Genomic DNA, 72,089 nt, shown 5'->3' on the forward strand with positions numbered 1-72,089 from the left:
AGATTGATTTGGCAACAATTATCTTCTTAAGTTCTTACTTTATTTTTTAATCTGTTCTTCGATGAATTAATTTGATCAAAACGATGTTGGATGTTATTTCGAACATGAATTTTAATCACCATTCCATGAGCTAAATCTCATAGGGTTGGGATTACATAATGAAACTTTTATTTTCTGTAATGGTTGAAGCATATATTTTATTTAATCTACTATTTCATTAAATTGTTTTTATTTTCTAAATGTACGTGTATATTCTCTAGACATAGATGAATCTGCAACATGCTCATAAATCGAATTGAATTCTAAAAAAGTTGGATTAATTGGACCGAAATTGAATGATACAAGTGATTATTCGACCGAATATTCACAGCAGACTCTATACATAGAGTAGCGTTTCTATAGAATGAAGACAAAACAGTGCAGGGTACCGTGATAAGGCTTGTAGACATATACCGGGTAACTTGAGACCTTGCTCTCGAAAGAAGCATATCACTCTATGTATCTTTTGAGTAGTAGATTAAGTACAATTATGCTGAGGCATTACTGAAAGTAAGGGTAGATTCTTAGTAGTCCCATCCTTCCAAGTCAACATCGTAGACTTTCAATTCATTGTCGCAGCATCTTTGCCATAGCATTCTTAGTTATTTATTTGTCCACTTGATTATTCTCGTAATTGCCATTGCATTTTTATTCTTGATTTGCCTTTACATTTTCCAATATTAGTCAGTATACATTTTGCACTTATCCTTATTATTTAAATTTATCGCTGCATACTTAACTCGATTTTGCCATAACATTAATCATTATCATAACTTGACCATTTCTATACCTAATCCGATTTATGTGGAGACGACCTCACTTATCACTTTATTACTTGATTCGACGTGTATACTTGCACAATTTGCATATCATATTCACACGTGACAATAACTCATTATAAGTTCCAAATATGAAAATTCTCATAAAAGAAAATAATAAATCTAGATGGTCATATAGTAAAGGCGGGTGCCCCAGAAGAAACCCACGACATAACTAATAAGTAAAATTCTAAAAGAGATTTAGGTACCTAAAACTAAAGATTAAAATAGTGAAAATAAGATATATTGATAAGTCAAGTTAATTTAAGAAAATGTTGAACTGATAATAAAAGTGGTCGACAATGGTTTTGCACGCAATATTATTGTTGCAATAATGAAATAAAATGATGGTCTTGAGTAAATCTATTGAGAAATATAGATATGGAATAAATTGGTTAAAATAGAAAAATGTAACTCAAGTACAATTAAATTTGTGGAGTTTTTGGACCAGTGTCCAAATATCTAAATGTATAAAGCCAGTGAGGGTGCAAATGAAGTAGTTTTGCAAAACATAATAAAATACGAATTTTTTACTAAGTCCTGACATTTATTATGAAAAGACATAATCTACTTTTGTGGTGGATGAAATAACCTTTAGATATATTATTAAACTAACAATCTATAAAAGATTTAACATGCGTCTAATGATTGTTGTTATAACCTTTTATGAATCACTATTTAGTAAAGTTTATATTAAAATCCTTGAAGGATTTAGAATTTTAGAAGCATATTGAAATTATGGGGAAAATGTTCATTTATATGAATTGAAATAATTGAACATATGTGGTAAATTTGACGTAGTCAATAGTTGTAATAGCCCATTTTCGGTCAAATTGGAATAGTGATTTCGAGACCACAAATTCAATTCTGAAAAGGAAATTTAGTTTAATATTATTTTATGATCTACAATATGGTAATAATGTCGTATGAAAATTTCATAAAAAAATTTTATCGATTATATGTTTAATTTGATAAATGACCAAATTGCACAAAATGTAAAAGTTTAGTTATAATAGCTAAAGGGATTAAATAGCTATGGAATTTAAAATTTGAGGTATTTAAATGGTAAATAGACCTTTAAAAATGCTTAATTGTTAAAGATGATGATTCATCCATGGAAAATTAATTAGAGAAAAGGATGAAATTGGAAAGTGAAATTTTAAAAGATGATAAATGATAAAAAAAAAATGAAAATATCATCAATTTATCACCATCTTTCCCAAATAAAACATGGAAACCCTAGCTAAGAAAAAGTGAGCTCAAGCAAGCTATTTGGGCTTAATTGGGTAATTATTCAAGTCCCGTTTTTAGTAATTTTCATGTTTCCGACATCGTAATAGCTTAATTTAGCTATCTCGGGAAGTAGTTTGTAAAGTTGTCAAAGTACTATAATGAGCTTCTTGACATGGCTCACTTGAACTCCCTGTTATGTTATCCGTAGCTCCCTGATATTAGCAATTCGGAGTTACCTATTAAGTTCAATGAGCTTCCTGTTTTAAACTCTTATGAGTTTCCTGAAATAGCCCAGATAAGCATCTTGTTACATGGCTCACATGAGCATCCTGTTATATAACTAAAGAGTATGATTCCTAATTATGTGCCTTTATGGGTACCCTTGAATATGAATTGATGATTTCTGATTTGAACACTTCGAGTGTACTACATGTGTATCCATCAATATTTCAAATAAATTCAACAGGCAAAATCCTGACATGAGAAAGTATGAACACGAAATGAATTATTACATGTATATGCCTAAAATACATGAAAATGATGATACATGATATATGGAAGTATGAGATGGTGATATATGAACATGGAACTTATTTGATGAATATGTTCATCTAAGATTATAGATTTGTACACTTCGAGTGTATTTTCCCGGGTTTCCATTGATATTTTAATTGATTTAATGAGCAAAATCCTGACATGAAATAATCTAAACTTGAGACAAAATATTATGAAAATGTACTTGAAATACATAGGTATGATTTGTATATGTTATTTGAATTCATGAAGTGGAAAGTACATGTATATGAGAATTTGATTATTATTGAGCCCATACATGTTTCTTGATGTTTATTCAAAATAGTATGACTTAGAAACGAATTATTACCCTTATGTACATGAAGTACATGGAAATGACATTTCCTGATATAATGATGCAAGAAATGGTTGTTACATGAATGTAGATCATGCTTGATGACTTTGTTCATCTATGATTAAGGACTATTATATGTGATTACTTGGCTAACATGATGAGGATATTTGTTTAGGGCTTGTGATAAAATTGGTCGATAGTGCCTTGCATGTTTATTTTGAACATAAATATACAATAAGTTATTTACCATGTTATACGAACTTACTAAGCATTTCGTGCTTACTCTATTTTATTTTCCCTTGTTCTATAGCAATTTGAAAGCTTGTTGGATTGGAAGCATCGGTGGAGATCACTCACACTATCCATTGACCTACCTTAGTATATATGGTAAATTAATTATGGTTACAATGACATGTATAGGTTAATTAGCCAATGTTGGCATGTAAATGTTTGGGTTATAACTAGCCATTGGAATAGCTTGTGATGAACATGTTTTGATATGTACAAATGAGGCAAAAACATGTTTGGTGTGTGCTTAAATGATTGATTGATAGAAATCATGTTGGCACATTGAAAATTAATTCTAACATTTTTGGTAAAATATGCATATAGGTTAATTCAATAAGTTAAGTAAGTTTGTCTATTTAATTACATGATGGTAAAGTGTCATTTGAGGTGTTTAAGAGCACATTAGTTGTATGTGATGGTATGTCATTCATGAGACTTGGTTTTGACTTGAATTAATTGTTTTAAAATGGCTTGTGAATATGTTTAAATATTGGTGTAAGAGGAAGACAAATTTGGTGAGAAATATGGCTTGGAAAATAGCCTATTTTTGTCCACACGGGTAGAGACACTAGCGTGTGTCTCAACCATATGTGACACACGGCCTAGTACTTAGGCGTGTGTCCCCTACATCTTTAAAATGTCAAAACAGAATGCTCAGAATTGATCACACGGCCTAGTACACGAGTGTGTGGCTTGGCCATGTGACCCTTGCACCTATACACGGTTTAGCACGCGAATGTGTGACCTGACTGTGATCCAGGTCAGTGAGTTATACGGCTTGAGACACAGGCGTGTCCCTGGCTGTGTGAACCACACGGCTTGACCACACAGGCGTATGTCCCCTGCACCTAGGAAAAAATTTGAGATTTCACGAAAAATTCTCTATGAACTAGGTTTAGTCCCGACTCATTTCAAATGCATGTTTTGGACCTCGAGGGTCCATATAAGGGACTCTATAATTAATTTCTGATATGAATACTGTATGATGTGGAATATTTTTATTTGATTTGTAAATTATGGTAATGCTTTGTAACCCTGTTCTAGTGGCGGATTCGGGTTAAGGGTGTTACATAGTTGAAAGAAGATTATAAAATGATCCAAAAATCCTATTTGTATTTTTATAGAGGGATCATGATTAATGTTTGTTATGATTATTATTGAAACTCTTAAAGAGATCAAAATATATTTCCGTCAAAATTTTCCCTCACTCATGACTTTCAAAAGAATGTTGATATAAATGCTTAGCAAATATGTTCAAATGGTCATTTGAAAAGCTAGTATTCAAGATTGAATACATAGAATATGAGATATTATGTGATATTTTTATGAGGGAGAGTAAATGCGCACTGTACTCTTTTTCCCTTAACTGAGGTTTTTTCCCATTGATTTTTTTTTGTAAGGTTTTTAATGAGGCATCATCTTATGTGTATTATAGATATGTGTACTCTTTTTCCTTCATTAGGAATTTTTTTCCCCACAGGGCTTTTATCTTAATAAGTTTTAACGGGACACATTATCTACTAATGGACATCCAAGGGGGAGTATTATGAATATCTTATTAAGTGGATGTCCATCAATATTAAGATAAGTTTTGATATACTTTAAATTCTAATGGTCATTAGAAGTAGATCTCTACTTTATTTATACTTCTTATGCCTATAAATAGAGATTTTGGAGAAGCTTTGTAAATATTGTATTTGATCAATAAAATACACTCTCTCTTTTGCTCTCCCATTCTCTTTGTGTCTTTTATTTTATAACATAAAATTAATATTTACTTTTTTTCTCAGAATTTAACTTTGATTAAATGTTTGGTTTTAAAATTCTATCTTCAATATTTGATTTATCAATATTTAAAATTATTTTTTGTTAAAAGATTAAATTTCATATGTCAATAAATTAAAAAGTTAGACTGTTGACCTCAGTGAGAAACTCAAGATTTATACTATGATTTGCATGAACGTAAGGTAACACCAAAAATAGAAAAAAAAAATAAAAATTTGCATCTTTGTGTCGTTTGTCCCTCCAGATGTCAGGGTTTCTAGAGGTTGTAGGGAACGAACAAGTCACCGTTTGAATCATAAAGGAGAGAATTATGGTTCCCGTTCTGACTTTTTTTAGGCAAGATACCAAAATACAGAGTCAAGATGTTGTCAATTTCCAGGAGTATTTCGTGGATTTTAACATGTAGTCCTGTTATAAACATCGTAATGCAAAGATCTATTGCCACATCATCACATAATTTGTTAAAAAAGACATTTACGCTGATTGTACGGTCTACTTGTGACTCTCAGTAATCTAACCACAAAATTTATCCCATAAAAATTTCAAAAGAAAATGATTTTGACACAAAATTTGGAAATTATTCTGTTGGGATTAAGAAGAAAATAATTCATTGGTTCAATCACTCTTTCATTCCTTCATTGAAACAAGAAAGAAGGAAGAACATTGTAAGGTTCATACAATTTGCTTATTACATTGTTCTCTGCATCATTTTTTTTATAGTTAGTTCTCTGCGTCATTAAGCCATTTTGGTATGACAATTTTCTTTCAGGGTAGTCATGATTTTCTTGCATACAATCATAATAAGGCTCAAATTATCAGTGTAAAGGCATCTTGTTGACTGTAACGGTTGCAAACGGTTGCACACAATGAACAAAGAGCAAAGTGGTGTTCTGAAGGCATGGGAGGCCACCGTGCGCAAAACACATGCTGCCAAAAAGCGTGCAAACAGCATTTTCGGGACAATAACTATGGCAAATGCAACGGATGATGATCTTGAAAATAATAATGATAAAAGTGATAATATATCCGGGGAGCCATACTTAGTAGAGAAAATTCTACCAAACGGGGATTATTATACCGGGCAGTGGTATGATAATTTTCCCGAGGGACAAGGGAAATATTTATGGACTGATGGTTGCATGTACTTAGGAGAGTGGCATAGGGGCAAAACTATGGGCAAAGGAAGGTTTAGTTGGCCATCAGGTGCTACTTATGAAGGGGAGTTCAAAAGTGGATATATTGATGGGATTGGTATATATACTGGACCTAGCGGCGATACATATAAGGGGCAATGGGTGATGAACTTTAAGCATGGTCATGGCATAAGGTTCTATCCGAATGGAGATTGGTATGATGGGGAATGGCGTCGTGGTTTGCAAGAAGGGCTTGGGAAATATCAATGGCAAAATGAAAACCATTATATAGGAGAGTGGAAGAATGGTATGATTTGTGGAACCGGTACTTTTGTGTGGAGCAATGAGAATAAATATGACGGTCAGTGGGAAGATGGTATGCCAAAAGGAAATGGAACTTATTATTGGCCAGATGGAAGCTTTTATGTGGGTAATTGGAGTAAGGATCCGGATGAGCAAAATGGGACATATTATCCTTCAGAGTCCTCCCAGGCTGCAAATCTTGAATGGGATCCTCAAACTGTCTATATTGAGTTGGCTGATTGTAAGATTTGCCCAAGCGAAAATGTTTCGATTATGCCATCCCAAAAAGTATTGGCATGGTATTCAGCAAAGACTGATGATAATCCAAGGAGGTTGTCGATTGATGGGAGGGTAAGCGTAGGCATAGAAAGGCCAGATAAAATGCATATGTGGGAGAGTGATGATGATAGTACTGATTTAACGGAAGTGAGGAGAGATTTGGATTCTGAGTTATTATGTGTTCAAGTTCAACATCAACATGATGATACAAATCCGAAGTTTAACCTCGAATTACCATTGAAAGTGCCAAAACTGGGAAAAAAACCAGGTGAAACGATATCTAGAGGGCACAAGAACTATGAACTTATGCTCAATCTACAATTGGGAATCAGGTGCCATTCTCTATATTTATATTTTTCTATTTTAAATTTGTTCTTTTTATCATATCCAACAATATTATAGATGTTTAAATAATTTTCTAACCACTTTAATCAAATTGTACATAACAAGGCAACAAAATATACTTGTAAATCGGTATGTCTTTCAAGTTCTTCTGGAAGACTATAGAACAACTTTTATGGTACATATACTTGTAAATAACTATTTACATGAATTCTACCTGAGTATGATGGAATGAAACAATAATAATTAATCATGCTAAAGATTGCTCTGCAAAAGTATGGAGGGTTTGAGATTACTCTGGCACAGTTGACCCTTAAAATTTTCAAAATAATGGATTTGATGAGAATTTTTAAAAATAAATTAAAATTTTTGAGAAATTGCGGATTTCTGAAAATTTTAAAGTTTAATTAAAATTTCAAATTTTTTGAAGAGATTTAAATAAAATTTTAAAACAATTGAAGAAATTAATGATAATTTTCCATATTTTGGAGGGCCAGTCCCGTGGCTCTTCTACCCACCCTTGTTGGGAAACCTTGTTTCTTATTAAAAGTGAAAATTTTGAAAACATGAAAATTAAAAAATGATCCGGTGTATATAATTTAGTTAGCTAAAGCATTTAGGGCTGTTAGTTATTCTATGTTAGTCCATTTAGGTTTTGACTTAAGTAAAGAGATTTCACATCCAATAGGTGCCACATATATTAGAACAGTATCATTTTACTAAATGATGCTTTTGTATTGCTCTACTTTTTTTATTACATAAAAAAATCATATGATTTGCTCACATGCATATTTTATTTAATATTATTGAATCAATAGATTCAAAAAGTTGGATCAGAGATTGGAAGTCTAATGATTTGATTGACCATATATTCCATAAATTTGTGTCATGCCTTTACTTTAATGAGAATTACAGATAATAAAAATTAGACTAAAGAACAAATGATTTAAAAACATTTTATACTCTATAATCTATCTATTTATTTTTGTACTAGATATGTAAATATTCCTTTTGTTTTTGGCAAAAAATGTTTACTATTTCTAACATAAATCTTGATAAACCAATATGAACATCCTTATTCTTCTTTTCTACTAGTTTTACATGAAATTACTTTATTATCAATATTTTCTTTCCTAATTATATCAAAATTAGATCATCTAGTAATCATATGCGAATTTGTCACATTAACATTGCGGGAGAGATTACACAGGCATTCTGTTGGAAGACCTGCTCCAGCAACGTCTCTTGATCTGAAGGCCGCAGCTTTTGATCCTAAAGAGAAAATTTGGACAAGATTTCCTACAGAAGGCAGCAAGTACACTCCACCGCATCAATCTTGTGAATTTAAATGGAAGGATTATTGTCCGGTAGTTTTTAGGTAAGGCATTATATACATTATTGATATTTTTTTAATGCATGCATATTTGGCAAGTAATTTTTAAAAAGAAGTGAACAAAATTATTATAAATTATGATCTTTTACAATAAATACCAAAATCAAAGTTGTCTTTTTTAGAGAACCTTTCTTGATGTCAATAGTAGTTGGAGATTTTCAGATTCTCATCTAAAATTCCTTAAGGTCATGCGTGCTAAATGACTGCATATCACCATATGTATAAAGGGCTTTGAGGAAGTTGTTCAAGGTGGACCCTGCAGATTACATGATATCTATCTGTGGAAATGGTGCACTAAGAGAACTATCTTCCCCCGGTAAAAGTGGGAGCTTTTTTTACTTGACAGAGGATGATCGATATATGATAAAAACAATGAAGAAGTCAGAAGTGAAAGTAAGTTATGTACTTTCACATCTATTATAGTTTGAAAGTAATGTTGATTATTGCCAATCCAAGTTAATAACTACACTTGCTTTGTTCTATAGGTGTTTATAAGGATGCTTTTTGCATATTATAATCATGTTCGATCCTTTGAAAACACTTTGGTCATTAAATATTATGGGTTGCACTGCGTAAAATTAACTGGGCCGATTCAAAGAAAGGTTAGTACAATTAAAATTTATTTTGCTAAAATGTATTGACAAAGAAAAAATAAGTAATAACATTTTAATGAATTTATTTTAGTAAAGAAAGTTGCATAAATTGATGTTGTAACTATTGTAAGAAATCATTTTTAATAAACTATAACAATTTTTTAAAGGATGCAATTGATAGGACTGACAATCCAGGTACGATTCATTATTATGGGAAACCTTTTACGTTCCGAGTATACAATTCATAGACGCTTTGATTTAAAAGGATCTTCTCTAGGACGCATAACAGATAAGTCTGAGTCTGAGATCGACAGTACTACAATACTTAAGGACCTTGATTTGAATTTCATATTCAAACTCGAAAAAGCTTGGTTTGAAGAGTTTTGCTGGTAAAGTACAATTTCTTCTTTTTGTTTTCTAACTGATTTATTCCACTAGCTCGAGGCTAAAGTAACGAAGCATATTGAGTAATTATGTAGCACCTAATTATTGTTATGATTTTTTTCTTTAATTTTACTTCATACTCCTATCATCCATGAATAGAAAACTAATTCAGTATTGCTTTGAAGTGTTCCTCCTTCACCAACTGCATTATATATTTTTATGTTTTTACTAACAGGCAAATAGATAGGGATTGTGAGTTTCTTGAACAGGAGAGGACCATGGACTACAGTCTTCTGGTGGGCATTCATTTTAAGGAAATATCAGCTAATGGAGAATTCGTTCCTTGCAGAAGGCGAAGTTCATCTGGTTATTTTTTATTTTATAATACTCTTTTTTTTTTTATTTTAGGTTAATTAAGTGCATACTTCTCCAGTCATAACTTTTTCTTTTGATTTATATGTTTCATTTCTCTATTGTAGGAAATTTTGAGAATGAATCAACTCCACCAGATATGGAGGAACATTTTCTAGACCCTAAAAGGTAAATAATCTCTCTCTCTCTCTCTCTTTTATATTCCAGTTTTCTTGTCTGAATCATGCCATAGTTCTTCATAGCTAATTTAGTTTTAAAAAGTTATCCATTAGCAAGTACATGATTATAGTAAACAAAAGTTTTACCAAAGATAAAGATATTATATTAATCATTCATTACTATGAAAACAAATAGAAATCATTCCAAGCATCACATATTTAACAACAAAGGGGAATTTCAGTGAAACTACTTTCTACTTTGTACTTAGTATCATTCGAAAAGAGGAAGATTTAATTTGCATTTGTATATTAAGAACCAAATGAACTTGCAGGTGGGGTACCATAAAGTTGGGTGCTAACATGCCAGCAAAAGTAGAAAGAACTATAAGAAAACCCAAATCGGTATTTCACCTTGTAGGAGAACAAACAGGGGAGTGTTATGAAGTCATAATGTTTTTTGGCATAATTGACATACTTCAAGATTATGATATTACCAAGAGGCTTGAACATGCATATAAATCCATTCAATATGACCCTACTTCTATATCAGCTGTGGATCCGAAGCAGTATTCTAAACGATTCCGTGATTTTATATTTAAAGTTTTTTGTGAAGATACTTGAAAATTTATATGTTTGATAACATAATATATTCCCTAAGTGTGGGGATGGAGCTAGATTTAATGATTTATGGGAAGCCCCAATTATCGCAATTTTTGTTGTAGCCATTGTTATCAACAACGTGTATTGTAACTAAATTTAGCACCCATTATTGGTGTTTGAATTATTTTTCCAGCCTTCGTTTATTTATTGGATTCAATTAAGACAATGCCACGTTTTTACGTGAACTTGTAGGGTATATCGTAGAAAAAGAAAAGGGTTAAATTTACAAATATAAATCTATAACTGTTATACTATATACTTTTGGCTTAATTATAAAATTGGCTCCAAATTATTTTTTTTTCTCATTTAAGTATTTAAATTTTTTGATAAAATTAGTATTTAATTTATCAATTTCAAAAGGTGTACGGCATATGATAATAGCATAACGTATATTGCGTTCTTATTGGACGATATAATAATTTTGGGTAAAATAAAACAAAATTATAGTTTAGATAATTTTTATAAAAAAATTTAGTACCTAAATGAAAAAAGTGATATAATTTAAATAACAATTATATATTTAAGCCTATATCCTTTTAACAATTAATAAAGTGAATTTCATGTTTGGATTTACTTTTTGAACAAAGGAAGTTGAGCAATAAGAAAGAATTGACTAATGCAGTACCATAATTCATCCTTATAGTTGCTTTATTCACCAATTAAATTTTTTCAAAGCATAGATTTAGTTTAATAGTATAGAATTAATGCATTTGATGCATAAACAACTCATGCTTTAAATTGCAATTTATAATTGAATGGTGGACAATTAAAATTCTTAAAATAAGAAATGATAAATATTTTCAAAATTTTAGGCGAGTATTTGTTAATACTCTTTTAGCATTATGTTAATTTGCAACAGTATTGTGAACGTTGAGTTTCGTATTTGTTGTTAGCTGTTGTATGAAAAATTAAATTAAAAATAAAAATTTAAGTGTTGGTTTTTACTAAAATTTAAAAATATTAAATTTATATTAAAAATTATTTGATAAATTAATAAAATTAAGTATAGAATATAATTATATTATTTTATAAAAATAATTTTATTTATAAATTATGCATTTCTTAAACTTATTTTTATTGATATACTATTTTATTTTCTATAATTTTGGATAAAAAGTTAAATATAATAATTTGAATACTTCACTCTTTTCATGAAAAATTGATCATCTATTTCAAATATAAATTCTTTTAAAAATAAAATCAATTTGACATTTTCAATATTAAGTGGTAAGTAGATCTTATTCAATACTTTTTGTCTAAAAATTGTATTAAGTAAAAAGTTAAAAGGCTGATCAGACACATATAAAAAGAATTAAAATAAAGATAAAGATGGACACAAGAATTGGTTATGTAATTTGAAAACATTTCTCACGTCTTTGAGGTCTTGTCTAGAGTGTAATCGTCAATTAATAAATAGTGCAAGATGTGATTTAAGTTTAACTTAATTAATTGCAACCTCATTAGTATACACAAAATTAAGATTGTTATAACACCTTTCACTCGTTCCAACAACTAGTGCAGATTAGAGACGCTACCAAAGCATGAGTAAACAAAATTTTTTGAAATAATTTAAAATTTTAAACTTAAAAACATTTTTATAAAATCATGGATCCAAGTTTAGGAAAATCAAAAGACTTTAGAAACAATTTAAAATTATTTTGAAGTGGTTTGAAGGTGTTCGAGATCCAAAACGGACCTCGAAAATTGAAAACAGCTCAAAACAATATAGTGGCATGGGGCAAGCACTGTGGCTGCAGTACAAGTAGGGCTCTTTGATAATGTGCCACCACACAACCGACTCGGTCGTTGGATTTGAATGTGAGCCATCACACTCATTGTCAAAGCAGCTCAGACTATCTTCATTTATTAATCAAGTAAATGGGTTAAGTTTTAAAATGTTTTTGAAGAATTATAAAAAGTATTATAATTATAATCAATTTCTAAGTGTCCAAAGGTTTTTGGGACCAAGTATGGGTCTCAAAGATTCAAAAGCACCAAAACAATGCAAAGAACTTGCCAAGACCTAAGTATCAGTACTCGTGGCTTTAGGTTTTGGTACCTAGCCCTATTATTATAGAAATTTGCATTCTGGCAAGCTAGGTATCGATACCTAGAGAAAAGGTATTAGAGATTTGGTCTTTGCATTCGAAAGTTAGCCTTGTAATTACCTTCTTTTGACACATACATGTGCCTTATATTAATTAACACCTATGGGGCATAAAAACCAAGTTTGGAAAACCTAAACTGCATACCAAAACACTTTCAAAATGCTAGATATAAACAAGCCACAACAATATACAAATCCAACCATCATGCTAACTTACTCATCAACGAAGCCATCTAACAACCTAGTCATATACATCTTATATCTAGTCCATTCATCAACCAAATCAACACTACATAAACATTCAAACATATAAATCACACATGATAACTTAATTTACAAAATGTAACACCTCACATCTAACTTGACCGCCAAATCTGAGATATGAGATGTTACATTTGTTGTCAGAGTAACTATAATTTTATTTCAATATTTAAAATGCAAAACATGCAAATGATTAAGCTTTTATAAACATGCAAATGATTAAGCTTTTATATCTTTTATTAATATTAATTGTTCAAATCTAGGTTATAAGTAAGCTTACGAAAGCTTTTATGAAACTTTGGTAACAAATGAGGGACTAAAATATAAAAATAACTAATATAGGGGTGTTGTTGTGACATCAAAGAATGAATGTTGTGACATTGAGGGCAATAGCTCGATGTTGTAATAGTGAAGGTAGAGAGTTTAATTTCACAACTTCAGTAAGGGAATATTGTGACTTGGATGACAGGGACTTGATGTCACGAACTCAATAGGGGAGAATCATGACCATGGGGGTCAGTCTGCTCAAAATTTGCATATTTTCTTACAATACTACCAAGCTTTTATCCTATTTGGTCTAAATGACCCAAATGCTAAACTCATTACATTATATGCAATAACACAAATGCAAATTCATTATCAACATATCAAACACCTATTAATACATAATCCCAAGCACATGTTTATTTATTCAAGATTCATGCATCAGAATCATGTACTTGGCCTACAAGCAACATGTAACACCTGTAACATCCTGAATTAGGGCCTAGTCGGAATAGTGGCTTCGAAACCACAAATCTAAAATAGAAATAATTGTTTTATAATTGTTTGATATCTATGATATGTTGGTATGCTTGTGTAAAAATTTCATGAAGAAATTTTAGGGATAAAGTGTCCAATTTGACATTAAAGCCTAGATTGCAAAAGATGCAAAATATGAGTTCTAGAAGCTTTTAGCATGAAATTGGATTGGATCATTAATTAGAGTCCTTAAATGGTAATTTGACCAACTTTTAAAATTTTGGACAAAAATGGGCTTGGATAGGTGAAATTTCAAAGAAAGACATTAAGGGTATTTTGGTAATTTGGTAATTAAATGGACTAAAAGACAAAATAAATGCCAAAATTGTCCATCTTTTCTTCCTCATGGCCGTGTGAACCAAGAAGACACCATGGCTTGGGTTTTCAAGCTTTCAAGCTCAATAATAAAGTAAAATGAAATTCAGGCTTGGATCGGGAAAGAACAATGTTATGGACTAAATCGGAATAAATAGCCATTTTTACATTCGATGTTGTCAGGTTGGCTCAGGGTTGGAGATCATCGGAGGCAGCATCACACTATCAAGCTATCACCTTTGCGGTATTGATAAACTTTAAGTGTCTTTGAGTGAGTGGCATATATAGGGACTTAGTTATTATGATATGAGTTCTTATGAGTTAGCCAAATGTATCAGCCTATATCGATTTATTGCATATGGCCATGAGATGCGGCTCATATTGATTATGATTTGTAAACCTATCTATCCATGCTTTGTTCTGATGCTTTGTGATGTGATGAAGTAGTCATGCTTATTTGCTATGAATGGTTAGTGTCATGGCATATATACATATGTGCTTGATGAATGCCTTATAACCAATCGAAGTGGTCATAGCCGTGGAACTAATGTGTGATATGGTAATAAGATAATAATGCCTTGAATAAGAATGCTTGAAGATTAAGTTGAGATTATTTGGTAAGTTGATAATCATAGTATAACGGTAAAAGTAGTCATCAGAATGACAAGGATAAATGAATATGAATTGGTGTGTTTCGATGTGGTATAATATGAGTATGTGGAGTACGTGGACTTAAATGAGGATGTTTAATCCTTAAATTGATGCTATGTTATGTGCCTTTGGTGTGTATAAGTATGGTTGGGATTAAGGGTAACAAGAGGCTTGAAAAATAGCCTAAGTATTGATCACACGGGTAGAGACATGACCGTGTGTCTTAGCCGTGTGGAGGACACGGCCTGGAGACATAGGCATGTGTCCAGGGCATGTGAAGTCTGTAGCATTTTTGCGAGAATTTAATTCATCACATGGCCTGGCACACGGGCGTGTGACTTGGCCGTGTGGTTCAATTTGTTTTGCTTATGTCATAAACAGAGAGTTATACGGTTTGAGGATATGGGTGTCTTGAGGGCACATGGGCATGTGACCCTATTCTATGGAAAATTTTCTAAGTTTTCCCAAGACTTTTTAAAGTTCTTGGTTTAGTCCGTAACTACTTTTAATGCATGTTTAGGGCCTTGAAGGCCCATGTAAGGGACATTATGCATGTGTTTGAATGATTTTGATATGAATGGAATTTTGTAGCCTGATTTTACGTGTTGTGTATGATTAAGTCCAGTAATGCCTCATACCTTGTTTAGGCGTCGAATACGGGTAAGGGGTGTTACATTTAGTGGTATCAGAGTCATGGTTTAGTCGATTTTCAAACTAACATATCATATGTGAGTCTAGCTATACATGCCATATTACTACTCGTGATAGTGTGATGTCTCCTGACGTGAATGAGAACTATCTTGTATGGACAAAGGTGCTCTTCAACCAAGCTACGCCCAACCATGTTGATAGTGATACTAAAGTATCCGAGTAAAGTGCAGTTATGATGAGTTGAAACTCGAAAAGGTATGAATAAGGTCCATAATATCATGTTATGAATAAAATGTCATTGTTCCGATTGGACATTAAATTTTGATGGATTGCAATGAATCCTTGAAATGAGATAAAGAATTATATTTTAATGGCCTTACCTATGTTTAATCAATAATTCTATGATGTATATGACTGATTTGCTCAAATGAATGCATGTGTTTAGGTAACTCACCAAAAATATTGATAGAACGAATGTTTATGTTTACTTGTTTGAATAATTATGATTGGCGAGCCCGTATAGCTTGAGTAAATGTGTTAAATTGCTTGGATTTATATGATTGAAATGATATGTATATGATGATGTGCAAGATGAAAGTTTAGATTGTGATATACTTATCCATGTTTGTTGGCCCTCATATGATGTTATGTTCCTGACTTGTTTGAGGATTGAATATGATAAGTAAAGTTATTTGGAATTCATAGAATGTATGCATAAGTGCACTTGTTTAAAGGAGATAACTGGAAAGTTTGTGTAAAACAAATATGAATGGTAGTTTGCCCGAAGTGGATGATATGATTATGATGATGAAAGTCGTGTCATATGTATGTGTATGAGAGACACGTTAAGCCCTTACGACCTTACCCCCTTACCAAAGTGGTGTTTTTATAACGAAATTCCACGAGAGTTATGCTGAATAAGTTCCCAAACGTGAAACCAAAGAGTTCAGTTGTAGAATAATTATAAATATAATTAGAGATTGAGAATGGGTTAGTAAGAAAAGATAGAGTTAAAAAGGTATCAGGTTGATCTAAAGATTATTCGGTTTACGAAATATCACAGTTAGATAACAGATTAGCTTTGGTAAATCTACTTATTTAGGCATGATATCGAGAGAATGTATTAATTGAAATTTCTTCAGAACTAATTTTCTTTCGTGAAACGAATAATGCGAGGCTGGTGATGATAGAAATAATCGAAGGAATAATGTTTGAAAGGTAAGATATCAGAATGTGATAGATTACATTAAACAGATTATGATTGTCTCTCTTGAGGTATTCTATGAGTTCATTTGTTCTCAAAAGTGTTATTATGGCTATCTTTTTTCTGATAAATTATTATTTGTATGGGAATGTTTTCTAATCATAATGTTAGACGAAGGCATTGTCAGTGTAACTGGTTTATAATCTGTATTGCTCTATTTCTCTTTGGTATTCTGTTACATTCCGCCTGTTGGGATTTTATGAGAAAATGCACATGATGCTATGATTCTGTTTGTTCTAATTGTTGTTCTCTCTGATATATATGGGAAGGTACATTATCCTTGTTGCACTTAATTCCAGTGGTTTGAATGATGTTTTCTTCTGGACTTCTCTTCTCTGAGGAATTATCGAGATCTTTCATATCTTCTTATGAGCCTTGTTCTTGGTTTTTCAATATGATATAGTATCTTGGATTTCTCTATTTTGGATTCCTCTATCTTGGTTTTCTTGTTAGCTTTATTTCGTAATTTATCAAGCATGACTTATATATAAAGTGTGTTCTTCAACTTATGATGACTATGTCAAACATGATTATGCTTCTGGTTTGATCGTAGAACATGATAATTCTAGTATTCGAATTTCTATAATTTTTGTGTAAGGACTTCACGTCGGCAAAAGCATAAATGGTGAAATTGCGAGTTTCAATTTGTATGGTGGATTTCTTTTCCCAAGTAAGTTAATTAAAGGTTAATGTCTTCAATTGGGATATTCTTATTATTTTGAGCTGAAGCAATGGTAAAGTTCTTTGATTAGCATGATAAACGAATTTTAAAAGATTGCATGTTGAATGGTTCTATCAACTAGAAAAGAGAATTTCTTGAAATGTCATTAATTTATAATTAAGACTGATTCGGTGATCCAATTTGTATGGATTATTTGTTTGAAATATTAAATGAGACATTTATGTTCGATTCTATTCCAGGTCTGAGAATGAGATTTCATTCTTTATGGGTAAAAGATAGATAGTCTGAAAGAAAAGTGTGTATTTCCTAGAAGATTTTGATATGATTTAAAGTTGCTATGATTGATAAAATTTTTGCCTTGTGAAATTTGAATGGTCTAGTGCATGTTAGTAAAGCTTTGAACAGACGAGAACATTAATAACAGAAGCGTTTGAACCGATCTAGTCTATATTGGGTAAAAATTTCTTGATTTCCAGTGATGTGTTGTTGAATGGATTGTGACGTGCTATAAGACTATAAAGCAATGTGATAGCTTAAAGTATTCGATGTCATAGAAAGATCTGAGTTTAGATAGTGTAGCTGACTTGAAATTATTAAAAGATGATGATTTAATTATTGTATGATCTTCAAGAAGAACAAAATGCAGTTATAAGTGCTTGGATAGAAAATCCATAACTTATACAAAAATTCTGCAAGAAAGCTCACAAGAATAGTGTATTAGTGATTGAGTTTAGAACTTGACATTTTTGATCTTTGTGTATGAACACTTGAAATGTTATTAGGGTTAAAGTCGAACATCAAGTGTCATCAAAACTATTTTTGCCAAGTGATATTTGAATGAAAATGAGGTTGAGATTACTATGGATTTCATATCAGGATTATTCCCGTCTTTGGAAGAGAAAGATGTTATGTGGCTTGTTGTTAAATGTTTGGCGAAATCTGTAAATCATTTTGGGTATGTGCTGAATACTTACCTAACATATTAATAGAATTGTGTGTCTCTAAGGTTGTTAGATTTCTTGAAATGCTTGTCTCCATTAATCAGATTGAGGTTCGGGTTTTATATAGTGACTTCTTGGGAGTAACTAAAGGAGGCTTTAAAATTTAAAGGCAACTGAAAGTTGAATTAGCAAATTATCGGGCTGTATGAAATGATAGAGAGTAGAAGGTCATGATGAACTGGCTAGCTTTTCCATTTAAAATAAAAAAGATTCAAGTATGTTATGTTTATATGTGCTATAACGGTATGGATTCGACCCTTGAGTACATGAATTCTCCGATAGAGATCAAGATTCAGTTAATGTGTTGTATAGCGAAGAATTGCTCATGACTCTAGTATGAGAAATTAAAGAGCTAAGTACTAAAGTCACAAGCTGAGTGAAAGTCCCTTAACGATGATTGTGAGACAAAGGAGTCTATGTGAAAGCCAAACCATTTTCTGGTAAGATTTTCGGAGACCAAAATTCCTAAAAAGGGAAGAGTTGTAACATCCCGAATTAGGGCCTAGTCGGAACAGTGGTTTTGAGACCACAAATCTAAAATAGAAATAATTATTTTATGATTGTTTGATGATCTATGATATGTTGGTATGCTTGTGTAAAAATTTCATGAAGAAAGTTTATGGATAAAGTGTCCAATTTGACATTAGGGACTAGATTGCAAAAGATGCAAAATATGAGTTCTAAAAGCTTTTAGCATGAAATTGATGTTGATCATTAATTAGAGGTTCTTAAATCGTAATTTGACCGAGTTCTAAAATTTTAGACAAAAATAGGCTTGGATAGGTGAAATTTCAAAGAAAGGCATTAAGGGTATTTTGATAATTTAGTAATTAAATGGACTAAAAGACAAAATAAATGCCAAAATTGTCCATCTTTTCTTTCCCATGGCTATCTGAACCAAGAAGAAACCATGGCTTGGGTTTTCAAGCTTTCAAGCTCAATAATCAAGCAACACGAATTCGGGCTTAGATCGGGAAAGAATGAGGTTATGGACTAAATCAGAATAAAGAGCCGTTTTTGCATTCGAATGTTGTCAGGTTGACTCGGGGTTAGAGATTGTCAGAGGCAGCATCACACTATCAAGCTATCACCTTTGGGGTATTGATAAACCTTAAGTTTTTTTTAGTGAGTGGCATGTATAGGGACTTAGTTATTATGATATGAGTTCTTATGATTTAGCCAAATGTATTGGCCTATATCGATTTATTGTATATTGCCATGAGATGTGGCACATATTGATTATGGTTTGTAAGCCTATCTATCCATGCTATGTTCTAATACTTTGTGATGTGTTGAAGTAGTCATGCTTATTTGCTATGAATGGTTAGTGTCATGACATATATACATATGTGCTTGATGAATGCATTATGACCAATCGAAGTGGTCATAGCCATGGAATTAATGTGTGATATCGTAATAAGATAATAATGCCTTGAATAAGAATGCTTGATGATTAAGTTGAGATTATTTGGTAAGTTGATAATCATAGTATAAAGGTAAAAGTAGTCATCAGAATGACAAGGCTAAATGAATGTGAATTGGTGTGTTTAGATGTGGTATAATATGAGTATGTGCAGCACATAGATGATGGCATGTAAATGCTATAATTATGCCTTAAATGAGGATGTTTAATCATTAAATTGATTCTATGCTATGTGCCTTTGGTGTGTATAAGTATGGTTGGGATTAAGGGTAACAAATGGCTTAGAAAATAGCCTAAGTATTGTTCACACAGGTAGAGACAGAACCGTGTGGAGGACACGGCCTGGAGACATGGGCATGTGTGAAGTCTGTAGCATTTTTGTGAGAATTTAATTCATCACACGGCCTGACACACGGGCGTGTGGCTTGGTCGTGTGGTTCAATTTATTTTTCTTACGTCATAAACAGATAGTTACACAACCTGAGGACATGGGCGTGTCAAGGGCACACGGGCGTGTGACCCTATTTCATTGAAATTTTTTTATGTTTTCCCAAAACTTTCTAAAGTTCCTCGGTTTAGTCCGTAACTACCTTCAATGCATGTTTGGGGCCTCGAAGGCCCGTGTAAGGGACATTATGCATGTGTTTGACTGATTTTGATATGAATGGAATTTTGTAGCTCAGTTTTATGTGTTGTGTATGATTAAATCTGGTAATACCTCGTACCTTATTCCGGCGTCGAATATAGGTAAGGTGTGTTACAACTCCCTTGCCTGGTCTGGTCGCCAGACTTGAGCTACAAGATGTTACCATACGAGACTTACATAACATACACCTAATTCATACATTCATAGAAAATCGTACCACGAATTAAAATGTGGCAGACAGATCCTACGGGTTGTCCAACTACCAAATGGATTTGCAAATGGCTAAATTGTGGACCCAATTGTTATGGAAAGTTAGGTGAACATCTCATTTTTAATTTTATGCGGACACCTAAATGGCAGACTGTCCCACAGATACCCCACATTGCGTTAGGTCCCGCAGAACTGATGAAGTGGAACATAACAGAACCTGAGTTCAATATATTTACATACATTAGAAGACTCCAAAGTGTCACGCCCCATTTTTATTCAGTTATTGTTAGTTTATGAACAAGTTCGAGTGCTAGCTTAGTGGTTAAAAACAAGTGAAGCTACCTTAGTGACCCCAATTAAGTCCCCACTCTTGTATTTTATTTTTAATTTCGACAACCCCTTGGTCAACTCCCTCTGCCACCCAAAACTCTTGCCTTATTTATGAGATTCTTTCGTCCCTTTTCTCCCCCATCCTTACTTCTTTAATCCCCTTTTCACTCCTTATGTTCACCCTCATTCCTTTTCTTTTCCTTGTTTCACTCTTTTCCATTTTCCTTTTGTTTTGACTTACCCTTATTGTCCCTAGTAACCAAAGAAAACAATTATTTTGCTTTTTCTTTCATTTTCCTCTCATCTCCTCTTTTTCTCTCCTCTTCCACTTGTGCCACCACCTTTCACTTTTTTCCATCACTTTGATTGCCTTTAATCTACGATTTCACCTGTAACACCCCTCACTCGAATTCATCGTTGAAATAGAGTTACGGAGTATTACCGAAGTTTACAATTTAAACAAATAGAAAATTCAAACATTTATAACATATAACATTCATGTCATAAAACAATCATAATCATGCATATTGCCCCTAATAGGAGCCCTTGAGGCCCAAAATACACATTAGAAATAAATTGGGACAAAATCGAAAATTTAGAGAATTATTTGGAAACTTATAAAATTTTCAAAACTGCAGGGGTCACACGGCCAAGACACATGTCCTTGTCTTAAGCCGTGTGGGCATTCGAAATAGGGACAGATAGCCTTGTCCCTGACTTGTGCCCGTGTAACTCACTGACTTGTGCCACACGGCCAAGCCACATGCCCGTGTGCTAGGCCGTGTGAGCATACTGACTTGCGCTCTTTAAAATATACAGAGGACATACGATTGAGACACACACTCGTGTCTCTGCTTGTGTGGACAAAACTAGACCATTTTACAAGCCACATTTCTTATCCAATTTGGCATCCACCTACACTCAACATTTTGCATATATACAAGTCATAATTAGGCACCCAAAACAAGCCAAAATCAAGCCTTAAACATGTAAAATCATCACACACAACCAGTATGACCTTAAATGATAATATGTAAACATGTCAATCATGTATCCAGATTTACCTAGCTAACCAAATACATATATGCATAATTGTACCAAAACCTATCATGTAGGTCACTTATCAAGCTCACCCATTTGGTACCCAAAATACCAATTCACAAGGTAAACCATTTTGCACCATTTCATGTCACTTAACTTACTTACCAAAACATACCAATATTTCCAAATGGTACCAAATTTATCATTCTAAGTAACATCAATATACCTAAAAGTTTTCCATAACAAAGCACTAAATCACTCTAAGGTATATAACATATCTTATATGCATATTCAAACCACATTTTACTTTCCATCATTCTACCATATCAAACACACATCAAATATGATAAGGCCACATATATATACACATCAAAATATATCAAACACAAGCCATATAAGTGGCTAATCTCAACAAAACACTTATATGCCAACATTGGCCAAATTAACCTACACATGCCATTATAACCAAAATTAAATAACTAAAAGTACCAAAAGAGCCGATGGATAGTGTGATATAGCTCCGACAAGCTTCCAACTCGAACAAGCTTCTGAATTACTATAAAACATGGAAAATAACATAGAGTAAGCTTTTAAGCTTAGTAAGTTCGTATAATAGAGAATTTAACTTACCATTTTAATCACATTTAAGATAAGTAAACTAAAGCATATCTCAACTCAGTTTGGCCAAGAGCCTAACACATAATCATCAACCATGTTTGCCATATAATTCATATAAAAATCCAGAAACATGTATGAGTTCAACAATAATCAAATTTCCATGTACGTATAATTTCCAAATCATGTATCTATATATCATGTACAAATCATTTTCATATATCTCATGTAAATACCTATGGTAGTTTGTATCGAACTCATGTAATCTCGTAATAGAAAAATGTCCATTGAACCATTTAGAATATAGTTGGCTACGCGGGTAGTACACACGAGGTGTACTGAACTATCATCCATCAATTCATGTACATGTATGCTCATATGAGCTGTAAACGATAAGCTCCTTTGAGCTGAATAACGGTAAGCTCATATAAGTTGAATAATGGTAAGCTCATACAAGCTAAATAGTGGCAAGCTCCTCCGAGCTAAATAACAGTAAGCTCATACGAACTGAATAATAGTAAGCTCATAAGAGCTGAAATGGGTAACCCTAATGACATGTCATTTGTATCCTACAAATACCTAAGGTTCAAACGGGGCAAGATAAAAGTCATATGTCATTGAATATGCGATTGGTATTCATATATGATGATAATGCAAATAACATACATCTAATTCAAACAAAGCATATAATTATAGAATTTAATTACACGAACTTCCTTCGATGAGTGTTCGTAGGTACGAAGGAAACTAATCCAAAATTTTCTCTTTGCCTCGATCTAACTCCGTATGAGGTCTAACTAGATCTATACGAATGAATGTAACTCTTTTCAATATAATTCATATTCAATTTAGTCCAACATATAATTTTGGAAAAATTACCATTTTCCCTTGTACTTTTAATTTCTTTACAATTTAGTCCTTATCTCATAAAAATAGAAATTTGCACAATTTCATTACTACCCATCATAGCCGAATTATATACATGCTTAAAAAACCCACATATTTCACAAGTTCACAATTTTGCTGTAACTCCCCTTACCCGTATTCAACGTCGGAATAGGGTACGAGGCATTACTAGACTTATCACACGATTAAACATACAATTTCAGGTTATAGATTTGCGTCCAAATTAAAAATTTTTGCATTTAATCATAAAGTCCATAATACGAGCCTACGAGGCCCCAAAACACGTTTTGGAAGTGGTTCGGGACTAAACCTAGATCTTTAGGAAATTTTACAAAACTTAGAAAATTTTTTACTAAATAGGGGTCACAAGCCTGTGTGGATATGGGACACGCTCATGTGGACAGGCCGTGTGGTCATGCACGCCTGTGTCCCGAACCTATGTATGTGACAGCCCAAAATAGACCCTAGCCGGAATGTGGTTTCGGGACCACAAAACCGAGGCATAACAATAATTTAAAATTCATTTCGATGCCTATAATATGTGTGTATTCATGTATGACATTTTTTGATGATTGATTTAGTGTTATAAAGGCGAATTCCACTAGAAAGGACTTAGTAGTGAACTTTGAAAATACGATAGGGAAAGGGTGATGACTAATTAAAGCATGCATGCAAAATAATGGACTTGCATGTCAAATTCCTCTTTTTTACAAGTAATGGCCGGCCATGACAAAGAGATATGGGTTAAACATGTCATGAAACATGTTTTGTTGGGCATTAGGGAGAAATAGTAAACAAATAAGCATGGGTAAGAAAAGAATGAAAAAAAATGTGTGTGAGAGAGTGGCATACCCCATTGCGTGCAACCAAGAAGAGAAAAACAAAAAAATTTGTTCATGCTTGCTCTCTCCCTTTTTGGCCGAAAATACTAAGAGGAAGAAGGGATTTTTGCTTCATTTCCTTTGTTTAGAAGAGACCTAGAAGGTGATGTGGCTAAATTTGCATCAAGATTAAGGTATGTATGAGGTTGTGTTGGGAGTTTCATGCATGTTTTGGTTGCTAACTTGATGTGCATGTTAGCCATGGCTCAAATCTTTGTTATGCCATGGAAATGGTATTTGGCCAAAGTTGTTATAGTGATAAAGCCATTGCATGCTAAGTGTGAAGCTTGATGATGATGCATGCAAAGATGGATTGTCTACTCTTGAGTAAGACTATGAGTTCTCTCTTTGTTTTATTATGATTGAAGTTGAAAAGGAGCATGATTGTCATATTCGGCCATGATGCATTCTTGAGCATGATTCATGCTTTTTGCATGTTAGTTAAAAATTTGTGTTTTGGATGGCTATGGACACCTTGAAAATTCGGCCATGCTCATATATGCATATATATGATTGCACATTATGTTTGGTTATGAACTAAATGATGAATATATTGGTTTAAAGAAGAAAATGTGGAAGAATGCTTGTGAAATTGCAAGCACAATTCGGCCTAGCACACATATAAGTGCTTGATGCTATATTATAAGTTTTAATACAATGTGCAAAGCATTAATTAGTAAATTGCATGCTGTTTTTGTGAGGTATTAAGTGCAAAATTGACCTCAACATGTACATGAATATTCGGCCTTGGGTAGCCTATTGAAGGCCTTAGCATTTCCTTGATGCTCAAATAAATTGTATTGAATTGCTTGATGTAGTATAAAATGTGCATGACCATTGTGTATTCAAGCTAAAGAGTGGCCATATGACCATTTAAAATCCTTGTCATATTCGGCCATAAGCAAGCACAATGACGTTTTAATAAATTGAATTTGTTCGAATTAGCTCAAGAGCTAAGAGGGCCACAATTGGACAAGGGGAAGGAAAAGGTGATCGAATAGCCGAAAAAGCCGTTCGACAACATCCGAGGTAAGTCCTCAAGAAGTGACCTTACTTGAATTATGTGAGATGAAATATGGATGTGTATGATTATTGATTATGCGTGTATGAGTATTTGAATTCCACCGGGCTAAGTCCCAAGGCGAATATGCTAATGATTATAATTGTGTTTGAGCCTTAGTAACGAAAATGAAATATGTATGTCCAATGATTATTGATGTATGTGTGCATGAGAAATTGAATGATATCGGGCTAAGCCGAAGACAATTATGCTGGAATTTATATCGGGTTAAGACCAAGGCAATTGTGCTAGTGGCTATATCCGGCTAAGACCAAGGCATTCGTATGAAGTTATTCTATCCGGCTAAGACCAAGGCATTTGTGCACGTGATTATATCCGGTTATATTCAAGAATCTTGGGCTGGAGGTGAGTGTTGGTTGCTGTAATGAATTCAATTAGTACACTCGAAAAGCCCAAAGGATAAGGTACGTTATATGTGCATTAGAAAGTCGACATGTTTGAGCAACATTCGCTCAATCGACTAATGAATTTCAGTTATTGAATTGATTGATACTTTGTGAAATTATATAATGATGAAGTGTGAAGTAAGAATGTGTATTAATGAAATGATGCATTTGGCTATGTGAATGTATTGCTGTAATTAGAGTTGATTATATTCCTTGAGACTTACTAAGCATAAAATGCTTACCCGTTGCTTTGGCTCTCGGTTTTCTAGATTTCGTCAAGCAATCGGATTTGGGATCGTTGAAGTCAAGTCATCCACACTATCAAGCCTCCATTTTGGTATAAATTTTGGTTGAACTTGAGATGGCATGTATAGGACTACCTCTTGTTTGTTAAATATGTTGTAATGTAAGTATGTATGGCCATGCGAAAATGGCTCAAAAGGGAAGCATGAACTTAGACTAATTGTAGGTTGTATATATATATTTGGTGTCATGATGTGGCTATGGCTTGAAATGGGAATGTTGGTCATATGATCAGCCATTGGCATGGTTAAAATGATCATATATGAACCTATGTATGGCAAGACTAGTTGATTCATGGAGACTACCAAATAGGTAAGCCCTACCTTAAAAACAGATGCTGCCAGCTGCAGTGGCGTGAATGTGAAAAATCACCAAAATTCATAGGAATGGAATTAAATAGTGAATAAGCTATGTAAATGAACCTTGATGAGTCTATTTTCTTATGGAAGAAACGAAATGGTCATAGGAGTTACAGGTTAAGAGATATTAAAGCTATTGTGAGACAGGGCCAGAATGGTTTCTGGGTTCCCTGTCGCAACTTTAAAAATTCACTATAAATTATCCAAAAATAATTATGAGACATACCTTATATTTACAGATTAAATTTTGAGTCTAGTTTCATTAGAAACAAACGGCACCAGCATTAAAGCCCTGTACAGAGAGATATTCAAGTTATACCGGGCAAAGGTCAGAGCAGTCGATCCCTGTAACATGGGTGACTTTAACTAATAAACTGTACCAATTGGCCCGACCAAAAATTATAGAAATAAATCCATAGATGGATATATGAGTCTAAATTCAGGGAAAATTTATGAAACCAGTTTCCGAGTTTTGAAACTCGAGATATGATTTTTAAGGCGACAGTGACGCAGTTTTTCCAGCCTGACTGGAAATGTCCAATGGATGGGCAAAACAAGTGAACTTGGCTTGCTAACCCCTCGTGTCCGACACCGGCGATGGTCTCGGGTTCGGGGTGTTACAATGTAACTCGTTGTTTGTCACCCAAGAACAAATTAAAGACACACGACCAAGTCACACGCGGTGTGCCAAGCCATGTGGTCGATTAATAATTAATGATTTTTCATTAAATAGGTGCAGACTTCACATGCCCGGGACACACGCCCATGTCCAAGGCCGTGGCCCTTACACGATTGAGACACACGGTCATGTCTCTCTACCTGTGTACTCAATATTAGGCATTCTGATTTCCAAAAATTAGGGTGCAGGGGACACACGGCCTAAACACATGCTAGTAGGGCAAGCCGTGTGTCACACACGGCCTAGATGCACGCCCGTGTCTTTGCCTGTGTGGACAAAAATAAGACTATTTACCAAGCCATTTTTCCACCCTTTAATGCACATACCTATACAACATAACATAGCACCAATCCAAGCATATACACACAACTAACATCCACAACTGAGACATCATCACATCATCACATCATTCATGAAAGGCATCATTATATAAATATACTTATAACCAATATTGGCTCATTTCCAATGGCCTTATACAAAATGAACTTCTAACCAATATAAGCCAACACACTTGGACAAATTAATTATGACACATAACAAAATGACCAAGTCCCCAATACATGTCATAACTCAAAATGTTGAATTCATTGGTACCAAAATAATTGTTGATAGTGTGAGTGGATCTCCGACTGTCTCCGAACCCCGAGCTAGCTTGGTGACACTATAAAATAAGGGAAAGGAAGGGGAGTAAGCTATATAGCTTAGTAAGTTCCTATAGAAATAATAAGCATCATAACCACACAATAACATACAATTAACATGATGAAGATTAACATGCACATTATCAAAGTCTCTTATTCATAACTTACTCGATCACAATCCTACCAAGAGTTCATAACATATCGAGCTCATTACTTATGAGTTTTACGTACATACTTGTACCAACTCGCAACATAACCATATCCTTTTTCAACTTTGACATTTCCATTGAACACTCAGAATATTAACAGATACTCAAAAATCTTGCACATAAGTGCCATATATGTAGCCGAAGCTACTTCATATCTAATAATACATATGGGCTCATTTTCGAGCTATGGGCTTACTCACACAAACTGTCAATTAGGATGTAGTTACATAGTGCTACTCACACAAGCTGTCAGGTATCGGCAACACATACCAGACTACCCATCCACTGGTAGGACATATGAGACCAGCACCCAGATTACGTAATCGCATATACACATGGGTCCCTAGTGACATGTCACTCGTATCCTTTTCTATTCCTAAGGTTCAACCAAGATTTCTCACTTGTCAAAACTTTGTTGAATACATTCAAAGAGCCAATCACAATTAATACAGTATTAAAGTATTTAAAACATAAATATAACAATGCATTATTTACATACAAACTTACCTCGGTACAAAAATAGTAGAATTGGACCTAATCATCAAACACATTGTTTTTCCCACGATCTAGGTCCGAACCTCCTTTTTCTTGATCTATAACAACAAATTTAACTCATTTAATACTCACATTGTTCAATTTAGCCCAAAAATCATACTATGACAAAATAACATTTTTCCCCTAATGTTTCACATTTTTACAATTTAGTCCCTAGGCTCGTAAATTGAAATGTATTCAATTTCTTCAAAACCCAAGCCTAGTCGAACCATTATCATACTTATACCAGCCCATATTTTCCACTTAATCATACTTTTACTACTTATTTTATAACTTTTACAAATAAGTCCTTTTTGACATTTTTACCGAAAATCACTTAGCAAAAGTTGTTTATCTTACAACTAACATACATCTTCTACCATTAAACATCAAAATACACAAATATCCAACATGAGTAAAATTTTAAACATCATCTTTCTTTTAAATTAGTCCTTGAAATAGCTAGATTAGGTTACAAGGATCTTAAAAACATGAAAATCATTAAAAACAGGGCTAGAACAGACTTACAATCGAGCTTGAAAGTTTGGAAAACCCTAGCTATGTCTTCCTCATGTAAATTTCAGCCAAGAGAGGATGAAATTGTGAAGATGAAATCTTTTATTTGTGAAAATTTATCTTTATTAGCCAAATGACCAAAATGCCCTTCACTTAAAACTTTGAAATTTTACCTAACCATGTCTATTTTTGTCCAATTTAAAGTAAAATGGTCTAATTACTATTAAAGGACCTCCAATTTAAAATTTCATAGAAATTAGACACATCTAGCTTCTAGAACACATTTTGCACCTATTGTAATTTAGTCCTCTTAGTCAAATTGGACACCTTATCGATAAAATTTCTTAACGAAATTTTCACACAATCGTTCAATCATACTATACACCAAAAAAATATAATAAAAATAAATCTTTCTACATCGAATTTGTGGTCCCGAAACCACTGTTCTGACTAGACCCAAAGTCGGGCTATTACAACTCTCCCCTTTTAGGGATTTTAATCCCTAGAAATCTTACCAGAAAATAGGTTTGGGTATTGTTTTCTCATAGCTTCCTCGGGTTCCCAGGTAGCTTCTTCGATCCCATGTCTTTGCCACTAAACTTTCACTAGGGCTATATTTTTATTTCTCAACTATTTAATTTCCCGGGCTAGGATCTTGATCGGTTCCTCACCATAAGTCATATCAGGTCGTATCTCAATCTCTATCAAAGAAATCACATGTGAGGGATCAGAACGATATCGTCACAGCATCGACACATGAAACACATTATGAATCCTTTCTAACTCTGTTGGTAAAGCTAACTGATAAGCCACTGGCCCTATTCTCTCAATAATCTTATACGGCCCAATGAAACGTGGACTTAGCTTGCCTTTACAGCCAAATCTCAGAATCTTTTTCCACGGAGATTCTTTCAGAAATACCTTATCACCAACTGGAAATTCAATTTCTTTTCTTTTCAAATCTGCGTACGACTTTTTTCGATCTGAAGTGGCTTTCAAGCAATCATGGATTACCTTTACTTGTTCTTCGATTTCTCTAACCAAATCAACCCCATGAATGTAACACCCCGGACCCGAGACCATCGCCGGTGTCGGACACGAGGGGTTAACGAGACAAATCCTCTTAAAGTACCGACCAATTTGGCATTTCCAGACAGGCTGGAAAACTGCGTCACTGTCGCCTTAAAAATCATATCTTGAGTTTCAAAACTCGGAAACTGATTCTGTAAATTTTCCCTGAATTTAGACTCATATATCCATCCATGGATTTATTTCTAGAATTTTTGGTTGGGTCGATTGGTACATTTTATTAGTTAAAGTCACCCATGTTACAGGGGTCGACTACACTGACCTTCGTGCGTTACAACTTGAATATCTCTCTGTACAGGGCTTTAATACTGGTGCCGTTTGTTTCTAATGAAACTAGACTCAAAATGGAATCTGCACATATAAGGCATGACTTCTAATTATTTCTGGATAATTTATAGTAAATTTTCAAAGTCGCGTCAGGGGACCCAGAAACCGTTCTGGCCCTGTCTCACGAGAACTTTAATATCTCTCGGTATACTATTCATATGATCGTTTCATTACTTTCATATGAAAATAGACTCGTCAAGGTTCGTTTGCATAACTTATTCACAATTTAATACCCTTCCTACAAATTTTGGTGATTTTTCACATCCACGTCACTGCAACTGGCAGCATCTGTTTTAAGGTAGGCCTTACCTATTTTGTAGTTTCCATGGACCAACTATAGTCTAGTCATACATAGGTCCACCTATGATCATGTTTAGCCATTCAAATGGCTGATCATGTGACCAACACTCCCATTCCAATCCATAATAACATCATGAAACCATATAAAATTACAAACCACAAATGGTCTAATTCAGACTCCACTTTTACGAACCATTTTCGCATGGCCGTACACATATACATCACAAAAGCACTTGAAAACAACCGAGGGTAGTCCTATACATGCCATATCCAAAGTTCAACTAAAAGAGTACCAAAGGGGGTTTGATAGTGTGGATGACTTCACTTCAATGATCCCGAATCCAATCGCTAGCGAGCAAAATCTATAAAACAGAGAGCCAAAGCAACGGGGTAAGCATGTTTATGCTTAGTAAATCTCAAGCAATGAAATCGGCTTTAACTAAAGCATTACATTCACATATCCAAATGAATCATTTCATTTATACACATTCACATAATCATACTTACTTCACACTTCATCAACATATACATTCACAAGATATCAACCAATTCAAGAGCTGAAAATTCGTTAGTCGATTGACGAATATTATTCAAACGTATCGACTTTTCCATTGCACATGTAAACATACCTTATCCTTTGGGCTTTTCGAGCGTACTAATTAAATGTATTACAGCAACCAACGCTCACCTTCAACCCAAGCTTCTTTGGAATACAACCGGATATAACCACACGCACGAATGCCTTCGGGTCTTAGCCCGGATATAACGACTCACACAAATGCCTTCGGGTATTAGCCCGGATATAACAACTTGCACGAATGCCTTCGGGTATTAGCCCGGATAAAGTCACTAGCACAATTGCCTTCGGGTCTTAACCCGGATATCATTCAATTGCTCATGCACACATACATCCATAATCATTACACATTCATGTTTCATTTTCGTTACTAAGGCTCAAACACAAATATAATCACTAGCGTAATTGCCTTCGGGACTTAGACCGGGTACCATTCAAATACTCATACACACGTATATTAGTAATCATTACACATCCATAATTTCATTTCACATAATTCAAGTAGGGTCATTACTTGAAGACTTACCTCGGATGTTGTCGAACGGCTTCAACGGCTATTCGATCACTTTTTCCTTCCCTTATCCAATTGTGGCCCTCTAAGCTCTTGAGCTAATTCAAACAAATTCAATTTATTAAAGTCTCGCTTGCTAGCCTTGGCGAATACACACATCATTGACTCAACATCACATAACTAAGCACTTTAGTCAATTTTCTTTAATTATGCACACATTCGCCTTAGCTCACAACAAGGTAGCCGATTACCTAAGTCAAGAATAGGCACCATTAAGCTTGCCTCTAACTGAATGCATGCACAATAATTCCCCTTATGTGGCCGATTATACTTAGTCATACTTGCACAAAATCAACAATAAATTGCAAGATTTTCACATCATATGTGTACTAGGCCGAATGTACTTGCAATTTCACAAACATTCTTCAACACTTTCTTCTTTAAACAAACATATTTATCACTTACTTCATAACCAAAACATCATGTGCAAACATATATACACATATAGGTGCAAGGTCAATTTCAAGGTGTCCATAACCATCCAAAACACAAATTTTAACTAACATGCAAGAAGCATAAACCATGCTCATGAGCATACCATGGCCGAATACATCACACACCATACCCTTTTAATTTTTTGGTCATGGTTAAACAAAGGATTCAATGTCTTACTCAAGAATGCTAAAAGAAATTTCAAGAGTAGTCAATCCATCATTGCATGCATCATCAACAAGCTTCACATTTAGCATGCAATGGCTTTAACACAATATCAAACTTGGCCAAATACCATTTCCATGGCACAACAAGGATTTGGACCATGGGCTAACATGAACATCAAGTTAGCAACTAAAACATGCATGAATCTCATGACACAACCTCAAACATACCTTAATCTTGATGCAAGTATAGCCAAATCTCCTTCTAGATCTCTTCTAAACCAAAATGGAGCAAAATCCTCCTTCTTCCTTAGTTTTGGCTCAAAGAAAGGATGAACAAATTTTTTTCTTTCTTTCTCTACAACTCACTAAGCAATGGGGGGAATACCACACTCACACACATTTTTTTTCATTCTTTTCTTACCCATACTCCTTTGTTTATTATTTCTCCCTAATGCACCAACAAAACATGTTTATGACATGTTTTGCCCATCCTCTCTTGCCATGGCCGCCACCACCTATAAAAAGGGGTATTTGACATGCAAGTCCATTGTTTTGCATGCATGCTTTAATTAGTCATCACACATTTCCCTATCATACTTTCAAAGTTTACTACTAGGCCCTTTATAGTGAAATTCACATTTATAACACTAAATCAAATCATCAAAAATGTCACACACAATTTAACACATATCATAGGCATCAAAATAAATTTTAAATTATTTTTATGCCTCGGTTTTGTGGTCCCGAAACCACATCCCGACTAGGGTCAATTTTGGGCTGTCACAATGAATCTATTTCTCACTAAGTTCTGTCCAATACAACGGAGTTCGACACTTGCGGCCAGACAATGCTTCATACAGAGCCATCTTTATACTTGATTGAAAACTATTGTTATAAGCAAATTCAACCAATGGTAGATATTTCTCCCAACTACCTTCGAATTCTAGGACACAACATTAGAGCATATCTTCAAGAATCTGGATTACTCTTTCGGATTGACTGTCGGCTTGCAGATGAAAAGCGGTACTAAAATTTATCTTCGTACCTAAAGCTTCTTGTATTTTCTTCCAAAATCTTGAAGTAAATCACAGATATCTATCCGATATAATAGAAATAGGCATTCCGTGCAATCTCACAATTTCAGCAATGTACAATTCAGCTAGCTTATCAAGTGAATAGTCAATAGTACCGAAATAAAATGAGTTGATTTTGTCAATTTGTCAACAATAACCCAGACGTCATCTTTCTTTTTCAGAGTCAAAGGCAAACTCGTTATGAAATCCATTATAATCCTATCCTATTTCCACTTGGGTACCATCACTGGCTGACGTAAACCTGAAGGCACTTGGTATTCAACTTTTTCTTGTTGACAAATCAAACATTTCGAAACAAACTCTGAAATATCTCATTTTATACCTGACCACCAATATGATTTCTTCAAATCATTATACATTTTTGTACTACCTGGATGAACTATTAAACAACCACTGTGTGCCTCGTGTAGAATTTTCTGAATAAGTTCATCATTTTTTGGTACACATACTCCATATCGGAATATCAAACAATCATCTGAACCGATCCAAAAGTTTGTATTACTACTCGATTCACACTGAGCTCTTCTAGCTTGTAATTCACTATCATTTTTTTGAGCTTCACAAATTTGTTGAAGAAATATCAGTCTAACTCTCAACTTGGCCAAAATTGAACCGTCATTAGACAAAGTCAATCTCGTACTCATAGTTCTCAAAGCAAACAAGGACTTTCTGCTCAAAGCATCTGCAACTACATTTGTCTTCCCCGGATGATAGTCAATCACTAGTTCAAAATCCTTCAGCAACTCGATCCATTTCCGTTGTCGCAAGTTCAAATCTTTCTGAGTCGTCAAATATTTTAAACTATTATGATCAATAAAGATATGGCATGTCTCACCGTACAAATGATGACGCCAAATTTTCAAAGCAAAAATGATGCCGGCCAATTCCAAGTTGTGCGTCGAATAATGCTTCTCTTGTGGTTTCAACTGTCTCGAGGTATAAGCTATCACTTTGCCCTCTTTCATCAATACACAACCCAAACCATTTATTGAAGCGTTGCTATAAATTACAAATTATTTTCCCGATTCAAGTTGTACTAAAACCGGTGCCTCAGTCAGTAATGCTTTCAATTTCTCAAAACTCTACTGACATCTTTTGGACCATTCAAATTTAACATCTTTTTGCAACAACTTGGTCATAGGAGTAGTAATCATCCAAAATCCTTTGAAAAAACGTCAGTAATAACCGGCTAAACCCAAAAAGCTTCTAACTTCAGATACATTGATTAGCTATTTCCATTCAACAATTGTCGAAATCTTACTTAGATCAACCTGAATACCATCACCTAAAACGATATGTCCCAAAAATCTGACTTCCCGGAGCCAAAACCCACTATTACTGAATTTGGCAAACAATTTCTTATCTCTCAAGGTCTACAATACAATTCTTAAATACCCAGCATTCTCGGACTCGTCTCGAGAATAAATTAGAATATTGTAACACCTCTAACCCGTATTCGTCGCTGGAATAGGGTTATGAGGCATTACCAAAAATCACACGCAATTCACATTCATTCATACATTCATAATCATAATCTATTCATATCAATCACATTGTTCCTTGTAAAGTCCTATTAGATCTTAAGACATGCTTAGAAGTGGTTTGGGACTAAATCGATAACATTCACAAACTTTAGGAAACATAAAAAATTTTCAAATATATATAAGGGCCACACGCCCGTGTGGATAGGCCGTGTACCTCACACGGCTACCAGACACGCCCGTGTTACAGACCATGTGAAAATAAGGCATACATACTGACTTGCACCACACAGCCGAGGACATGCCCGTGTGCTAGGCCGTGTGAAATCTAAGGGGTTTACTGACTTGGGTCACACGGTCGACCACACGCCGATGCACCAGCCCGTATGCCACACACGGCCAGTAGACATGCCCATGTGTCTAAGTCGTGTCAAAATTGTAGGGTATACTAACTTTAATTCGAAGGGTACCCCAAGGGACACACGGCCTTATAACATGACCTTGTGTCGCACATCACAGAGACACATGCCCGTGTCTCTAGCCGTGTGGACAAAAATACCCTATTTCCAAAGCCAATTTGCCACCCTAACCACAAGCATACATAACAAGCAAATAGCACCAATTCAATACATCTTTATGTGACCAAAAACCTACAAATTCGTACACGTATCTTGCCATCTATTCACAACCATTTCCACTACTCAATTCCACAACCAAAACATACCATTTCACTATACCAAAAACATCAAACATACATAATTACTAATTGCATTTATCCATCAACTTATTACCTCTTTCATACATCAACATATACCATATGGTTGTCTCAAATCAAACCACAATATGCTAAATTCCAACCATAAGCACATCAATTAACATATAACCAAAGTAACTAACACATAATCACACCAAATAAGCCAACATATAAGGCATTATATACATCATATAATTAACATATTAAACACATAACTTAAGCCAACTTAAATGGCCAAATTCACACCAACATGTACAAGCCAAATCACATGGCTAAAATCACAACTCAAAACATATCAAGATGACTCTAGCCTATACATGCCATATACCATAAATACAAAGCTTCCAAAAATACCAATAAGATGATCGATAGTGAGATGATGTTTCCTGACGATTCCAGAGTTTGAGCTAGCTTCGATGATCTATAAAAACATGAAAAGAACACAAAAAGTAAGCTTTAAAAGCTTAGTAAACCATATACAAATAATCATAACACATGAAATAAACTTAAACCAATTCATTCATAGAAAGATCATACAATCACAATTTCACTTCATAAATCACATCTAGTTCACTTGTTCATAGTTCACTTGCATATAATCATATTTCATACTCTTATAACTCAAATGTCATCATTTATAACATACTCACCTTTTATTCTTGAATAACATGTACATTTTATACTTACCTAAATCGGATACTCATTCACATATTAATTCCTTTCTCGATAATGCCCGTTGAATCGTTTGGAATCGATAAGGATACTTTAATAACTCGTAAAACTAGTACATTGCCATATCCCATATATGGTCTTACATGTTATCAAACATCGATTCCATTGATCCAGAGAGGGTCTTATACGAAATTATTTACGATGCAAATATCCCAGACATGGTCTTATACGTAAATCTCAAATCGATGCTGATGTCCCAGACATGGTCTTACACGATATCACTTCTCAGAATCCTACGTCATGACATGTGTATCATATTCTATTGCTATGGTTGTACGGGACTTTCAAACGTCGTAACACTGTCAATGCTTTCTCAATTTCGCATATTCATATTCCATGGCCATTCATTACATTTCAATATCATATAAAGATGAATAAATCAATTCAAATACATTTATTTGCATATGAACTTACCTTGTAATCGAAATAGAGGAACTGGATTGACTATTCGTCAACTTTCTATTTCCCCTAATTTAGATTCGTTTTCTTTCTTTCAGGATCTATATGTATTCAAAATTTATCTATTTAATCACCAAATCAAACAATTTTATCAAAAACACAATTTGGGTATTTTTACATTTTAGCCCCTAAAATTCCACATTTATTCAATTTAGTCCATTTTCACAAATACATCAAATTCACACAATTCAATTTAATCTATGCTTAGCCGAATTACCAAAGTACCCCTGGTAGCCATTTTTATCATTTATTCACACATTTACCCACACATTTTCATATTTTCACAAATTAATCCCTAATTGACATTTTTGTCAAAAATCACTTAATTAAACATAATAATCTATCAACAAAGATTTATTTTTCATCATTAAACCAAAAAAATCTCAAGCTATCAACAATGGAAAATCAAAAAATCCACAACCAATTCAAAAATTCAAGAATGGGCTAGTTAGTATTCAAAGCAACGATCACAAAAACGTAAAAATTATCAAAAATCGAGCTCAAAACATACCTCAATTAACCCAAGTACTTGCTGAACCCTAAATGCTCTCTAAAGTTCTCTTTTCTTTTAATATTCGGCCAAGAAGAAGTAAAATAAGCTAAATTTTGGCTTTTGTTTTAATTAAATTAACCTTAATAACCAAACTACTATTTTACCCTTAATGAAATAACTTTAATAATTAACTAACCATGCCCATAAAAGTCCACTCATAATTTCAATGGTTAGCAATATAGCACTCTAACAAATAACAAGCCAATTTTTCGTTTTACGTGATTAAGTCCTTGTATCAAATCGAGCACACAAACGATAAAATTTTCACACGAAACTTTCACACATATCAATTAACATACTGTAAACACCAAAAATAATATTAAAATAATTTTACAACTTCTGATTTGTGGTTCTGAAACCACTGTTCCTATTTAACTAAAACTGGGCTGTTACAACTCTCCCTCCTTAGGGATTTTCATCCTTAAAAATCTTACCAGTGAATAGGTCTAGATATTGCTCTCTCATAGCATCCTCAGGCTCCCACGTAGCTTCATCAACCCCATGTCGATGCCATAAGACTTTTACTAAAGAAATTTTCTTATTTCTCAATTCTTTAACCTCACGATCTGATATCTGGATTAGTTCTTCTTCGTATATCTTATAAGACTTAATTTCAATTCCAGACAAAGAAATCACATGCGAGGGATCAGATCGGTATCGTTGAAGCATCGATACGTGAAATACGTTATGAATCTTTTCTAACTCAGGTGGCAATAACAATCTGTAAGCAATCGACCCAATACGCTCAATAATCTCATACGACCCAATAAATCTTGGATTTAACTTGCCTTTACAACTGAACCAAAGTATTTTCTTCCATGGAGATACTTTCAAAAACACTTTATTACTAATCTGAAATTCAATATCTTCCATTTCAAGTCTGCATACAATTTCTAATGATCTGACGCTACTTTCAGATTTTCACTAATCACTTTTACTTTCTGTTCAGTCTCTTTGATCAAATCGACCCTGTGTATCTTATTCTCACTGAGCTGAGTCCAATACAAAGGTGTTCGACATTTGCGACCATATAAACCTTCGTAAGGTGCCATTTTTATACTCGATTGAAAGCTATTATTGTATGCAAATTCAATCAATGGCAAATATCATTCCCACGTACCTTCAAACTCAAGAATGCAACATCTCAACATATCCTCGAGTATTTGAATAATCCACTCAGATTGACCATCTATTTGTGGATGTAAAGCGGTACTAAATTGTAGCTTTGTACCCAGTGCATCTTGCAATTTCTTCCAGAAACATGATGTAAATCTCGAGTCTTTATTCGAAACAATAGAAATAAGCACTCTGTGCAATCTCACAATCTGAGAGACGTATAACTCAGTAAGCTTATCAAGTGAATAGTCCGTGCGTACCAGAATGAAATGAGCTGATTTTGTCAGTCTATCAACAACCACCCATATCGCATCTCTCTTACTTGGAGACAGGGGCAAACCTGATACAAAATCCATCGTGATTCTATCCCATATCGACTCAGGAATCATAATCGGCTGCAATAACCCAGGCGGTACCTGATGCTCAGCTTTGAATTGCTAATAGATTAAAAATTTTGAAATAAATTTTGAGATATCATAATTCATACCAGGCCACTAGTAAAGCTGTTTCAGATCGTTATACATTTTCATACTTCCCGGATGAATAGATAACCAACTACTATGAGCTTTATTTAAAATCATTTGAATTAACTAAAAATTTTTCAAGACACAAATTTGGCTTTTGAATCTTAAACAGTTATCAACATCAACTTGAAACTCTGAATCAGATTTCAAATCACATTGAGCTCTTTTAGCTAAAAATTCATTATCAACTTTCTGAGCTTTACAAATCTATTGTAAAAACAACGGTCTCACTTTTAACTTAGCTACAATCGAATGGTCATCAGAAAGAGCTAATTGAGTATTCATTGTACATAAAGCAAATAGGGATTTTCGGCTCAAAGCATCAGCAATGACATTAGCCTTTCCCGGATGGTAGTCGATCATAAGCTCGTAATCTTTCAACAATTCCAACCATCTTTGTTGTCGCAAATTCAAATCTTTCTGAGTCATTAAGTATTTTAAGCTCTTGTGATCAGAATAAACATGACATTTCTCACCGAACAGATAATGGCGCCAAATCTTCAACACGAACACGATAGCTACTAACTCTAAATTATACATCAGGTAATTCTTTTTATACGATTTTAATTGTCTTGAGGCATAAGCTATAACTTTGCCTTCCTACATCAAAAAATAGCCGAGACCATTCAACGATGCATCACTATAGATTACAAATTCTTTACCCGATTCTGGATAAACTAACACTAGATCTTCGGTTAATAAAGCTTTCAGTTGATCGACACTTTTCTGGCACTTGTCCGACCACTCAAACTTAACATCTTTCTAAAGTAGTCTCATTAACGGAGTTGCAATCATAGAGAAGCCTTTTACGAATCACCTATAATAACCAGCGAGTCTCAGAAACCTTCAGACTTCGGATACATTTCTCGGAGGCTTCCAATCCAATATTTCTGAAATCTTACTCGGATCTACTCAAATACCCAATGTTGACACAATATGCCCCAGAAAACCAAAATCACAAAACCAGAATTCACATTTACTGAACTTAAAAAGCTATTTATTATGCAAAATTTGTAGCACTAATGTCAAATGTTTAGCATGTTTGGATTCATCACAAGAATAAATCAAGATGTTCAACATGTTCGGATTCAACACAACAAAAAATCTATCCAAATAAGGTCCGAAAATCTGATTCATTAAATCTATAAAAATAGCAGGTGCATTTGTTAGTTCGAAAGGCATAACTAAAAACTCATAATGTCTGTACCTCATTCAAAAATTAGTTTTCAGCATGTCAGATTCTTTAACTCACAACTGATAGTAACCTGATCTCAGATCTATCTTTGAAAATATTGTAGCCCCTTTTAATTGATCAAACAAATCATCGATTCGTTGTAGTGGATATTTGTTCTTGATCGTCACTTTATTGAGCTGTCAATAATCGATGCACATTCTCATAGTTCCATCTTTCTTTTTCACAAACAAAACCGATGCACCCTAAGGCAAGAAGCTCGGCCGTGCAAATCCTCTGTCCGTCAACTCTTGCAACTGTGATTTCAATTCTTTTAATTCTATTAGAGCCATTCTGTACGGAGCTATCAATATCAGAGTTGTTCCCGGAAGTAACTCAATGCCAAATTCAACTTCTCTAATCGGTGGTAAACCCGATAACTCTTTAGGAAACACATTCGGATATTCATACACTAGTGTTACTGATTCAATCTTGTTTTCAATCACTTTAGTGTCGAGCACATAAGCAAAGTAAGCTTCACAACCCTTATTTACATATTTTTGAGCTAATATCAGAGAAATCACTGCTGATAAACCATTCAAATCATTAGACTCAATCTGAATTAACTCATCATTTTGACATCTCAGATCAATATCTTTTGTTTACAGTTCACAATAGCATCATGCGCTGTTAACCAATCCATACCCAGAATTATATCAAATTCGTCAAATGGTAGCAACATCAGATCAGTCGGAAAATAAGAATCTTCAATCATCAACGGCCAGTTATTGTATACTTTATCAACCAATACACATTTGCCTTAGGGGTTCAATATTCTAATCACAAATTCAGTAGACTCTACAGGAAAAGTCTTACAGGATACTAAAGTTTTACATGCATAAGAATAAGTCGATCCTGGATCTATCAATACAATTACAGAAGTATCATAGAGAGTGAAAGTACCAGTAATAATATCTGGAAACGAAGCTTTTTCGTGAGTGTGAATAGCATAAGCTCTGGCAGGTGCACAGGCTTCAGATCTCATAGCCTTGTCTTTAGTCATTCTCTAGCTACCACTCACATTACCCGTGTTTCTGGGTGGTCTACCTCTAGCTGCAATGTTACTCGGCCTCGTATCCTGCACTGTATCTTGCTTAGCCAACTCAGGACATTCATGAATAAAATGATCTAATGATCCACATTTGAAAAAAGCTCGATCATTCAATCTACAATTTCCGGGATGTCGTTTACCGAAATGCTTACACTTAGGTTGATTAGGCCTAATGTTACTAACACTAGCTACTGAGGTAGCTTTTGAACTCACAGGTGGTCTATCTCAATCACGTCTAGAATAACACGCAGTAGCCGTTGAACGGCTAAAATCATATTAGAATTTCTTTGATGCTGAATGAAATGACTTATTTGAGTCGGCTTTTCTTTTCTCATTCCCAAGTTCCTCAACTTTACACGCTCGTTCAACAAGTACAACAAATGCTTTTATTTCCAGAATCCCGACTAATAATTTGATGTCTACATTCAATCCATCTTCGAATCTCTTGCACATAATTGCTTCAGTCGAGACACATTCTCGTGCATATTGACTTAATCTCACAAATTCTTGTTCATATTCTGTAACAGACACACGGCCCTATTTCAACTCAAGAAATTCTTTGCGTTTCTAATCTATGAATCTCTGACTAATGTACTTCTTTCTAAATTTAGTCTGAAAGAACTCCCAAGTGACTCATTCTTTTGAAACCACAGATATTAGCATTTTCCACCAATGATACATCGTATCTTTTAGAAGTGAAATAGCACATTTAATACATTCATCAGAGTACACGACATTTCATCAAACACTCATATCATATTCTTGAGCCAAAAATCAGCTCTCTCTGTGTCATCATCAATAGTAGCATGATGTGACAGCCTTAAAATGACCCTAGTCGGAATGTGGTTTCGGGACCACAAAACCGAGGCATAAAAATAATTTAATATTCATTTTGATGTCTATAATATGTGTTAATTCGTGTGTGACATTTTTGATGTTTTGATTTAGGGTTATAAATGTGAATTTCACTAAAAAGGACCTAGTAGTAAACTTTGAAAGTAGGATGGGGAAATGTGTGATGACTAATTGAATCATGCATGCAAAACAATGGTTTTGCATGTCAAATACCCCTCTTTTTATAAGTGGTGGCCGGCCATGACAAGGGAGGATGGGCAAAACATGTCATAGACATGTTTTGTTGGTGCATTGTGAAAAAATAATAAACTAAGGTTAGGAATAAAGAAATGGAAAAAAAAAAGAAAAGAGAGAAGGTGTGATCCCCCCCCCATTGCCGTGAGTTGAGGGAGAGAAAGAAAAAAAAATGTTCATCATTTTTACTTCTCTTGGCCGAAAATTCTAAGGAAGAAGGAGGAGGTTTGGCCATACTTGTGTCTAGATTAAGGTATGTTTGAGGTTGTGCCATGAGATTCATGCATGTTTTTAGTTGCTAGCTTGATGTTCTTATTAGCCCATGGTTCAAATCCTTGCTATGTCATGGGGATGATATTCGGCCAAGGTGGATTTTGTGTTAATGCCATTGCATGCTAAATATGAAGCTTGTTGATGATATGTGATGGTGGGTTGATGACTCTTGGATTTTCTTTTTAGCATTTTTGAGTGAGACATTAAGTTCTTTGTTTAACCATGACCAAACTTGAAATGGTATGGTATTGTGAAGTATTCGGCCATGGTATATCCATAAGAATGATTTATGCTTATTGCATGGTAGGTAAGATTTGTGTTTTGGATATATGTTTATATTTGGTTATAATCAACTTGAGATTCGGCCCTTGCACCTATATGTATATATGTTTGCACATGATGCATTGGTATGACATATATACTATCTCAAGGTATATATTTACTTATGATGATGTTTCGGTTATGAAGTAAATGATAGATGTGTATTGAACTACAATATGTAATGCATTAGTTAGTAAAATGTATGCCGTTCATGTGTGGTATTAAACATGTAATTGGCCTCAACATCAACATGCATAATCGGCCACATGAATGAGTACATAGATTGATGTGTTGTTCGCCATAAGTAAGCATGTTGAAGGCTTTATCTCGACCTAGAAAATTGCTAAGGAGAGTACTAACTAATGTGTTGAGTTTGATGCATGATTTCACATGTATGTGACTTTAATGTCTAATGTATAAGTGTGGGCTAAGTGCCTTGTGTTCCTTTTTTCGATGCTCAAATGATTAAATCGATTTATTTATTTAATTAAGCTCAAGAGCAAAGGGGATCTAAATCCGATAAAGGGAAGGAAAAGGTGGTCGAATAGCCATCGAAATCGTTCGACAACATCCGAGGTAAGTTCTTGAGTAATAGAGCTTAAATTATGATTTGATTAGATCATGTTTTAAGCAAATCGAAATCATGCTGTTTGTGTGTGGCTATTGAGCCGAAATTGTAAATATGATAAGTGTCTTGTGTTTGAGCTTTGGTAATGAGAATGTAAAAAGAATGTGTTATGATTTGTTGATATATGTGCTTGGTTATTCGAATGGTATCCCGGCTAAGTCCCGAAGGCTTTTGTGCTAAGTGACTAAATCCGGGTCAATTCCCGAAGGCATTTGTGCGAGTTACCAAAATCGGGTTAAGTCCCGAAGGCATTTGTGCGAGTTACTAAATCCGGGCTAATTCTCGAAGGCAATTGTGTGAATCACTATAACCGGGCTATGTCCCGAAGACAATCGAGCGAGTCGCTATATCCGGTTAAATTCCGAAGGTACGTGATTTGGGAATGAGCAATCTTGCTGTAAAAATTTCAGTTAATACGCTTGCAAAAATTCCAGCAATGAGGTATGTTCGTATGTGCTTTGAATTAGTTGAGCCCTTACAAATAAGTATTCGCTCAGTTGATAAACGAGCTACCGGCCTTTGGCTAAGTTGGTCTTTTGTGTATGAACATAAGGGTTGGTAGTGTGAAGTAAGTATGATATTGAGAATGTGTACATATGAAATTATCCATTTAGCTATATGAATGCTATGCTTTTGTTGTGCTGGAGTCCCTTGCTCAAAACTTACTAAGCATAAATTGCTTACTCCGTTTCTTTGTTCTCTGTTTTATAGATTTTGGCTCGTCAGCTATCGGACTCGGGATTTTTGGAAGTCGAAGTCTCCCACACTATCAAAGCCCCCTTTCGGTACAATTTTGGTTGAGGTTTGAAATGGCATGTATAGGACTACCCTTTGTTGTTTTTCAAGTACGTTTTGTGATGTATGTGTGTACAGCCATGCGAAAATGGCTCGTAGAAGTGGAGTATGGCATTAGACCATTTGTGTTTATGTATATATGTATGGTTTCATGATGTGACTATGGACTGGAATGGAAGTGTTGGGCAAATGATCAGCCATTGGAATGGCTAAATATGATTATATGTGGACCTATGTATGACAAAACTCTAGTTGGTCCATGGAAACCACGAAATAGGTAAAGTTTACCTTGAAAACAGATGCTGACAGCAGCAGTGGTGTGGATTTGAAAAATCACTAAAATTTGTAGGAATGGAATTAAATAGTGAATAAATTATTTAAATGAACCTTGATGAATCTACTTTCATATGGAAGAAACGAAATGGCCATATGAGTTATATGTTGAGAGATATTAAAGTTCTCGTGAAACAGGGCCAGAACGGTTTCTGGGTCCCCTATTCCGACTTTGAAAATTCATTGTATATTAACCAGAGATAATTAGGAGTCATGCCATATATGTATAGATTCCTCTTTTAGTCTAGTTTCTAGAGAAACAAACGGTATCAGTATTAAAGCCCTGTACAGGGAGATATACAAGTTGTAATGCGCAAAGGTTAGTGTAGTCGATCCCTGTAACAGGGGAGAATTTAACTAATAAACTGTACTAATTGGCCTGACCAAAAATTCTAGAAAAAAATATGTAGATGGACATATGAGTCTAGTTTCAGGGAAAAATTATGAAACTTATTTTCGAGCTTTGATACTCAAGATATGATTTTTAAGGCGACAGTGATGCAGTAACCAGCTTGTCTGGAAATTTCTAAATGGACTGTGAAAATAATTAAGTTAAGTCTGTGCACCTTGTGTTCGACTCGAACGGACTCGAGTGCACGGGTGTTACAAGAACGGACTTCAGTGGGTGTTACAATTTTATTGGTATCAGAGCTACGGTTTAGTCGATTCTAGGACTACCGTAATGCGTTTGGGTCTAGCTATACATGCAATTTTATGTGATTATTTGATAGTGTGGTGATTTCTGACAATTGCAAATGTGTTTATTTATAGTAATGGATCCCGATCCCGACCGAGCAGTAGCTGATTATCTTGAGAGTGTAGCGCATGCTCCCGCACAAGGGACAGCGCCGGCGGGCTCTCAACCTAATGCTAGCAATCCAAATGATGAAGGTAGACAAGCCTTCTATAGCGTGATGAATGATTGGTTCAACCAATACATTCGAACTAATCTACTGTTCCACAACCTCCATTCCCAACAAACACAACCCCGCACCTACAATGCCTCCCATGAATCGACCAAATAAGGTCAAAGAAGCCCCAGTTGATGAATCCGAAAACATGGGGCTCTTGAATTTAAAGCTACGGATAGCGATGATGCCGAGCAAGCTGAATTTTGGTTGGACAACACTATCCGGCACTCGATGAGCTATCTTGTACACTGATGAATGCCTAAAGTGTACTATCTCCTTGCTACGCGATTACGGCTACTATTGGTGGAGTACTCGACTTGTTGTGCCCCGAGAGCAAGTAACTTGGGAGTTTTTCCAAAGCGAGTTTGGAAAAAGTATATCGGTCGAGATTTGTTGATCAAAAACGAAAGGAATTTCTTGAGCTTAAGCAAGGTTCTATGTCGATTCGATTACGAGCGAAAATTTGTTAGACTTAGTAGATACGCCGGAATGTATTTCGTCCGAGGCTATCATGTGTAAACGCTTGAGGATGGGCTGAATGAAGATATAAAAATGTTCGTTGGCATTCTTGAAATACGAGAGTTCGTAGTACTTGTCGGCGAGCTTGTAAAGTCAAGAGCTTAGAAAAGAAAAACAAAAAGTTGATGTGGGAACCGGAGAGTTTCGTAAAAGATCCTCGAGAAAGTCGCTCAACAGCATCGAAGAAATTTCGTGATGATGTGGGCGGTCTAGAGGCACCGGGCCTTTTAGACGAGATCGTGATCGACCCCTGTGGGTACACGAGGCACTTGATTCGCCGGTGTTGGGAATGAACGCCGAGACGAGCTGAGTGTCGACATTGTGGCAAATGGCATTCGGAAGTTGTAGATTCCGTGACCGCTCTTGTTACAAGTGCGGATCGGTTGACGACTTCATTAAAGATTGCCCGAGGTTGTCTGAAGAATGTAGATCGAGTGGGAAACCGGCGCTACCATCGCCGAGGTAGACCATCTAGAAATACGGGCAATGCTAGTGGTGGTCGAGAGGATCTAGAGATGCTACGACCAGATCCGAGGCTCGCGCTCCTGCTAGGGCTTATGCCATACGCAAGACGTGAGGATGCTTCCTCGCCGGATGTTATTACCGGTACTTTCACTCTCTTTGAGACTAATGTAATTGCTTTGATTGACCCTGGTTCCACTCATTCTTATATATGCGAAACCTTAGCATCCAGTAAGACTTTACCTATTGAGTCTACTGAGTTCGTAATTCGGGTGTCAAATCCCTTGGGTCGTTACGTGCTTGTCGACAAAGTGTGTAAGAAATGTCCCCTAGTGAATTGAGGTTCCTGTTTTCCGTCGGACTTGATGCTTTTGCCATTTGATGAATTTAACGTTATCCTCAATTTAGATTGGTTGACCGTGCATGATGTGGTTGTGAATTGCAAAAGCAAGACTATTGATCTGAGGTGCGCAAATAACGAGATAATCCGAGTTGAGTCTACGGACTTAAAGGGGTTGCCAGCTGTAATATCAGCAATGTTGGCCCAGAAATATGTAAGGAAGGGGTGCGAAGCATACCTTGCGTATGTACTTGATGACAAGGAATTGGAAAAGAAACCCGAATCTGTGCCGGTGGTTTGTGAATACCCGGATGTTTTTCCCGAAGAATTACCGGGTTTGCCACCTGTTCGGGAGATAGAGTTTGGTATTGAGCTTGTACCTGGGACTATGCCGATTTCGATAGCTCCATATCGTATGGCACCAATCGAGTTAAAAGAGTTGAAAGCTCAGTTGCAAGAATTGACGGACAAAGGTTTCGCTCGACCAAGTTTCTCACCTTGGGGTGCACCAGTATTGTTTGTGAAAAAGAAGGACGGAACCATGAGGTTGTGCATTGACTATCGTTAGCTGAATAAAGTGACGATAAAGAATAAATATCCGTTACCGCGTATTGATGATTTGTTTGATCAACTAAAGGGAGCCTCAATGTTTTCAAAGATAGATTTGAGATCGGGTTATTATCAGTTGCGGATTTGAGATGCGGATGTACCCAAAACTACTTTCAGAACGAGGTACGGTCACTACGAGTTCTTAGTAATGCCGTTCGGGCTCACTAATGCCCCTGCGGTATTTATGGATTTGATGAATCGGATCTTCAGACAGTATTTGGATCGGTTCGTAGTTGTGTTCATTGATGACATCTTGGTCTATTCAAGAGATGAGACCGAACATCTTGAACACCGAGATTAGTGTTGCAAATATTACGGGATAAGCGATTATATGCTAAGTTCACAAGTGTGAGTTACGGTTAGAGAGGTTATCTTCTTGGGTCATGTGGTATCTGATCGGTATTCGAGTCGACTGAGCAAAATTTCAGCCATACTTAGCTGGAAGCCTACGAGAAATATTCTTGAGGTTCGGAGCTTTTGGGGCTTGCTTGGGTTACTACGACGGTTTGTAAAGGTTTCTCGATGATAGCCACACCCATGACGAAGCTACTTCAAAAAGATGTTAAGTTCGAATGGACGGAAAAATGTCGAAAAGTTTTGATCAACGAAAACTTATTTGTGAAGCTCAATTTTAGTGCGGCCGAATCGGGCAAAGAGTTTGTCATCTATAGTGACGCCTCCCTACTTGGGTTAGGTAGCGTATTGATGCAAGAAGGTCGAGTTGTGCCCTATGCGTCGAGACAGTTAAAGCCACATGAGAAGAATTATCTGACCCATGATCTCGAATTAGCTGCCATTGTATTCGCCTTGAAAATATGGCGACATCACTTATTTGGTGAGAAGTGCCATGTATTTTCGAATCACAAAAGTCTCAAATATTTGATGACTCAAAGAGACTTGAATCTACGACAAAGGCGTTGGCTTGAGTTGTTGAAAGATTATGAGCTGGTCATTGATTATCACGGGAAAGGCTAATGTGGTTGCGGACGCCTTAAGCCGAAATCACTATTTGCTTTATGGCGATGAATGTACACTTGTGCATTCTACCCGACAATGTGTTAGTAGTGAATTAAAAGCCAAACCATTATTGATTGACAAATTCGTGAAGCTCGTAAAGTCGATGATGAACTGGTTGCAAAAGGGGTGAGTGTGTTTGAACAAGGAATCGGAGTTTCAAATTGATGATGATGATTGTTTGAGGTTCGAAGTCGTTTGTGTGTTCCAAGGAATTGAACTCATTTCGATGATTCGAACGAAGCCCATTGTAGCCGAATGTCAATTCACCGGGAGTACGAAGATGTACAACGATTTGAAACGTCGGTTTGGTGGCATGGTATGAAACGAGACATCTCCGACTTTGTTTCGAGATGTTTAATATGTCAACAAGTGAAAGCGGAACATCAAGTGCCTTCAGGAATACTTCAGCCGATCAGGATACCCGAGTGGAAATGGGATCGAGTCACAATGGACTTTGTGTCCGGACTGCCATTGTCAGCGAGTAAGAAGGATGCGATTTGGGTTGTTGTTGATAGACTGACTAAGTCGGCCGTGCATACTGATTTTTCATTGGATAAACTAGCTGAATTGTACGTTTCTCAGATTGTGAGATTACACGGGGTACCAATTTCTATTGTGTCGGATAGAGATCCGAGATTCACCTCGCGATTTTGGAAGAAATTGCAAGAAGCTTTGGGTACCAAGCTGCATTTTAGCACCGCTTTTCATCCACAAACCGATGGTCAATCTGAGCGGGTAATTCAGATACTTGAGGATATGTTGAGATGTTGCGTCCTTGAGTTTAATGGTTCATGGGAACGATATTTACCTTTGATTGAATTCGCTTACAACAATAGTTTTCAATCAAGTATTAAGATGGCACCTTACGAGGCTTTATGCGGGCGTTGTAACACCCGAACCGAGACCATCGCCGTGTGTCGGACACGAGGGTTAGCAAGCCAAGTTCACTTGTTTTGCCCATCCATTGGACATTTCGGTCAATTTGGAAAAACTGCGTCACTGTCGCCTTAAAATCATATCTCGAGTTTCAAAACTCGGAAACTGGTTTAAATAAATTTTCCCTGAATTTAGACTCATATATCCATCCATGGATTTATTTCTAGAATTTTGGTTGGGCCAATTGGATAATTTATAGTGAATTTTAAAGTTGCGACAGGGAACCCGAAACCATTCTGGTCCTGTCTCACAATAGCTTTAATATCTCTTAACCTGTAACTCCTATGACCATTTCGTTTCTTCCATAAGAAAATAGACTCATCAAGGTTCATTTACATAGCTTATTCACTATTTAATTCCATTCCTATGAATTTTGGTGATTTTTCACATTCACGCCATCGCAATTGGCAGATCTGCTTTTTTTAGGGTAGGGCTTACCCATTTGGTAGTCTCCATGAATCAACTAGTCTTGCCATACATAGGTTCATATATGATCATTTTAACCATGCCAATGGCTGATCATATGACCAACATTCCCATTCCCAAGCCATAGCCACATCATGACACCAAATATATATATACAAACCACAATTAGTCTAAGTTCATGCTTCCTTTTCGAGCCATTTTCGCATGGCCGTACATACTTACATTACAACATATTTAACAAACAAGAGGTAGTCCTATACATGCCATCTCAAGTTCAACCAAAATTTATACCAAAATGGAGGCTTGATAGTGTGGATGACTTGACTTCAACGATCCCAAATCCGATTGCTTGAGCGAAATCTAGAAAAGCGAGAGCCAAAGCAACGGGGTAAGCATTTTTATGCTTAGTAAGTCTCAAGGAATATAATCAACTCTAATTACAGCAATACATTCACATAGCCAAATGCATCATTTCATTAATACACATTCTTACTTCACACTTCATCATTATATAATTTCACAAAGTATCAATCAATTCAATAACTGAAATTCATTAGTCGATTGAGCGAATGTTGCTCAAACATGTCGACTTTCCAATGCACATATAACGTACCTTATCCTTTGGGCTTTTCGAGTGTACTAATTGAATTCATTACAGCAACCAACACTCACCTCCAGCCCAAGATTCTTCGGAATATAACCGGATATAATCACGTGCACAAATGCCTTGGTCTTAGCAGGATAGAATAACTTCGCACGAATGCCTTGGTCTTAGCAGGATATAGCCACTAGCACAATTGCCTTGGTCTTAACCGGATATAAATTCCACATAATTGTCTTTGGGGCTTAGCCGGATATCATTCAATTTCTCATGCACACATACATCAATAATCGTTGGACATACATATTTCATTTTCGTTACTAAGGCTCAAACACAATTATAATCATTAGCATATTCGCCTTCGGGACTTAGCCCGGGTGGAATTCAAATACTCATACACACATAATCAATAATCATACACATCCATATTTCATCTCACATAATTCAAGTAAGGTCACTTCTTGAGGACTTACCTCGGATGTTGTCGAACGGCTTTTTCGGCTATTCGATCACCTTTTCCTTCCCCTTGTCCAATTGTGGCCCTCTTAGCTCTTGAGCTTAATCTTGATGCAAATTTAGCCAAATCACCTTCTAGATCTCTTCTAAACAAAGGAAATGAAGCAAAAATCCCTTCTTCCTCTTAGTATTTTTGGCCAAAAGGATAGAGCAAGCATGAACAAATTTTTTGTTTTCTCTTCTTGGTTGCACTGCAATGGGGTATGCTACTCTCTCACACATTTTTTTTCATTCTTTTCTTACCCATGCTTATTTGTTTACTATTTCTCCCTAATGCCCAACAAAACATGTTTCATGACATGTTTAACCCATATCTCTTTGTCATGGCCGGCCATTACTTGTAAAAAGGGGGAATTTGACATGCAAGTCCATTATTTTGCATGCATGCTTTAATTAGTCATCACCCCTTTCCTATCGTATTTTCAAAGTTCACTACTAAGTCCTTTCTAGTGGAATTCACCTTTATAACACTAAATCAATCATCAAAATGTCATACATGAATACACACATATTATAGGCATCGAAATAAATTTTAAATTATTGTTATGCCTCGGTTTTGTGGTCCCGAAACCACATTCCGGCTAGGGTCTATTTTGGGTGTCACAACTCTCCCCTCTTAAGAAATTTTCGTCCCGAAAATCTTACCAGTAAATAGGTTTGGATATCGCTCTTTCATAGAGTTCTCGGTCTCCCAAGTAGCTTCTTCTATCCCGTGCTTGAGCCATAACACTTTCACTAGCGGGACCCGCTTGTTTATAACTCTTTCACTTCTCGTGATAGGATACGAATCGGTTCTTCCTCATAACTCATATTAGCTTGAATTTCAATTTCGATGGACTAATCACGTGCGATGGATCGGATCTATAGCGTCGAAGCATCGAAGCGTGAAAGACATCGTGAACCTTTTGAGTTCGGGGGCAAAATCAAGCGATATGCCTTTGGACCGACTCGCCTCGATATCTCATATGGCCCAATGAACCTCGGGCTCAACTTGCCCTTACGGCCGAACACAGTATCCTTTTCCAAGGCGATACCTTGAGAAACACTTTATCACCCACGATACTCGATATCCTTACGCTTGAGATCGCGCGACGACTTCCGACGATCGGAGGCTATCTTCGACTTTCACGGATTACTTTCACTTTCTGCTCAGCATCCCTAATCAAATCCACCGAAAATCTTGCTTTCACCGAGCTCGGTCCAAAACAATGGTGTACGGCATTTACGACCGTACAAGGCCTCGTAGGGTGCCATCTTAATACTTGATTGAAAGTTGTTGTTGTAAGCGAATTCAATCAACGGCAAATACCGCTCCCATGAACCACTAAACTCGAGGACGCAACATCTTAACATATCCTCAAGTATCCGAATTATCCGCTCGGATTGACCATCGGTTTGGGGTGAAAGGCGGTGCTGAAATGCAACTTGGTACCGAAAGCTTCTTGCAACTTTTTCCAAAATCGCGAGGTAAATCTCGGATCTCTATCCGACACGATGGAAATAGGCACCCGTGTAATCTCACAACTGAGAAACGTACAATTGGCTAGTTTGTCCATTGAAAATCAGACGACGGGGATAAAGTGGGCCGACTTAGTCAATCGATCTACCACGGCCCAAACCGCATCCTTCTTACTTGTCGACAATGGCGGTCCGGATACAAAGTCCATTGTGACTTGATCCCATTTCCACTCGGGTATCGTGATTGGTGAAGTAATCTCGAAGGCACCGATGTTCCGCTTTCACTTGTTGACATATTAAACATCTCAAACAAAGTCTGAGATGTCTCGCTTCATACCATGCCACCAAAACCGACGTTTCAAATCATTGTACATCTTCATTACTCCCGGGTGGATTGCCATTCGGCTACAATGGGCTTCATTCAAAATTATCGAAATGAGTTCTGAATTCTTTGGGACACACAGATGACTTTTGAACCTCAAACAATCATCATCGTCGATTTGAAACTCCGAGTCCTTGTTCGGAACACACGCAGCCCGTTTTGCAACCAATTCGTCGTCGACTTTCTGAGCTTCTCGAATTTGGTGTGTCAATAATGGTTTGGCTTTCAATTCAGCCACTAACACACTGTCGGATCGGGCAGACAAGTGCACATTCATTGCTCGTAAAGTGAATAACGATTTACGACTCAAGGCATCCGCAACCACATTCGCCTTTCCCGGGTGATAGTCAATGATCAGCTCATAATCCTTTAACAGCTCGAGCCAACGTCTTTGTCGCAGATTTAAGTCTCTTTGGGTCATCAAATATTTGAGACTTTTGTGATCTGAGTATACATGGCACCTTTCACCAATTAAGTAATGTCGCCAAATCTTTAAGGCGAATACGATGGCGGCCAACTCGAGATCATGAGTCGGATAATTTTTCTCATGTGGCTTTAATTGCCTCGACGCATAGGCCACAACTCGACCTTCTTGCATTAATACATAACCTAACCCAAGTAGAGAGGCGTCGCTATAGATGACAAACTCCTTGCGGACTCGGGTTGCACTAGAATTGGGGCTTCATCAAATAAGTTTTCATTGATCGAAACTTTTTGGCATTTCTCATCCATTCGAACTTAACGTCCTTTTGGAGTAACCGTCATCGGCGTGGCTATCGTTGAGAAGCCTTTTACAAATCGTCGGTAATAACCAAGCAAGCCCCAAAAAGCTCGAACCTCGGTAATATTTCTGAGGCTTCCAATTAAGTATGGCTGAAATTTTATTCGGATCGACTCGAATACCCGATGCGAATACCACATGACCCAAGAAGCTAACCTCTCTAACCGTAACTCACACTTGCTGAACTTAGCATATAATTGCTTGTCCCGTAAAATTTGCAGTACTAACCGCAGGTGTTCAGCATGTTCGGTCTCATTTCTTGAATAGACCAAGATGTCATCAATGAACACGACTACGAATCGATCCAAATATGGTCTAAAGATCCGATTCATTAAATCCATAAATACCGCAGGGGCATTAGTGAGCCCAAACGGCATCACTAGGAACTCATAGTGACCATATCTCGTTCTGAAGGCGGTCTTGGGCACGTCCGAATCTCGGATTCGCAATTGATAGTAGCCCGATCTCAAATCTATTTTCGAGAACACCGAGGCTCCCTTGAGCTTGATCGAACAAGTCGTCAATACGTGGCAACGGATATTTGTTCTTTATCGTCGCTTTATTAAGTCGACGATAGTCGATGCACGATCGCATGGTTCCATCCTTCTTCTTCACGAACAACACCGCGCACCCAAGGCGAAAAACTCGGGCGAGCAAAACCTCTATCCACCAATTCTTGCAACCGAGCTTTCAACTCCTTTAATTCGTTGGTGCCATACGACACGGAGCTATCGAAATTGAGTGGTACCGGTACCAATTCGATGCCAAATTCTATTTCCAACAGTGGTAAACTCGGCAATTCTTCGGGGAAAACATCCGGGTATTCACAAACCACGAGCACAGATTCGGGTTTCTTCTCTGATTCCTTGTCATCGAGCACGTACGCAAGGTACGCCGCACCCTTTTCTTACATATTTACGGGCCAACATCGGCGATATTACGGTGGCAACCCCTTTAAGTCTGTGGACTCAACCCGAATTATTTCATTATTCGCGCACCTCAAATCGATAGTCTTGCTCTTGCAATTTACAACCGCATCGTGCATGGTCAACCAATCCAAACCAAGAATAACATCGAACTCATCGAACGGCAAAAGCATCAAGTCCGCCGGAAAACAAGAACCTCGGAACACTAGGGGACTTTTCTTGCACACTTTGTTGACAAGCACGTAATGACCCAAGGGTTTGACACCGAATTACAAACTCAAGAGACTCAATGGGCAAAGTCTTCTTTGGATGCTAAGGTTTCACATATATATGAATGAGTAGAACCAGGTCAATCAAAGCAATCACATTTGTATTGAAAAGAGTGAAAGTACTGGTAATAACATCCGGAGAGGCGGCATCCTCGCGTGCGGCGTATGGCATAAGTCCTAGCAGAGCACGAGCCTCGGATCGATGGTAGCATCTCTAGATCCTCTCGACCGCCATCGACATTGCCCATATTTCTAGGTGGCCTACCTCGGCAATGGTAGCACCGGGTTTGCACTCGACTTACATTCTGCTCATGCATCCTCGGGCAATCCTTCATAAAGTGGTCGGCCGATCCACACTTATAGCAGAGCGATCACGAAACCAACAGCTCCCCGAATGCCATTTGCCACAATATGGACACTCCACCCTCTCTCGGCGATCATTTCCACCACCGTGATCGAGGTGACTCGTGTGGTCACAGGGGTCGATCGCGTCCTCGTCTAGAAAAGCCCAAACGCCTCTAGACCGGCTCGCATCATCTCGAAATCTCTTCGATGCTTGTTGAAGAGACTTTCCGAGAACCTCTTCGAATTCTCTAGTTCCCACATCGCTTTTTGTTTCTCCTTTCTAAGCTCTTGACTTTACAAGCTCGCTCAACAAGTACTACGAACTCTCGTATCTCGAGAATGCCAACAAACATCCTTATATCATCATTCAGCCCATCCTCGGCGTTTACACATAATAGCTTCGGACGAATTCATTCTCGCGTCTGGCTAAGCCTCACAAACTTTCGTTAAGTAGTCGATAGCGGACATAGAACCTTGCTTAAGATCAAGAAATTCCCTCCGCTTTTGGTCGATGAATCTCGATGATATACTTTTTTGAACTCGGTTTGAAAGAATTCCCAAGTCACTTGCTCTCTAGGCACCACGAAGTCGAGTACTCCACCAATAGTAGGCGGACTCACGTAGCAAGGAGATGGTACACTTTAAGCACTCATCGGGTGTACAGGATAGCTCATCAAGCACCGGATAGTGTTATCTAACCAAAATTCAGCTCGCTTCGGCATCATCATCATCCGTAGCCTTAAATTCAAGTGGCCCCATGTTTTCGAATCCTATCATCGGGGCTTACTTGACCTTATTTGGTCATCACCGGAGGTATTGTAGGGCGGAGGTTGCATTTGTCGGGAATGGAGGTTGTGGAACAGTAGTGTTGGTTCGAATGTATTGATTAAACCATTCGTTCATCACACTATAAAAGGCTTGCCTAGCCTCGTCATTAGGATTGCTGGCCATAGGTTGAGAGTCCGCCGCTGTCCCTTGAGCGGGAGCAGCGCCACACTCTCCACATCATCAGCTATCGCTCGGTTGGGATCGGGATCCATTGCTATAAACAAACACAAAGTCAAATTGTCGAAATCACCACACTATCGATTCATCATTTAATGGCATGTATAGCTAGACCCCAAACACATCACGGTAGTCCTAGAATCGACTAAACCGTGGCTCGATACCAATAAAATTGTAACACCCGAACCCGAGACCATCGCCGTGTCGGACACGAGGTTAGCAAGCCAAGTTCACTTGTTTTGCCCATCCATTGGACATTTCCAGTCAGGCTGGAAAAACTGCGTCACTGTCGCCTTAAAAATCATATCTCGAGTTTCAAAACTCGGAAACTGGTTTCGTAAATTTTCCCTGAATTTAGACTCATATATCCATCCATGGATTTATTTCTAGAATTTTTGGTTGGGCCAATTGGTACATTTTCTTAGTTAAAGTCACCCATGTTACAGGGATCGACTGCTCTGACCTTCACGCGGTATAACTTGAATATCTCTCTGTACAGGGCTTTAATTCTGGTGCCGTTTCTTTCTAATGAAACTAGACTCAAAATGGAATCTGTACATATAAGGTATGTCTCCTAATTATTTTTGGATAATTTATAGTGAATTTTAAAGTTGCGACAGGGAACCCAGAAACCATTCTGGTCCTGTCTCACAATAGCTTTAATATCTCTTAACCTTTAACTCCTATGACCATTTCATTTATTCCATAAGAAAATAGACTCATCAAGGTTCATTTAAATAGCTCATTCACTATTTAATTCCATTCCTATGAATTTTGGTGATTTTTCACATTCACGCCACTGCAGCTGGCAGCATCTGTTTTTTAGGGTAGGGCTTACCCATTTGGTAGTCTCCATGAATCAACTAGTCTTGCCATACATAGGTTCATATATGATCATTTTAACCATGCCAATGGCTGATCATATGACCAACATTCCCATTCCCAAGCCATAGCCACATCATGACACCAAATATATATATACAAACCACAATTAGTCTAAGTTCATGCTTCCTTTTGAGCCATTTTCGCATGGCCGTACATACTTACATTACAACATATTTAACAAACAAGAGGTAGTCCTATACATGCCATCTCAAGTTCAACCAAAATTTATACCAAAATGGAGGCTTGATAGTGTGGATGACTTGACTTCAACGATCCCAAATCCGATTGCTTGAGCGAAATCTAGAAAACCGAGAGCCAAAGCAACGGGTAAGCATTTTATGCTTAGTAAGTCTCAAGGAATATAATCAACTCTAATTACAGCAATACATTCACATAGCCAAATGCATCATTTCATTAATACACATTCTTACTTCACACTTCATCATTATATAATTTCACAAAGTATCAATCAATTCAATAACTGAAATTCATTAGTCGATTGAGCGAATGTTGCTCAAACATGTCGACTTTCCAATGCACATATAACGTACCTTATCCTTTGGGCTTTTCGAGTGTACTAATTGAATTCATTACAGCAACCAACACTCACCTCTAGCCCAAGATTCTTGAATATAACCGGATATAATCACGTGCACAAATGCCTTGGTCTTAGCCAGGATAGAATAACTTCATACGAATGCCTTGGTCTTAGCAGGATATAGCCACTAGCACAATTGCCTTGGTCTTAACCGGATATAAATTCCAGCATAATTGTCTTGAGGCTTAGCCGGATATCATTCAATTTCTCATGCACACATACATCAATAATCGTTGGACATACATATTTCATTTTCGTTACTAAGGCTCAAACACAATTATAATCATTAGCATATTAGCCTTGGGACTTAGCGGGTGGAATTCAAATACTCATACACACATAATCAATAATCATACACATCCATATTTCATCTCACATAATTCAAGTAAGGTCACTTCTTGAGGACTTACCTCGGATGTTGTCGAACGGCTTTTTGGCTATTCGATCACCTTTTCCTTCCCTTGTCCAATTGTGGCCCTCTTAGCTCTTGAGCTTAATCTTGATGCAAATTTAGCCAAATCACCTTCTAGATCTCTTCTAAACAAAGTAAATGAAGCAAAATCCTTCTTCCTCTTAGTATTTTCGGCCAAAAGGAGAGAGCAAGCATGAACAAATTTTTTGTTTTTCTCTTCTTGGTTGCACGGCAATGGGGTATGCTACTCTCTCACACACATTTTTTTTCATTCTTTTCTTACCCATGCTTATTTGTTTACTATTTCTCCCTAATGCCCAACAAAACATGTTTCATGACATGTTTAACCCATATCTCTTTGTCATGGCGGCCATTACTTGTAAAAGGGGAATTTGACATGCAAGTCCATTATTTTGCATGCATGCTTTAATTAGTCATCACCCTTTCCTATCGTATTTTCAAAGTTCACTACTAAGTCCTTTCTAGTGGAATTCACCTTTATAACACTAAATCAATCATCAAAATGTCATACATGAATACACACATATTATAGGCATCGAAATAAATTTTAAATTATTGTTATGCCTCGGTTTTGTGGTCCCGAAACCACATTCCGGCTAGGGTCTATTTTGGTGTCACAACTCTCCCCTCTTAAGAAATTTTCGTCCCGAAAATCTTACCGTAAATAGGTTTGGATATCGCTCTTTCATAGAGTTCTCGGTCTCCCAAGTAGCTTCTTCTATCCCGTGCTTGAGCCATAACACTTTCACTAGCGGGACCCGCTTGTTTATAACTCTTTCACTTCTCGTGATAGGATACGAATCGGTTCTTCCTCATAACTCATATTAGCTTGAATTTCAATTTCGATGGACTAATCACGTGCGATGGATCGGATCTATAGCGTCGAAGCATCGAAACGTGAAAGACATCGTGAACCTTTTGAGTTCGGGGGCAAAATCAAGCGATATGCCCTTTGGACCGACTCGCTCGATATCTCATATGGCCCAATGAACCTCGGGCTCAACTTGCCCTTACTACGAACTCGAGTATCCTTTTCCAAGGCGATACCTTGAGAAACACTTTATCACCCACGATACTCGATATCCTTACGCTTGAGATCCGCGTCGACTTCGACGATCGGAGGCTATCTTGAGACTTTCACGGATTACTTTCACTTTCTCGTTCAGCATCCCTAATCAAATCCACCGAAAATCTTGCTTTCACCGAGCTCGGTCCAAAACAATGGTGTACGGCATTTACGACCGTACAAGGCCTCGTAGGGTGCCATCTTAATACTTGATTGAAAGTTTGTTGTTGTAAGCGAATTCAATCAACGGCAAATACCGTTCCCATGAACCACTAAACTCGAGGACGCAACATCTTAACATATCCTCAAGTATCCGAATTATCCGCCGGATTGACCATCGGTTTGGGGTGAAAGGCGGTCTGAAATGCAACTTGGTACCAAAGCTTCTTGCAACTTTTTCCAAAATCGCGAGGTAAATCTCGGATCTCTATCCGACACGATGGAAATAGGCACCCGTGTAATCTCACAATCGAGAAACGTACAATTCGGCTAGTTTGTCCATTGAAAAATCATGCGTCTGACGGGATAAAGTGGGCCGACTTAGTCAATCGATCTACCACGCCCAAACCGCATCCTTCTTACTTGTCGACAATGGCGGTCCGGATACAAAGTCCATTGTGACTTGATCCCATTTCCACTCGGGTATCGTGATTGGTGAAGTAATCTCGAAGGCACCGATGTTCGCTTTCACTTGTTGACATATTAAACATCTCGAAACAAAGTCGGAGATGTCTCGCTTCATACCATGCCACCAAAACCGACGTTTCAAATCATTGTACATCTTCGTACTCCCCGGGTGGATTGCCATTCGGCTACAATGGGCTTCATTCAAAATTATCGAAATGAGTTCTGAATTCTTTGGGACACACAGATGACTTTTGAACCTCAAACAATCATCATCGTCGATTTGAAACTCCGAGTCCTTGTTCGAACACACGCAGCTCGCTTTTGCAACCAATTGCCGTCGACTTTACGAGCTTCTCGAATTTGGTGTGTCAATAATGGTTTGGCTTTCAATTCAGCCACTAACACCTTTGTCGGATCAGGCGGCACAAGTGCACATTCATTGCTCGTAAAGTGAATAACGATTTACGACTCAAGGCATCCGCAACCACATTCGCCTTTCGGGTGATAGTCAATGATCACTCATAATCCTTTAACACTCGAGCCAACGTCTTTGTCGCAGATTTAAGTCTCTTTGGGTCATCAAATATTTGAGACTTTTGTGATCCGAGTATACATGGCACCTTTCACCAATTAAGTAATGTCGCCAAATCTTTAAGGCGAATACGATGGCGGCCAACTCGAGATCATGAGTCGGATAATTTTTCTCATGTGGCTTTAATTGCCTCGACGACAGGCCACAACTCGACCTTCTTGCATTAATACGCAACCTAACCCAAGTAGAGAGGCGTCGCTATAGATGACAAACTCCTTGCGGACTCGGGTTGCACTAGAATTGGGGCTTCATCAAATAAGTTTTCAGTTGATCGAAACTTTTTGGCATTTCTCATCCATTCGAACTTAACGTCCTTTTGGAGTAACCGTCATCGGCGTGGCTATCGTTGAGAAGCCTTTTACAAATCGTCGGTAATAACCTAAGCAAGCCCCAAAAGCTCGAACCTCGTAATATTTCTGAGGCTTCCAATTAAGTATGGCTGAAATTTTATTGAATCGACTCGAATACCCGATCTGATACCACATGACCCAAGAAGCTAACCTCTCTTAACCGTAACTCACACTTGTGAACTTAGCATATAATTGCTTGTCCCGTAAAATTTGCAAAGACTAACCGCGGTGTTCAAAGATGTTCGGTCTCATTTCTTGAATAGACCAAGATGTCATCAATGAACACGACTACGAATCGATCCAAATATGGTCTAAAGATCCGATTCATTAAATCCATAAATACTGCTAGGGCATTAGTGAGCCCAAACGGCATCACTAGGAACTCATAGTGACCATATCTCGCTCGAAGGCGGTCTTGGGCACGTCCGAATCTCGGATTCGCAATTGATAGTAGCCCGATCTCAAATCTATTTTCGAGAACACCGAGGCTCCTTTGATTGATCGAACAAGTCGTCAATACGTGGCAGCGGATATTTGTTCTTTATCGTCGCTTTATTAAGTCGACGATAGTCGATGCACGATCGCATGGTTCCATCCTTCTTCTTCACGAACAACACGGCGCACCCCAAGGCGAAAAACTCGGCGAGCAAAACCTCTATCCACCAATTCTTGCAACCGAGCTTTCAACTCCTTTAATTCGTTGGTGCCATACGACACGGAGCTATCGAAATTGGAGTGGTACCGGTACCAATTCGATGCCAAATTCTATTTCCGAGCAAGTGGTAAACTCGGCAATTCTTGGGGAAAACATCCGGTATTCACAAACCACGGCGCAGATTCGGGTTTCTTCTCGATTCCTTGTCATCGAAAGCACGACGCAAGGTACGCCGCACCCTTTTCTTACATATTTACGGGCCAACATCGGCGATATTACACCGGCAACCCCTTTAAGTCTGTGGACTCAACCCAATTATTTCATTATTCGCGCACCTCAAATCGATAGTCTTGCTCTTGCAATTTACAACCGCATCGTGCATGGTCAACCAATCCAAACCAAGAATAACATCGAACTCATCGAACGGCAAAAGCATCAAGTCCGCCGGAAAACAAGAACCTCGGAACACTAGGGGACTTTTCTTGCACACTTTGTTGACAAGCACGTAATGACCCAAGGGTTTGACACCGAATTACAAACTCAAGAGACTCAATGGGCAAAGTCTTCTGGATGCTAAGGTTTCACATATATATGAATGAGTAGAACCGGGGTCAATCAAAGCAATCACATTTGTATTGAAAAGAGTGAAAGTACCGGTAATAACATCCGAGAGGCAGCATCCTCGGCGTGCGCAGATGGCATAAGTCCTAGCAGAGCACGAGCCTCAGATCGATGGTAGCATCTCTAGATCCTCTCGACCGCCAATCGACATTGCCCATATTTCTAGGTGGCCTACCTCGGCGATGGTAGCACCCGGGTTTGCACTCGACTTACATTCTGCTCATGCATCCTCGGGCAATCCTTCATAAAGTGGTCGGCCGATCCACACTTATAGCAGAGCGATCACGAAACCAACAGCTCCCCGAATGCCATTTGCCACAATATGGACACTCCACCCTCTCTCGGCGATCATTTCCACCACCCATGATCGAGGTGACTCGTGGTCACAGGGGTCGATCGCGTCCTCGTCTAGAAAAGCCCAAACGCCTCTAGACCGGCTCGCATCATCTCGAAATCTCTTGATGCTTGTTGAAGAGACTTTCCGAGAACCTCTTCGAATTCTCTAGTTCCCACATCAGCTTTTTGTTTCTCCTTTCTAAGCTCTTGACTTTACAAGCTCGCTCAACAAGTACTACGAACTCTCGTATCTCGAGAATGCCAACAAACATCCTTATATCATCATTCAGCCCATCCTCGCTGCGTTTACACATAATAGCTTGGACGAAATTCATTCTCGCAGCGTCTGGCTAAGCCTCACAAACTTTCGTCAGTAGTCGATAGCGGACATAGAACCTTGCTTAAGATCAAGAAATTCCTCCGCTTTTGGTCGATGAATCTCGATCGATATACTTTTTGAACTCGGTTTGAAAGAATTCCCAAGTCACTTGCTCTCTAGGCACCACGAAGTCGAGTACTCCACCAATAGTAGGCGGACTCACGTAGCAAGGAGATGGTACACTTTAAGCACTCATCGGGTGTACAGGATAGCTCATCAAGCACCCGGATAGTGTTATCTAACCAAAATTCAGCTCGCTTCGGCATCATCATCATCCGTAGCCTTAAATTCAAGTGGCCCCATGTTTTGAATCCTATCATTGGGGCTTACTTGACCTTATTTGGTCGATCCACCGGAGGTATTGTAGGGCGGAGGTTGCATTTGTCGGGAATGGAGGTTGTGGAACAGTAGTGTTGGTTCGAATGTATTGATTAAACCATTCGTTCATCACACTATAAAAGGCTTGCCTAGCCTCGTCATTAGGATTGCTGGCCATAGGTTGAGAGTCCGCCGGCGCTGTCCCTTGAGCGGAGCAGCGCCACACTCTCCACATCATCAGCTATCGCTTCGGTTGGGATCGGGATCCATTGCTATAAACAAACACAAAGTCAAATTGTCGTAAATCACCACACTATCGATTCATCATTTAATGGCATGTATAGCTAGACCCCAAACACATCACGGTAGTCCTAGAATCGACTAAACCGTGGCTCGATACCAATAAAATTGTAACACCCGAACCCGAGACCATCGCCGGTGTCGGACACGAGGGTTAGCAAGCCAAGTTCACTTGTTTTGCCCATCCATTGGACATTTCAGTCAGGCTGGAAAAACTGCGTCACTGTCGCCTTTAAAATCATATCTCGAGTTTCAAAACTCGGAAACTGGTTTCGTAAATTTTCCTGAATTTAGACTCATATATCCATCCATGGATTTATTTCTAGAATTTTTGGTTGGGCCAATTGGTACATTTTCTTAGTTAAAGTCACCCATGTTACAGGGATCGACTGCTCTGACCTTCACGCGGTATAACTTGAATATCTCTCTGTACAGGGCTTTAATTCTGGTGCCGTTTCTTTCTAATGAAACTAGACTCAAAATGGAATCTGTACATATAAGGTATGTCTCCTAATTATTTTTGGATAATTTATAGTGAATTTTTAAAGTTGCGACAGGGAACCCAGAAACCATTCTGGTCCTGTCTCACAATAGCTTTAATATCTCTTAACCTTTAACTCCTATGACCATTTCATTTATTCCATAAGAAAATAGACTCATCAAGGTTCATTTAAATAGCTCATTCACTATTTAATTCCATTCCTATGAATTTTGGTGATTTTTCACATTCACGCCACTGCAGCTGGCAGCATCTGTTTTTTTTAGGGTAGGGCTTACCCATTTGGTAGTCTCCATGAATCAACTAGTCTTGCCATACATAGGTTCATATATGATCATTTTAACCATGCCAATGGCTGATCATATGACCAACATTCCCATTCCCAAGCCATAGCCACATCATGACACCAAATATATATATACAAACCACAATTAGTCTAAGTTCATGCTTCCCTTTTCGAGCCATTTTCGCATGGCCGTACATACTTACATTACAACATATTTAACAAACAAGAGGTAGTCCTATACATGCCATCTCAAGTTCAACCAAAATTTATACCAAAATGGAGGCTTGATAGTGTGGATGACTTGACTTCAACGATCCCAAATCCGATTGCTTGAGCGAAATCTAGAAAAGCGAGAGCCAAAGCAGCGGGTAAGCATTTTTATGCTTAGTAAGTCTCAAGGAATATAATCAACTCTAATTACAGCAATACATTCACATAGCCAAATGCATCATTTCATTAATACACATTCTTACTTCACACTTCATCATTATATAATTTCACAAAGTATCAATCAATTCAATAACTGAAATTCATTAGTCGATTGAGCGAATGTTGCTCAAACATGTCGACTTTCCAATGCACATATAACGTACCTTATCCTTTGGGCTTTTCGAGTGTACTAATTGAATTCATTACAGCAACCAACACTCACCTCTAGCCCAAGATTCTTCGAATATAACCGGATATAATCACGTGCACAAATGCCTTGGTCTTAGCCGGATAGAATAACTTCATACGAATGCCTTGGTCTTAGCCGGATATAGCCACTAGCACAATTGCCTTGGTCTTAACCCGGATATAAATTCCAGCATAATTGTCTTGGGCTTAGCCGGATATCATTCAATTTCTCATGCACACATACATCAATAATCGTTGGACATACATATTTCATTTTCGTTACTAAGGCTCAAACACAATTATAATCATTAGCATATTAGCCTTGGGACTTAGCCCGGTGGAATTCAAATACTCATACACACATAATCAATAATCATACACATCCATATTTCATCTCACATAATTCAAGTAAGGTCACTTCTTGAGGACTTACCTCGGATGTTGTCGAACGGCTTTTTCGGCTATTCGATCACCTTTTCCTTCCCTTGTCCAATTGTGGCCCTCTTAGCTCTTGAGCTTAATCTTGATGCAAATTTAGCCAAATCACCTTCTAGATCTCTTCTAAACAAAGTAAATGAAGCAAAATCCTTCTTCCTCTTAGTATTTTCGCCAAAAGGAGAGAGCAAGCATGAACAAATTTTTTGTTTTCTCTTCTTGGTTGCACCAAGAATGGGGTATGCTACTCTCTCACACACATTTTTTTCATTCTTTTCTTACCCATGCTTATTTGTTTACTATTTCTCCCTAATGCCCAACAAAACATGTTTCATGACATGTTTAACCCATATCTCTTTGTCATGGCGGCCATTACTTGTAAAAGGGGAATTTGACATGCAAGTCCATTATTTTGCATGCATGCTTTAATTAGTCATCACCCCTTTCCTATCGTATTTTCAAAGTTCACTACTAAGTCCTTTCTAGTGGAATTCACCTTTATAACACTAAATCAATCATCAAAAATGTCATACATGAATACACACATATTATAGGCATCGAAATAAATTTTAAATTATTGTTATGCCTCGGTTTTGTGGTCCCGAAACCACATTCCGGCTAGGGTCTATTTTGGGCTGTCACAGGCGTAAATGCCGTACACCATTGTTTTGGACCGAGCTCGGTGAAAGCAAAATTTTCGGAGTGGATTTGATTAAAGATGCTGAACAGAAAGTAAAAGTAATCCGTGAAAGTCTGAAGATAGCCTCCGATCGTCAGAAGTCGTACGCGGATCTGAAACGAAAAGACATTGAGTATCAGGTGGGAGATAAAGTGCTTCTTAAAGTTTCGCCTTGGAAAAATATACTCAGATTTGGCCGTAAAGGCAAATTGAGTCCGAGGTTCATTGGGCCATATGAAGTATCCGAACGAGTCGGTCCAGTTGCATATCGATTGATTTTGCCTCCTGAACTTGAAAAGATTCACGACGTCTTTCATGTTTCGATGCTTCGACGTTATAGATCTGATCCATCGCACGTAATTAGTCCATCAGAGGTTGAAATTCAAGCCAATATGAGTTATGAGGAAGAACCGATTCGTATCCTAGCACGTGAAGTGAAAGAGTTGCGAAACAAGAGGGTTCCGCTAGTGAAAGTGTTATGGCTCAAACACAGGATAGAAGAAGCTACTTGGGAACCCGAGAACTCTATGAAAGAGCGATACCCAAACCTATTTACCGGTAAGATTTTCGGGACGAAAATTTCTTAAGTGGGGGAGAGTTGTGATAGCCTTAAAACGACCCTAGTCGGAATGTGGTTTTGGGACCACAAAACCGAGGCATAAAAATAATTTAATATTCATTTTGATGTCTATAATATGTGTTAATTGCGTGTGTGACATTTTGATGTTTTGATTTAGGGTTATAAATGTGAATTTCACTAAAAGGACCTAGTAGTAAACTTTGAAAGTAGGATGGGGAAATGTGTGATGACTAATTGAATCATGCATGCAAAACAATGGTTTTGCATGTCAAATACCCTCTTTTATAAGTGGTGGCGGCCATGACAAGGAGGATGGGCAAAACATGTCATAGACATGTTTTGTTGGTGCATTATGGAAAAACAATAAACTAAGGTTAGGAATAAAGAAATGGAAAAAAAAAGAAAAGAGAGAAGGTGTGATCCCCCCCATTGCCGTGAGTTGAGGGAGAGAAAGAAAAAAAAAATGTTCATCATTTTTGCTTCTCTTGGCTGAAAATTCTAAGGAAGAAGGAGGAGGTTTGGCCATACTTGTGTCTAGATTAAGGTATGTTTGAGGTTGTGCCATGAGATTCATGCATGTTTTTAGTTGCTAGCTTGATGTTCTTATTAGCCCATGGTTCAAATCCTTGCTATGTCATGGGGATGATATTCGGCCAAGGTGGATTTTGTGTTAATGCCATTGCATGCTAAATATGAAGCTTGTTGATGATATGTGATGGTGGGTTGATGACTCTTGGATTTTCTTTTTAGCATTTTTGAGTAAGACATTAAGTTCTTTGTTTAACCATGACCAAACTTGAAATGGTATGGTGTTGTGAAGTATTCGGCCATGGTATATCCATAAGAATGATTTATGCTTATTGCATGGTAGGTAAGATTTGTGTTTTGGATATATGTTTATATTTGGTTATAATCAACTTGAGATTCGGCCCTTGCACCTATATGTATATATGTTTGCAGATGATGTATTGGTATGACATATATACTATCTCAAGGTATATATTTACTTATGATGATGTTTCGGTTATGAAGTAAATGATAGATGTGTATTGAACTACAATATGTAATGCATTAGTTAGTAAAATGTATGCCGTTCATGTGTGGTATTAAACATGTAATTGGCCTCAACATCAACATGCAAAATCGGCCACATGAATGAGTACATAGGTTGATGTGTTGTTCGGCCATAAGTAAGCATGTTGAAGGCTTTATCTCGACCTAGAAAATTCGGCTAAGGAGAGTACTAACTAATGTGTTGAGTTTGATGCATGATTTCACATGTATGTGACTTTAATGTCTAATGTATAAGTGTGGGCTAAGTGCCTTGTTTCCTTTTTTCGATGCTCAAATGATTAAATCGATTTATTTATTTAATTAAGCTCAAGAGCAAAGGGGATCTAAATCCGATAAAGGGAAGGAAAAGGTGGTCGAATAGCCATCGAAATCGTTCGACAACATCCGAGGTAAGTTCTTGAGTAATAGAGCTTAAATTATGATTTGATTAGATCATGTTTTAAGCAAATCGAAATCATGCTCTTTGTGTGTGGCTATTGAGCCGAAATTGTAAATATGATAAGTGTCTTGTGTTTGAGCTTTGGTAATGAGAATGTAATAAGAATGTGTTATGATTTGTTGATATATGTGCTTGGTTATTCGAATGGTATCTGGGCTAAGTCCCGAAGGCTTTTGTGCTAAGTGACTAAATCCGGGTCAATTCCCGAAGGCATTTGTACGAGTTACCAAAACCGGGTTAAGTCCCGAAGGCATTTGTGCGAGTTACTAAATCCGGGCTAATTCCCGAAGGCAATTGTGCGAATCACTATAACCGGGCTATGTCCCGAAGACAATCGAGCGAGTCGCTATATCCGGTTAAATTCCGAAGGTACGTGATTCGGGAATGAGCAATCTTGCTGTAAAAATTTCAGTTAATACGCTTGCAAAAATTCCAGCAATGAGGTATGTTCGTATGTGCTTTGAATTAGTTGAGCCCTTACAAATAAGTATTCGCTCAGTTGATAAACGAGCTACCGGCCTTTGGCTAAGTTGATCTTTTGTGTATGAACATAAGGGTTGGTAGTGTGAAGTAAGTATGATATTGAGAATGTGTACATATGAAATTATCCGTTTAGCTATATGAATGCTATGCTTTTGTTGTGCTGGAGTCCCTTGCTCAAAACTTACTAAGCATAAATTGCTTACTCCGTTTCTTTGTTCTCTGTTTTATAGATTTTGGCTCGTCACCATCGGACTCGGGATTTTGGAAGTCAAAGTCTCCCACACTATCAAAGCCCCTTTGGTACAATTTTGGTTGAGCTTTGAAATGGCATGTATAGGACTACCCTTTGTTGTTTTTCAAGTACGTTTTGTGATGTATGTGTGTACAGCCATGCGAAAATGGCTCGTAGAAGTGGAGTATGGCATTAGACCATTTGTGTTTATGTATATATGTATGGTTTCATGATGTGACTATGGACTGGAATGGAAGTGTTGGGCAAATGATCAGCCATTGGAATGGGTAAATATGATTATATGTGGACCTATGTATGACAAAACTCTAGTTGGTCCATGGAAACCACGAAATAGGTAAAGTTTACCTTGAAAACAGATCCTGACAGCAGCAGTGGTGTGGATTTGAAAAATCACTAAAATTTGTAGGAATGGAATTAAATAGTGAATAAATTATGTAAATGAACCTTGATGAATCTACTTTCATATGGAAGAAACGAAATGGCCATATGAGTTATATGTTAATAGATATTAAAGTTCTCGTGAAACAGGGCCAGAATGGTTTCTGGGTCCCCTGTTCCGAATTTGAAAATTCATTGTAAATTAACCAGAGATAATTAGGAGTCATTCCATATATGTATAGATTCCTCTTTGAGTCTAGTCTCTATAGAAACAAACGGAATCAGTATTAAAGCCCTGTACAGGGAGATATCCAAGTCGTAATGCGCGAAGGTCAGTGTAGTCGATCTCTGTAACAGGGGAGACTTTAACTAATAAACTGTACTAATTGGCCCGACCAAAAATTCTAGAAAAAAATATGTAGATGGAAATATGAGTCTAGTTTCAGGGAAAAATTACGAAACTGATTTTCCAGCTTTGATACTCAAGATATGATTTTTAAGGCGATAGTGATGCAGTAACCAGCTTGTCTGGAAATTTCTAAATGGACTGTGAAAATAATTAAGTTAAGTCTGTGTGCACCTTGTGTTCGACTCGATACGGACTCGTGCACGGGTGTTACAAAGAATGCACTTCAGCACGGGTGTTACACATGAAACTCTTCAGCCCTATATTTTCTAATTTTATCAACCGAAGGCTTACTCAATTGAATCAAATTCACAACTTGTGGCATGACGGGACTTGTGGAGGATTATGCGAGGGTGAAGGTTGTGGAGCAGCTGAATTAGTTCTAATATACTGAGTGAACAACTCATTCATCATCTAGAAGAAGGCTTGCTTAGCCTCTCCCTCGTGGCTACTCGTAATTGGCCGGCGCTACTCCTTAGCAGGAACGGGCGCATTACTTTCCACATCATCAGCCTCGGCTCGATCGGGATCCATTTACTATACGATAAACACATTTTAACTGTCAGGAATCATCACACTATTGCAGTTTATATATATGGCATGTATAGCTAGACTCACACACACTATGTTAGTTCTAGAATTGACTAAACCATAGCTCTAATACCAATTAAATGTAACACCCCTGACCCGTATCAGTCGCCAGAATAGGGTTATGGGGCATTACCAAAAATCACACACATTTCACATTTATTCATACATTCATAATCAAAATCAATTCATATTAATCACACTGTTCCTTGTAAGTCCTATGAGACCTTAAGACATGCTTAGAAGTGGTTCGGGACTAAACTGATAACATTCACAAACTTTGGGAAACATAGAAAATTTTCAAATATATATAAGGGTCACACGTCTATATGAACAGGCTGTGTGCCTCACACGGCTACCAGACACGCCTGAGTCACAGACCGTGTGAAAACAAGGCATACATATTGTAACATCCTGATTTTCGGGTTTTTTCGCAATTCTTGATATTTTGGTAAAGTTTTTAAAATTTGTTATTTGGTTGTGAAATTCATAATTTGAGTATGTAAATGGGCTTATGGAAGGCCCATGTGTTGGCCAAAACCTGGTAGAATTTTTGAATTTTGGACTTAAGAAGTTAGGGGCCTTGGATAGGTGGTCTTATTAAAATTTGTGGGTAAAATGTATCACAAATGAGCAATTGGTAAAGTGGCTAAGTGGCGCCACTAGGGAGCTAAGAAGGTGGCGTGTAAGTGGTTGGGAGAAGACCTGGGTTCGATTCCCTGTGATGGCAAATGTGATGCTAATTTTTATGCTTTGAGCATATAGGAGTTATAGCCGAATAGAACTCTGTAGGAGGGAGTTTGAATCAGTCAAATGTATGGATTAAGGAGGGATAAAGGGAGAGATTTTAGGGATTGAGAAGGAGATAGAGTTTAGCCGGTTTGGGGGGTATGGAGAGGGGATTTCGGCAGAGGGGTTTTAGTTAGGGATTTTCGGCACTTGGGTACTTGTTATGCCGTTTTCTTCTTTGTAACCATAGGATTAGTCTTCTTTTTCTTCTTTCTTTTTCCCTAGCCAAATCTACCACCCTTTCTTTTCATCTTTTCTTCCTTTTCCTTCTTCCAAACCAGCCCACTTCTTCCCTTTATTCATTTATTGTTTCTTTCCCTTACTTCCACCTTTGCAGAAAAAAACCGCAAAAGCCGAAACCTGTGAGGCTAGGTGGTGTCGAAACCTTGTTGACCAGCAACTCTCTGTTTTCTCTTCACTTTTTGGTGGTCAATTCCCTTATCTTCTAGGCATAACTGGATTCAAGAAGAAAGACTGTGGTAAGTGCCCAAACTCTAAACGATTCCTATAGTAACTGTTGGCAAAAGCCGAAACCCCTATAGTTTAAGGAGGTGGCCGAATGCGGGTATAGGCCTGATTGGGTTCTTCTTTTAATCTTTTTATGGTTTGTATAGTGAAGGAGCAGGAAGGTGTAGTGTCGAATTGGATTAGCTTGGACTATCGGAGTGACTAGATCTAGTTATCAATTTCGGCAAAGGTATGGATTCTAAGGGCATTATGGATGGTGGTCGAATGTGTAAGTGTGGATAATGGATGGTTCTCGATTTGGTTTAATTATTATGAGTTGATCTATAAGCGGTTGATTATAGGAGAAATCGCATAAGAGAACTCGTCAAGGAATATCACAAATCAGGTGTGCAACAAACCTTCTTTCGTAGCTT

General features: G+C 36.9%; 1 protein-coding gene across 1 annotated transcript; it reads left to right on the plus strand.

Moving 5' to 3' along the window:
* Positions 1-5,415: 5,415 nt before the first annotated feature.
* On the plus strand, positions 5,416-10,772 carry LOC108466671 (phosphatidylinositol 4-phosphate 5-kinase 4-like). The gene is made up of 9 exons (XM_017767048.2): positions 5,416-5,696; positions 5,801-7,078; positions 8,299-8,466; positions 8,709-8,874; positions 8,967-9,083; positions 9,270-9,463; positions 9,694-9,824; positions 9,938-9,998; positions 10,321-10,772. The coding sequence occupies exons 2-9, from the start codon at positions 5,898-5,900 to the stop codon at positions 10,607-10,609; spliced, it is 2,307 nt and encodes a 768-aa protein (XP_017622537.1). The 5' UTR covers positions 5,416-5,696; positions 5,801-5,897; the 3' UTR covers positions 10,610-10,772.
* Positions 10,773-72,089: the final 61,317 nt, after the last annotated feature.

This window comes from Gossypium arboreum, chromosome 2, assembly GCF_025698485.1.
Source record: "Gossypium arboreum isolate Shixiya-1 chromosome 2, ASM2569848v2, whole genome shotgun sequence".
Taxonomy (NCBI): Eukaryota; Viridiplantae; Streptophyta; class Magnoliopsida; order Malvales; family Malvaceae; genus Gossypium; species Gossypium arboreum.

Excerpts from the sequence above, each read along its gene's own strand:
- LOC108466671 (XM_017767048.2), top strand. The coding sequence starts at position 5,898 with ATGAACAAAGAGCAAAGTGGTGTTCTGAAGGCATGGGAGGCCACCGTG. Across the intron at positions 9,464-9,693 it reads TGGTTTGAAGAGTTTTGCTG|GCAAATAGATAGGGATTGTG; the intron begins GTAAAGTACAAT and ends TTTTACTAACAG. Across the intron at positions 9,999-10,320 it reads CATTTTCTAGACCCTAAAAG|GTGGGGTACCATAAAGTTGG; the intron begins GTAAATAATCTC and ends ATGAACTTGCAG.